General features: G+C 35.3%; 7 protein-coding genes and 1 pseudogene across 9 annotated transcripts in view; all 8 read right to left on the bottom strand.

Moving 5' to 3' along the window:
• LOC109190497 (ABC transporter I family member 20) overlaps nucleotides 1–4,282 on the bottom strand; it is a 5,910-nt gene extending 1,628 nt beyond the window's left edge. The window contains exons 1-4 of the mRNA XM_019340983.1: nucleotides 4,158–4,282; nucleotides 3,847–4,037; nucleotides 3,211–3,344; nucleotides 2,803–2,922 (exon numbers count right to left, since the gene is read on the bottom strand). Coding sequence (XP_019196528.1) covers nucleotides 2,803–2,922; nucleotides 3,211–3,344; nucleotides 3,847–4,015 — 423 coding nt within the window. The 5' untranslated portion in view covers nucleotides 4,016–4,037; nucleotides 4,158–4,282. The remainder of the gene's footprint in view (nucleotides 1–2,802; nucleotides 2,923–3,210; nucleotides 3,345–3,846; nucleotides 4,038–4,157) is intronic.
• Nucleotides 4,283–11,519: 7,237 nt separating this feature from the next.
• LOC109190498 (uncharacterized protein YpgQ) lies at nucleotides 11,520–15,313 on the bottom strand. Its single transcript, XM_019340984.1, has 8 exons — nucleotides 15,021–15,313; nucleotides 14,606–14,636; nucleotides 13,796–13,814; nucleotides 13,298–13,395; nucleotides 12,504–12,602; nucleotides 12,010–12,182; nucleotides 11,815–11,905; nucleotides 11,520–11,621 (listed from the first exon to the last, which is right to left on the bottom strand). Exons 1-7 carry the CDS (start codon nucleotides 15,183–15,185, stop codon nucleotides 11,819–11,821), a joined length of 672 nt encoding a protein of 223 aa, XP_019196529.1. The 5' UTR covers nucleotides 15,186–15,313; the 3' UTR covers nucleotides 11,520–11,621; nucleotides 11,815–11,818.
• A 3,704-nt stretch (nucleotides 15,314–19,017) lies between these two features.
• On the bottom strand, nucleotides 19,018–20,654 carry LOC109190495. Of its 3 annotated transcripts, none has more exons than XM_019340980.1 (2): nucleotides 20,489–20,654; nucleotides 19,018–20,395 (listed from the first exon to the last, which is right to left on the bottom strand). In XM_019340980.1, the coding sequence occupies exon 2, from the start codon at nucleotides 20,390–20,392 to the stop codon at nucleotides 19,124–19,126; it is 1,269 nt and encodes a 422-aa protein (XP_019196525.1). In that variant the 5' UTR covers nucleotides 20,393–20,395; nucleotides 20,489–20,654; the 3' UTR covers nucleotides 19,018–19,123. The 3 variants fall into 3 exon arrangements, with proteins under 3 accessions (XP_019196525.1, XP_019196524.1, XP_019196526.1); XM_019340979.1 differs by having other exon boundaries at nucleotides 20,493–20,654; XM_019340981.1 differs by having other exon boundaries at nucleotides 20,510–20,654.
• A 5,105-nt stretch (nucleotides 20,655–25,759) lies between these two features.
• On the bottom strand, nucleotides 25,760–29,609 carry LOC109190499 (ESX-1 secretion-associated protein EspE-like). Its single transcript, XM_019340985.1, has 2 exons — nucleotides 29,228–29,609; nucleotides 25,760–26,070 (listed from the first exon to the last, which is right to left on the bottom strand). The coding sequence occupies exons 1-2, from the start codon at nucleotides 29,545–29,547 to the stop codon at nucleotides 25,983–25,985; spliced, it is 408 nt and encodes a 135-aa protein (XP_019196530.1). The 5' UTR covers nucleotides 29,548–29,609; the 3' UTR covers nucleotides 25,760–25,982.
• A 235-nt stretch (nucleotides 29,610–29,844) lies between these two features.
• Nucleotides 29,845–32,020, bottom strand: LOC109190494 (pentatricopeptide repeat-containing protein At1g79080, chloroplastic-like). Its single transcript, XM_019340978.1, has 2 exons — nucleotides 31,375–32,020; nucleotides 29,845–31,050 (listed from the first exon to the last, which is right to left on the bottom strand). The coding sequence occupies exons 1-2, from the start codon at nucleotides 31,741–31,743 to the stop codon at nucleotides 29,986–29,988; spliced, it is 1,434 nt and encodes a 477-aa protein (XP_019196523.1). The 5' UTR covers nucleotides 31,744–32,020; the 3' UTR covers nucleotides 29,845–29,985.
• A 3,870-nt stretch (nucleotides 32,021–35,890) lies between these two features.
• Nucleotides 35,891–38,302, bottom strand: LOC109190301 (annotated as a pseudogene).
• Nucleotides 38,303–67,796: 29,494 nt separating this feature from the next.
• The window catches only part of LOC109190397 (pentatricopeptide repeat-containing protein At1g79080, chloroplastic-like), an 8,888-nt gene continuing 4,595 nt past the window's right edge, over nucleotides 67,797–72,089 (bottom strand). Inside the window, exon 2 of the mRNA XM_019340865.1 lies at nucleotides 67,797–68,669. Coding sequence (XP_019196410.1) covers nucleotides 68,130–68,669 — 540 coding nt within the window. The 3' untranslated portion in view covers nucleotides 67,797–68,129. The remainder of the gene's footprint in view (nucleotides 68,670–72,089) is intronic.
• The window catches only part of LOC109190395 (pentatricopeptide repeat-containing protein At1g79080, chloroplastic-like), a 2,516-nt gene continuing 607 nt past the window's right edge, over nucleotides 70,181–72,089 (bottom strand). Inside the window, exon 1 of the mRNA XM_019340862.1 lies at nucleotides 70,181–72,089. This exon is cut by the window's right edge and continues 607 nt beyond it. Coding sequence (XP_019196407.1) covers nucleotides 70,538–72,089 — 1,552 coding nt within the window. The 3' untranslated portion in view covers nucleotides 70,181–70,537.

The following is a 72,089-nucleotide window of genomic DNA, read 5'->3' as shown; positions in this document are numbered from 1 at the left end:
TCAAAATTATAATCACAACTCATCTTAGGAATTTAGAAGGCACAGTTAAAATGAATCAACTGTGAAGAGCAGTGGATGGTGAAGACCTCAAATCATAGAATGAGAAAATAAATCACAGGACTCATAACATGAGAAAATAAGTCACGGTTGGAACACAAAACCAAAAAGAAAAGTTTAGGGTAATCATTGTAAAGATACAATGTTTCCCCAAGGATAGCAGCAATTTTTTTGACACAAACAACCATCCCAACCCCTGGTTATACACCAGACATCAATTTTATAAACACTCACTGGCCACTGCTGCTCAAGCTTTGTTCTTTCAATTCAGAATTTACTCATAAAATAGATCATCTAAGCAGATGGGGCATACCTGATACCTACTAAGCAGTCAACATTCAATAACTACTTTAAGGATATTTCCGCCAATAAGTGGATTTTAAATTTTTTTCAGGCAAAACTATCTGCACTAACTTGGGAATTGTAATCGCTCACTTGTTAACTGTAATGGATAAATTATTCAAGACTAAAAGCATAGGCAGTGGATGGTGCACTCTACTCTAATACCAAGTGTTTCATGGTTTCAACTACTCAGTGACCGATTGTCATGGAGCATGTAAAATTTTACTGCAAAAATGAGCACACATTTCAGATAAAACACTATACAAGTCTAACCTTATCCCGAAAAATCTGTGAAGGAAAGAGCATAGAAAGAGTCTGCAGTTACAACCAAAATAGAGTGTGAAGGAAAAAGTCCTTAAATTTATAAACAGAGAATTAATGACCTACAAAGCAATGCATATTCCTTTCATTCCAGGTAAACCAAAATATACAGGGAAGGGCCAAGTTGCATTCTTCGTATTTCTTTTGAAGATCCAAACTTTTTAAGACTTCTTTGACTGTAAATGGTGTGACCTATTGGGCTATTAGCTGCATCCCAAAGAGAATAAAACTTGCCAGCAATTCCAAGACCACTGGATTCTGGAGGCACAAAGGACAGCAATTGAAATGAAAGAATGAAAGATACTTCCATTTCTAAGGAATTTGCCAGTAAGAAAAGCTTCTATAGCTCCTTCCAAAAGAGAAACAGAAAACGAAACCTTAGGAGGGCCGCCTGGTACCCAAATATGTTTCCAAGACGGGAAAAAAAGACAAGGAATTTGAAAGCCACTTTCAGCTGTGCATATAATCTTACAGAATTATTCAATATGCTAAGATGAAAAGAAGAGGGCAAAGGGGGCCTCCATACCAAAAACAAATAGAAGAACTGAAGAAACCAGCAGCACTCCTATTTATGAAAATTTTCACTGAAGATAAGTACATTTTTAGCAAATTCCTCCACTTCCTCCCAAAATTGATCCTTTCCATCATTTTGAAAATAAAGTTTGATCTTACATGGTCAAAGGCTTATTTCATATCCAGCTTGCAAATCATCCCCAGTTTCTCAACATTTGAGGTGATGATCAACAAATTCATTAGCAACCTTTGATATTTGATAATTGTGGACAAAACATTCTAGTAGGTGACATTCACAGCCCTGGCTTCTTTGAAATAAGATAGATAAATGAGCATTAAAACACTTCTCAAAAGTTACAATGTTACATGCTTAAAGAAGTGTTGAAAAATCTCCATTATGTTATTCTGACAATATCCCAACAGGGTAAAGGAATGCCATGAAACCCTTCAGGTCCCAGGGATTTGTCCGCTTTTAGTGTACCAAACTACCAACAACTTCTTCAGTAGTCAGTGCAAGGTCTCACCCAAAAAGTGCTATCACATCATCTAGGCATGGAAGATCCAACTCCAAGCCATCAAAGAATGGTTTCCTATCACAATCCTCAATGTAAAGGTTGGCAAAGAAACTCAAAATTTTGGCTGTCACCATCTCTTGGATCCTCAATAATTCCATCATCCTCTTGTAGTCTATCAATCAGATTGCTTCTTTTCCAATCATTTGCAAGACAGTGAAAGAATCCGTTTTTACCATCTTCTTTCAACTGCAAGGATCTAGATTTCTGTCTCCAGAAACTCTCCTGCAATGTGGTTCTGACTGGATTTCATTTCAGCAACTCTCTTCTATGCTTATCAAGAGAATAATAGCCAGGGCGGACTTCATTAACACCTAGTTGCTGAATTTCATCAAGCAGCAGAACCTTCTTTATTTCAACATGGCCAAAGGCATCTTTATTCCAATTCATCAAGTCACTTTTAAGCAATTTAAGTTTCAGAGCCAACTCCTCTGGATTGCCAGTAACAAAGTGGCAGTGCCACCAATTGTGAACTAAGGATTTAAAACCAGGTTCCAAAAGCCACATATTTTCAAAAAAAAAAAAAAAAAATTTTGACTCGTACTCCCATCTCAAGCCACCTTCATCTAAAAGGGCAGGCATGTAGTTAGAACAATCTTTGGGCAAACAAGATTGGATTACATTTCCTAAATTATAAAAGTACACAACCACCTCCCGAATCTACGCAAAAGGTATCAATCACCTTCCTTTTTTGGGTTGTCCTCCAAAGTCCAAACCCCCAAAAAGATGTTACTCCCGTATATAATTTTAAAGTTTCACATGTAAACTTGGCAAAAAGAGACCTTACTTCAAATTCTCTATTCTTACCCTCTTCAACCTTCCTGCTCTTTTAGCTGGGAATTTCTTATGTGCTCTAACAATTACTCACCTTTATATCAAAAGGCTCATGGTATGCATGCAGATATCAAGTAGAGAAAGAAACTAATCATACCAACAACAATGTTCAAATGTTGAAACTATCTACCAGTATCAAACTTGATTTAGAAACAACTCATACCTTAATTAATTCATCTCGTCTTTGGGGATTGACACCTGCTACCCCAAATATCATTTTCTCAGCAGAGACATCCATTTGAATAGGCACCTCAAACCCAGCAAAAGCAACTTCTCTCCTCCACTGTGATCAGAAAGTAGTATACACATTATGGCCACCAGAAAATTCTTTTTCATCATTTATTAAAAAGTTCAGCAACATTTTTTTTTCAGATAATAACAACCAATTAATCAGAAAGAAAAAACCTTATTCCATATCCATATAGTTACTTTTAGACTTTTAGTAGCAGCAAGGTCACTTTTATTCAATTGCAGTTAGCTCAACAATTGGAAACTTTATAAACTCCACGCATTTGCAGAGGTAAAAAACATGCAACCAAAAAAGGCAAGAGAAGAGACGAAAAATAGAAACCTCTCCCCCAAGGTAGCAGAGGTCGCCAGAAGCCGTCAAGGCCGTGTCATGAAATGCAGATCGTCCTAAAACTCTAACCATATCTGGTTCCACCATATGCTTCCCTCCCAAAATCTTGAGAATAGTCGTCTTCCCTGAAATTTTTCACAAGGGAAAATAGAAGCAAAAATCAAATTATCAACTCCAAATCATGAAATCCCAAATGACCCAGTCGATTTCTGAGAAAATACACATTCGGTTCTCCTAAAAAAAAGGTAATGCTAGGCAGCTAGTAATGTGAGTATATGGTTTCCACTTTTCCCAGGACTAGGAGTTGTTAGATTGTTATAATTTTCAAACTAAACAACTATATGTTAAATGGTTAGTTGAGTTCATGGCTGAGAAATATAGGAGAAAAGTAACCAAAAAAGGACGCCAAGTCAGCCGAATTGGGCACCAATTCAGCCGCACCAACCAGCCGAGTTAGGTGCTCAACTCAGCCAAGTCGACCAATTAATTAATCAGTCTACTAAAAGCCGGCTAAAATCGCCTCGGCCAAGGAATGCCTAGCATCTAGTCCGTGCCTAGCGGCCGCCTAGGCCAATTTTACATGGTAATAAATCACAGAGTACTTAGAAGAACAAAAGGAAATTAAACCTGCGCCATTAGATCCGACGAGAAGATAGCGGTCGCCGGGAAATAGAGTTAGAGAGAAATCATCGATGAGTGGAGTGGATCCAGGCGGCGGATGACCGTCGATTCCCGGATAGGTAAACCTCAACTTGCTGATCTCCACTGACGGCTTCCTCTCTTCCTTCACCGCCATCGATTTCAGCCTTTCTCTGCAACTATTGAGACGGAAAAGGAAGGAAAGGGAATGGAGTTAGGTGTTTGGAAATCAGTAAGGAAGATTAGAAGCAATTGGTGTTGTTGTAGAAGAAAAGTGAATGTCAATCAATGTACAGTACCTAAAATTTGTAGGCTCGCCGTTGATGATTCAACCATAGCCACGTTCTTAAGTTCGTAGCCAGTTACGCTTCGTTTTCCCACCGACCTTCTTAACTTCTATGCTATCAACTTGAAGAAACTATAGGAAGCGTTTGGTTCAAACATGAAATCAAAATAAATGTCTTGGGTGCTTTAATGGGTTAGATGTCCGCCCACCTCATCATTAAGGGCAATCATCATTATATACGATCCACCCAATAACCTTTGTTTCTGAAAATTGAAAATTAAGAGGATAGAGTGTTTCACGTGACAATGATTAAATATATTTTTATTAATGTTAAGTTTTAAATTTGTTATACAATAGTCAAGTTCTTAATAAGTTATTGAAATGTTTTTAGAATTGAACAATTTTGAAATAAGAGACTACAAAGTGAAAAATAATGTTGTGAAAGTGGTTTTTATATATGAATGAGAATAAAATGTGAATTTCTTACTTTACCCTTCAAATTTTAAATTTTTTTTTAAATTTTTTTCATCAATTTTAATAGTCAGGGACCAAATGCGCCACTTTGTTCATAATTGAAGGACTAAAAATAAATACGATCATAACTCAGGCAGAATTTGGATATAACTCAGGGATCAAAGATGCAATTTTTCCTTTTAAGGGGATTTTTAGTTCAAAATATGTAAGATAATCAAAGTTATACGTAGTATTTGTTTGTAAATATAAAAGTTTTCATATTTGATTAAGGTTATATATATATATATATATATATATATATATATATATATATATATATATATATTTAAGCAAAGCTGCATATATATTAAAGCAAAGCGGAAATAGAGTCCGGGGGATCAAGTCCCAATACAAAATGGTACCCTGAGTAAAGGTTGATGTAGTAAGAGTATGAGCAATTAAATTTGCCGACCTCGTCACTAAACCAAAATAAAGATAAATCTTTTCGACATTCATTAATAACGGTGCTGACGTAAGACCGAATATCAATACAAGAGGGTAGTAATGAACCCCGGAGTTCTGAACAGTCGGTGAAGAGGTCAACGGATACCACCTCGTAATTCCTTAGCCAAGATAAAACCTCCCTACATGCCATTGACTCAGCCATTAATGGCGAGAAGTAAGGAGGCAGGCTGCCAGCGACCACCGCCAAGAAATTGCCATCCGGAGAGAGCAGCACAGCACCAAAAAAAGCTTCCCCTGTACCTGGGCAAAATCCGGAGTCGAAATAACATCGCGGGTGGTCCGAGGATGGCTGCGGCATGATCGGGACTGCTGCGGCAGAAATGACGATCGGCCAGTGATGCACCTACTTCCAGTTTTGCAGCGCAGACATCGCCAGCCTCCAAACTTTCTTCGACACCGATAAACTTCTCTCCCAAAATTTTTCATATTTGATTCAAGTTATATAATTTTTCAAAGAACGTCACTTAACCTCAAGATAAGGATTTTAGTTATTTTAGAGGAATTGTGATACCATTTCCTTCTTTGATATTTTCACATTTCTTTACCCTTTTTACTTTTTTTTTTTTTAAAATACTTTGAACACATTATTTTTTCTTTCCCATCAAACACACACAGTTTCTCAAGCTCTCCACACGCAAGCTGCAATCAATTTTAAGTTAGCTTATTGCACGTGTTTTAGTTAATTACTTTTATATCATTTATTTATATATTTTAAGTTACCAGGACTATGTGGTCCAATGGTATCCGGGTTGGACTTCCATTTGGAAGATTATAAGTTCGAGCCTCAGTGGAGGCGTTATTGGTTCTTTGTGTTTCAGTAGGTTGAGAAAGTATATGAACAGATATTACAATGTAATAGAGCCAGTAACTTTCAAAAAAAAAAAAAAATTAACTTTAAAATTTATTGAAATATATTAAAATATTAAAGTAACATAACTATTATAACATATACTCCATAAAAGATAATCTCTTAAACAAACAAATTTATATTACATACATCAGTTTTAATTAAACATAATAAGTTAAAAACCTAACATTCCCACCTATGAAACAAAAATATATGGCAATATTTTTAATCTTAGAAGGTGCTTAGCAGGGACGGAGCCAAATGGGGGCAGCTGCCCCCCTCACCCCACCCCCACCCTATATATAGCTTTTGTAAATATATATGTATATATAGTACATTATTAGTATAACTATTACAAAACAGATTATGTAATCAAAAGTTTTAGTAGACAAGGTGGTAAGAGGTGCGTTTGAATTTAGGAATGACTTGGGTTTGAGTCCTTGCATTAACATAGTCACAATTTTCTACATCTTTGCTTCAACACAAGTAAATTCTGGCATCCATATATATAACTTTCTTTTATATTAATAATGTGATGTCTTTCTTTTTTATATTAATAATAATAATGAGATGTATATATCACTTTTTTTATATTAATAATGGGATGTATATATAACTTTCTTTATATTAATAATGGGATGTGTAATTTATAATGTGTTTTATATTCGGATTGTTTTATCAAATTAATTATGTTTCATATTTTGTTATAAATATTTTTATAAAATTTTAATATGTGTTATTTTTACTATATCCAACAATATTTCTTTGTTATACTTAAGTGTTTCATTTTTTTTTTCAAAATTTCTCTTTTCTTTTAATTTTTTGCTCCTACCGAAAAAATTCCTGGATTCACCACTGAATCCAACCCTACTTCTTTGACCACCCCCCCCCCCTCAACATAATTTCTGGCTCCGTCCCTGGTGCTTAGTACTTTCTCATCAATTAAATTCATGAAAAAATATTTTCAAAGAATATATTTGACGGGAATAACTTTGCATGAAAAATAATTAACATGGTTAGTGTTACCCTAGAAACATAATAATTAAATTACTTAAAAAATTAATTAAGATGTTTGGTTCGTTTAAGCTTTCTTATAAAATTTTGTTAAATTTCTAATATATCCTTACTATATACAAACATTAAAAAGAAAAGAAAAAAAAAAACATAACGAATAATTGAGATTTCAATAGATCACATGCCAACAAACTTCCGTATGCAAAAAAAGAATATTCAAAATTGAAAACAGTATATATGTAAACAAATGTTGATATACTTTTTTTTTTTTGATAAATAGTGTTGTTATCCTTTGTAATTGTAGATTTGTAGGATACAAATTTCTCATATTTATAAGAGACTTTCGTGACCAGTACCGTAGCTTTGCAAAGGATCACTCCACGAGTTCAATAGTCATGTCTCTAGTACCATTGTTTTGCAAGATCACTTTCGCGGATTCAACAACCCCGTCTCCAGTACCATTGTCATGACGATTCACTCATCGGGCAAAGTGTGGAGAAAACACAAATGAAATGACAAAGTAAATAAAAAGGTAAGGGAATATCATCACAATACCTAATTACCTAAACATACTAAGGGAATCACGTCCCCTCTAAAACATGAAAAAATATGGTGTACAAACTATATTTGATAATATAGAAAAGTTATATAACTCCAACCATCAAACATAAGAGTGTTACATAACCAACCAATTATAATCCACTGTCATCTTAAATATAAGCTGAACTAAATGCCTCCTTATCATTATCATTAAGAAGTTTTCTATTTTCCAAACTTCAACGTACACTGCAGCCAGATTGTCACAGTGGCCTTGTCCTCATGGAATTGGGCCCTCAATACATATGTAAGCCCATAGAATTGGGCCCTCAACGTACACTCCAGCTCATTTTATGTGAAGTTCATTACTAGTTTAAAAAAAAAAATACTATGTGCTCGACTCCAGCTCATTTTATGTGAAGTTCATTACTATTTACAAAAAAAAAAAAAAAAAAAAAAAAAAAAAAAAAAAAAAAAAAACTAATTACGTACATTAAAAATGGTGTTTTTTTTTTTTTAATTTGTTCATTTATGTGATTTGTCACGTCCATTTTGTTTTTATATTTATTAACTTAATTTTTATTAATTATGTTGCCATATAAAAAAATTATGTTACCATATAATTCTATAAAAGAAGTAATCATAATTATATTAATTAATTTGATGATAATATCTCTAGATTTAACACCCATTTAACATGAATCTTAACGGAGGACTATTTGTAGTCAACAATGATAGTTAAGGTACGTGTTTTGATCGAATTGAAAGTCGATGACTAAATGGAGTACTAGTCCAATAGCCAGAGGACTATTTGTGCCTTTGTGGTATTAACTCTTAGCAAAATTATAATGCAAAGAAAATATTTTTCATACTCAAATTGAGATCTTAATTTGAAAAGGACGAAAATTTTCTTCATAATTTCATATTTTGGCATGTCTTAAACGAAGGGGTGACATGCGTGATGAATTTTGACACTAAAATAATTATCATGTGGATGAAAATTAGTAGTAAAACAATAGTCGTGGATAAAAATTGATACGAATTAAACATGTAAACGTCATTTTGCTTTTACCAAAAGTGGTATTTGCTCTATAACCAACTATTTGCACATATAAAGAGCAAATACCAATTTTGGTCCCACGAGTATTAGCAAAATGACGGTTTTGGTCCACATGTTTAATTTCTACCAATTTTCATCCCACGACTATTGTTTTAGTACCAATTTTCATCCACGACTATTATTTTAGTACCAAAATCCATCACGTCGGTCACCCCTCCATCCAAGACATGTCGAAATCTAAAAATTTTAAGGGTATTTTCGTCCTTTTCAACTTAAGGCTCTAATTTGAGCATGAATAAAGGGATGTAAGTCCTAAGATCAATCCCAATTGGCAGTTCTCCTCCTCATCCTACTTTAATTTTAGGAGAAAAACTGCGAATCACGATAGATCTTAGGGCTTAAATCTTTTTATTCATGCTCAAATTGGGATCTTAATTTTAAAAAGACGAAAATACCCTTAATAATTTCATATTTCGACATGTTTTAAACAAATGTGTGATTGGCGTGATGAATTTTGGCACTAAAACAATAGTCGTGGATGAAAATTGGTACTAAAGTAATAGTCGTGGATGAAAATTGGTAGGAATTAAACATGTGGACTAAAACTGTCATTTTGCAAATACTTGTGGGATTAAAATTGGTATTTGCTCCACATATAAAAGAAGCTAAGGGACACATAATATTAGTGATTCAGACTGAAGGCATCACTTTTTAATCTAAATTTTCTCTTCTTTCCGATCCCCAACAAGCTAGAACTGCAACAACAACAACAGGAGGAATTTGGGGAATGATCGAAAATACATTCCCAGAAATGCAATCACCTGAAGAAACAACAGATAAGAATACAATAAGTTTAAGCGGCAGAAGCGTCCCACACCGGAAACTTTGAAGCTGTATACATGAATATAAGCTGCTAAATAGACCCGGGTTCGACTCCCGGCAAACGCATTTTTCCTTCAACTTTTGTTGGAAATCCTATTTAATCCCTTTAGTAAGTTCGCTATTCCAAACTAGCCTTGTTATTTTCAAAATATTCTTATTTGCACAATTCCAATATGGACCATTTATTTACTTTTGTTGGAAATCCTATTTAATCCCTTTAGTAAGTTCGCTATTCCAAACTAGCCTTGTTATTTTCAAAATATTCTTATTTGCACAATTCCAATATGGGCCATTTATTCAACTCATATTTATATGTAAATTTTATTCCTCGTTTTATTATTCCAAAAGGTTGAATCCCCAACCCTAAAGACCCTCCACACCCGATTCGACAGAACATTTGAGATGATGTAAATCGTGGTAACTCAACTGAATCACAGAGGTTAGACCTTTGCTTCCTCGTTTTATTTTATATATGTATGGTGGATGATTGTTGGGTAAAAATGTAAGCCACTCATTAATTATGCGGTGGTTTAACTTTTACCACAAATTAATGAGTGGTTAAGGTCCTTTAAATAATATGAGGCCTAATGCAAGCCACTCATTGATTAATTATGTGGTGGTTTAACCTTTACCACAAATTAATGAGTGGTTAAAGGGTTTAACCTTTACCACAAATTAATGAGTGGTTAAGATCCTTTAAATAATATGAGGCCTAAATTGCTTGGCCTCTATTATTTAAATAGGGCCTTAGTTAAAGTCTGAGCAATAGTGAGTTTCAGCTACGTTTAAGCTGTACCGCTGGTACAGTTTAGCGTCTATGTAGCCACACCCGTTGTGTCCTTGTTTCTTAAAAGGTTTCCAGTCCGGTTCTTTCTATGTTGTAGGAGCTTTCTACTACCATTTTAGATTATTGTACCAACGTTTAATATTTTTTTTAAATTACCATTTAAAAAATATTTTTATAGATTTGTCACAAGTGTAAAGGTTTAAATAGATAATTTATGATAATAAGTCAATAAAAATGTTAAAGCAACTTTTAAATTGAGGAATACCGCATATAGTAAATGTCTATTAAAGTATGTAATTAATTATGAAATATATGTTTCAACTACATTGTTCCCCTTTAAAATTTGCAATTGACTATATATATATATATAATTACCCTCAACTCCCAAATCTATACAAAACAACATTTCTCACCCGTTTCTTAACTTTTTAGTTTTTCAATCTTTAACAATATGAGTCGAGCTAATCTCGCATGTCATTACTTGCTTCTCTTACTTTGTGCGTATATTGTGGTTGAACCTAGCATTGCCAAAAAAAAGTCAGGATTTAGTTTACTTACCAACCTTCCTGAAGATATTGCGAAATGTATAGAATCAGTTAGAGGAGTTCCAACATGCTTGAACAAGGTTTCGGTCGCTGCGTTGAGCTCCAAAGCAATTGATCGTCAATGTTGCAAAACACTCCAAAAGGCTGGAGATGATTGTTTGGCTGGTGTTTTCCCACATGCTGCTATTTATGCTTTTGCACTCCAGCAAATTTGTGGAGCATAAGTTGAGTGAATTTTATTAATAACTTTAGTTTATACAAATGATTGCAACATGTATAATGTATAATGAAAATAAATTTACTAACGATGTTTCTTCATAACATCTATGATGTATAATAAAAATAAAATTACTTTTTACTATGATTGCTTTTCATTAGATTTTAAGAATATTAATCAAAACATGAATATACAGAAGGCAAATACCACCTCCACCAAATTTGCTAGCAATTGTTATATCGTGGACCAGGATCTCAACAGTGCACTATGGACCCTAGTCCAATACACAGAATTCATGTTCATAGTACACATACACATTACGATATAATAAACATGAATTATGTGTATTATATAGCTGAGGACACATAAACACTTAACATAATATACATAATTCATGTTCATTATTTCGTGTTTATGTGTATGTGTATTATGAACATGAATTTTGTTCCTTATGAAGTTAAATTCTGTGTATTGGATTACACTGCGGACCCCCTTACATTATTTTCTCTCAAATCAAAAACCTTAACAAAATCTAGTAGACATTACTGGCTGGAGTTCAACAGAGTACAAAACACAGAGATCTTGTTCAAACCCTCGCCATACGTAGCATCTGCGATAGAGGCAAGCTACCACAAATCAATACCAACGAAGAAGACTTTTAAATTTTTATGACGAATTATTATTATTATTATAAATTTTTAACATACTAAATGTACATTACGTACTGAAAGTACATTATTTGCAGTAAAACATATTACTATATCAAAGAAAGCTAAAAATATCATTCAACAAAAAATATAGACCTGTTCAAGCTCTGCCATCCCACTCTTCATAGAACTCTTTGAGATAATCCTCCATAACTTTGTGCCTCCTTTCAGCCCTTCTCTTCCCAGCCTGCCATTAAATTAACCTCAGAACCAATATGTACTGAAAGGGAAAGGATCGGAGTGCACAAAGTTTTAACAGAGATGATGCAAGATGCAGATAGAACACCTGACCTGAGTTTTCATCAAGTCCTTCAGCTTGAGAAGCTTCTCATGAAAATGATTAATAGTTGTCTGCTCGTCTTTGTTCATGTATTTTTCCTTGGACAGATCTGAACGGGGAAGAATTTTAGGGTCGTGCAGAACTCTGTGCCTACTTCCACCAAATGTAAAGCATCTAGCAATTCCTGGAAATTTAAATTTAGTTACCAAATGAAACACAGACTGTAAAAAAAAAATGACAGATCTTAACAATGAAAAACATCGATATGCTGATATTACACGGGTGAAAATTTGTGTATTGCGTATTAAAGTAACAATATCCTGCTTTTGAGTACGGGCTGGCTGCAGCCCCTGGTCAATTGATACGATTATTTTTGTATCAAACAAGTTCCAAGATAGTATTATGAACATGTCTGAACCACAGGTCATCTTACTGTAGGTACAAATTAGATTTCTATCAATCTGATACATTAGATAAAAGTTCCAGATGAAATAAACTTAGTTACCTATGGCACCAATTGCATCAAGCCGATCTGCATCTTGCACAACCCCAAATTCCAGTGAGGAACTACCATTTGCATGACCTTCAACTTCCTCTTTAAACCCTGAAAGTTAACAATAAAATTAAGTCAGTTACTATATTCACATCATTGATCAATTACATTGTAAATCATAAATAAATAAAAACAAAGTAAAACAACAAGAATTAAAAAGAAAAGAACCTAATGAAGTAACCTAGTACCAAGACAGGGTATATTACTCCATAGTAAAAATATATGGAGTAATATGCCATGAGAAGCAAAGAGAACATTCATTTGAAATTACTCAGTTAACCAAAGATTCCAATCTGCAAAGAATTCCTCTTTGTAACAGACTGAGGCAGTATCATGAAGGATTATGCTTGGTGAGGAACTGAGGAAGAGCAAAATCGAAAAAACATGTAGACCAACACTTGAAGTGTGCATGATCACTACTTGTCTTAATATTCACACCAAACTCATTTGCTAACTATGACTATAAAATCCAATCTTTTCTCATTAATCAAGGTAAGAAACAGGGCATAAATAGGTTCAAAGAGTCCTCAATACTTTAAAAGCAAGATGCACTAGAGCAATAAAAAGTTCAAGTATGCATGGTCATTGTTAATGTGATTGCTTTACAAAGTAACTTTACAATTTCTTTTGAATAATATGAAATTAGAGCTAAAAGTGTAGTACCAATAGGACGAATTTCATGAAGATATTATTAACAGATTAACAGTAAATCTCGTTAGATGTGTGCGTGTGTGTGTACATCTTACCCATTCCCCTTATGATCTTCAAAACATTTATCCTCTTGCTCTCCTCTATCCCTTCATTTTCAAGGAATTCTTCAACAACTTTTGCCTCAGATGGGTCACTGGATACAAGAGACTAGCAACCATAAGTAATGGGGGCAAAAAAAAGTGAATAGTAAAATATAAAGCAGCAGGATTGAAAGGAGCGAACAAGAAAACAAAGGAGAATAAAATACGGAGTAATTAAACAGATAGAAGAATGGCTGATTGCTTCAATGCCCTTAATTGCCTTAAAACATATAACTGTAACATCACATGCAGAAATTCAATCCCAAAGTTGGACAGACATAAGATGGCATCTTTTATAGATAAATTTGGAACTTAATTCCAGAATTCCATACTGTCTGCCCAGTTGATCTAATAATAGACTGAATAACCTTGGCATGCACATTATAACTAAATCTGAACATCTGTCTTTGGAGCATATATTATAGCCAATAGTAAAGAAATGGAAGTACCAACCTCACATATTTGTAGTCTCCTGCATTTGAGTATCCAATAAGAATGCCCAGTAAAACTCAAAGATGTCAGCACAAGGAAGAGAACATTTAAATTCAGATGATGAGAATAAGTGAAGGTAAATTTTCTTTCTAGAGCAGATATTTATCATCAAATATGATTAAAATGCCTGTCAATAACAGTGAGCTTCTAGTAATAGGAAAGCTCAAATACAAATAGCACTAAATCCAAAAATGAAAATATTTCTATTTCCAAAGAAGGCAAAATAAAACAGTCCTAGAGATCTCATCCAGACCCTTGGTTTATAAAGACAAATTTCAAGTTAGAGATAGTAACAGATGAGACTTTATCCTCTAGCTCTAAACTTGGTCTGAATTGGCTCACTAAGCTCTGCTGGCATACAGGTGAGGTAACAATATGAGCCAAACCTGGCTCAACTAAGGTTTGTTTAAGGTTCAGTACTGTAAAATAAATATGTATGCATTAATGTGTGCACATGTACACTTGTTAAGCTCTCCTTTTAATCCATATGGATGAAACACTGAACCAACATTGATACATTTCAGACACAAAGACGAACAGGAAAGATGAGTAGTTCCATAAAATGAAATGGAAAAAAAAAAAAAACACCAAATAGCCACAAGAAAACAGTATCAACTGACAAATCCCTTTTATAGTGCATTTCATGAAAAAAAGAAAAAGTAATACACCACACTTCATAGAAACAGTAAGCAAACAAATGACATGAAGGTGATAATCATCAAATGAATTATTATATTTACAAGAAGAAAAAAAAAAAAAGAGTTATAATACCTATATCATGCAGAAGAGCAGCCAGCTCCACCTGTTAAGAAAGCAACACAGATTCTCAACTCTAATGTATCAACTTCAAGAGTAAGCATATAATTAGTCTGTTTACAGCAATGCTACATTGTAGAAAAGTAGTGATGAACCATAACTGCATCCTAGTAGCAATATTTATCTTGAATTCAGATTTACTTTACTATAAGCAGAGCCATTTAGTTTCTGAATATGAACTTATGAATTATACGTATTAGCACTATTAGAAAGGCAAAATTACACGGGAGGGGGAACCTCAGTGGGGAATTTTAATAGATAATACTACCAATACAAAGTACAAACACACAATTTCTCAAAATTGCTTGTCAAAACAAAGATATTCATGGGGGAAAACCTAAATCCATGAATGAAAAGAAAATATACTTACAATAAACATGGAATCGGGAGATGAAGTGAGGCCTTCTTCGCAGGCGAGAGAAAGAGCGAGGTCCCGCACTCTGAAGGCATGGGCAGCATCGTGAGATGCATCGTTCCCTTTCATGGCTTTCTCCACCAACTCCTCCGCCTTCCTGATAACCTCGTTCTTCGCCATCTTTCGTTTCTCCAGCTGGGGAAGGGACTCCGTCACACTGCTCCAAGTCTCCAATCCAGAGTCGACGATAGTCCAAGTCAAAACTAATGTCCTCCTTTAGCCATGGAAAGCAGTCAAAGCACGATCCTACATTAGTCATAACTTTTGTGTTTAAAATTTTCAAAAGGCATAGGGTGGAATTTGACACATTTTTTTTTAAAAAAAATTATTTGCTTATAAGTGTTTGATAAATAGTTGTTTGTTGATAGATGTTAGTTGATTAGATTAGTAAGTTTGATTAGTTAATATTATTGAGATTGTATAAAGATATTTGATAAATTAGTTATTAGTTGATAATTATTTATATACAAAATGACTTTTTTTAAAAGTTAATCGAAAAAAACTGTTTTGAGTAGCTTTTTCGAATTTTAGTCTTTTAGAGTAATAAGTTGTTAGTTTGTTACAAAATACGGAGTATAAATTAACCAAAACACTTATATTAGTTGATTAACTAAGTCAAACAACTAATAGTGATCAAACAAGAGTTAATTATCAATTTGATCCCTCGACTATGAGGATTTCACCAATTTGGTCATGGACTTCTAAAATTTCTTAATTTAGTTCTCGACTATACCTTCTTTTACCCGAAATGGTCCTCAGTGTAATTTGCCAGTCAAACTAAAAGGGTAAAATGGGAATTTGGAAAAAAACATTTTCTTCTTCCCTAACTCTGAATGGCTATGTATTAGGAGCTCGAATGCTTCATTCACTCTCGGGAAGCTGCTTATGCAGTCAGACCTTGACATGGTCATCGACTGGCTATCCAAGCAAATTCATCACCTTGACCTCCTTTGCCGCTCTGCCGTTCTTTGGCAGTCCACGACTATTGTCCTCTCCCACCCCTCATCTGCCTCCACTAGGGAAGATTTAGCGATATTCATCAGAGACCTCTTCACTCGCCTCCAGATCGGCAGGAAGGCAGTTATAGCGGTCTTCAACTCTCCCTTAGCCGGCTCCACCTCCGCCGTGACTTCGCCACCCTCATCTCTCTTCTCCGTCGGCACTGTTTCCGACTGATTTCCTAGATTTCGACAGCATTCAAGCAGCAAGTGACCAAATCGCTACAGAATTTAGGAATGTGTTCATAATCAATCCTCTGCCAAAATCCACGCACTTCTCCTTCCTGATTCACAACCTCAATCCAAACCTTTTCCTCCCGATCCTGAAGCAAATCCAGTTACACCTTCACTCGAGACGTACTCGGCCTTGTTCGACGAACCGTGGTTGCATACAAAGCCATGAGTTTCCCGACCGGAGCACACACCAGCTTCAACATCTTTGAATAAAAAAGATGATAAGGCAATTTTGGCAACGCAATCAATATGGCTGCAAATGGTAAATCTCTCTTTGAACTCTAATCTGGCAACCAGCGAGGGAACCAGACCCATTTTCCTCCGATTTCTACGATGCTTTTCGCCAAAATCGTGTGCAATCAATTTCTTCAGTAAATTTGATGAGAATGTTCCTTGAATCTAACAATCCGATGTGCGACTTGCCAAAAATAGGTAGGATTTTTTGAAATTGAGCCCAAATTACATCAAGAAGGCATTAAACAAAATGGGGGGAGTGTGATTATTATGAAGTGAAATTACAAATCTGTCATCAGTTTTATTGCCTTAGTTTGACTTTATGATCATTTCGGGTAAAAAATGCATAGTCAGGGACTAAATTGAGATATTTTGGAAGTCAACGACTAAATTGGTGAAATCCTCATAGTCGAGGGACCAAATCGATAATTAACTCGATCAAACAAGCTAAAATTGACTGATATGCTAATTATTTTACCAAATATTGCGTTAATATTTTTTTTCCAGGTTTTTTAAGTAATACTTCTACAATGCTGTCATAAAATTTAAATAAAAATTATTTGTTGATTTAGTTTCATTATTGACCTTTAAACCAATTCAACCACATAGGAAACAAAGACCCAATTATCAACACCAACCCGACAATAGTGCTTCTTGATTTCAGTCAAATCTCCAAGAGCTCAAAAGAATCATGGTGAACCGTGAACGCAAGTAGGTTCAAGGCAAACATAAATTTTATTCTTCACCCCTTGCTTGATCTTTGTCTCAACATCGATGACAGATTATGACCCCTTCTATGAAGTTGCAAATTTTGATCACTTTGAAACCTCTTGTTATATATTTCACAAACAAATATATTGGCAGCTAATGTGGTATTGGGTGATAAAGCAGTCACATTTGCATCAAGATCTTGAAAACACAGAAAAATAAAAAGTTTCAAAAATTAATTTTTTATGATTTTAATAAATTGAATACTTAGCTTTACAGTCAAACGTATTACCAAACATTTCAGGAAGGTTTCACTTTTATCTTGCTGGTTGCTTTTGGAGGAGCTACTTGATTACCAGATGAAGAGACGTGGGCTATGTCAGAACCGGTGGAGTCATTCACGGCTAAGGAGTTATCAACATCGACCGTCATGGCGGTGCCACTGTTTTAGTGTCATTTGGAGTCGCTCAACCACCTGAGTTTCAAGTGATTAGAGATGTCAATTCATTCAATTAACCAATAGAATAGGAATACAAAGTATATCTAAAACAGAACTCGAACAAACCCTGAGTAATAAACTATACTAATTCAGCTACTCTAAAGTCACACAATTACAATCATATAATATAAAGATAATGTAACAAATAATAATAATACTAACACAAGTTAGTCATCCGTTGTTTGTGGTTGCAAAAAGAAAGGCGATGACGCTATAACACCAGAATTGTTCAATGAGTTTTTGAAGATAAAGAATTTGATTTTTTTATTTTTTAAGTTCGAATGGGTTTAAAGGACAACAAGGTGATAAAGTAACAAATCAGTAAAATTATTTTTATTTAAATTCCATGCAAGTATTGTAGAAGGTTACCTCTGTGAAACTTAGAGAAAATGTTAAGTGAACAAAATTTTAAAAGTAAATATATTCAATTATATATTATTTTAGTCCAAAATGTGAATTTAACTAATAATAAATGGGGCTATTTGACCCTCATGTCTTTTCAAAATTTTGGAATACATCAAAGTAAATGTACTGGATAAATTTGACAGATTAAAACAATTTTTGCCACATTGACCATGATACTTATTTCAAATTAGGCTTCTAACTATCAAGATTTCGAATTTTTAATGTGTAATTATTCAATTGCTTCCATATTTACTTCTTGCTCAATTTATCGGTCAACCTAAGTCGAAAAGTGCGTACCAAAAAATAAAAAATAAGAGTAAATATCACTTTTGGTCCCTTGACTATCATAGCTGAAACATTTTTTAACATTGACTATTACTTTTCTCACAATAGGTGCATGACTTTCTAACTAGTATCACTTTTGATTCTCCAGTTCAATTTTCCGACCACATATTACCGGAATTCCAACCGAAAAAATAATATGCTATAATTAGAAGGGTATTTGGTCCTTTCAAATTTATTTTCTTCTTTTAAAGCGAAAGAGCTGAGGAAGAAAGCGGGAAGCAAAAAAAAAATAAAAGAAAAAAATAAAATAAATTTGAAAGGATCAAAATACTCTCCCTTTTAATTACAACACAATATTTTTTTTAGTTGAAATTTCAATAATATGTAAGCGAAAAATTAATTCGAAAAATCAAAAGTGAAATTAGTTAGAAAGTCATGCACTTAATTTGAAAAAAAATAATAGTCAAGAACAAAAAATGCTTCAGGGGACCAAAAGACAAAAGTGATATTTATTCTAAAAGAACAAGATTAATAAAGTGAAAATAGTCATATCAAAATTGAAATCTTGATAGTATATTCCTAAAAGCTATTAAGCAAGTCTCAACAAAACTTTTTAAAAGTCCAGTAAAATACTCTTCAAGATAGGAGAGTTGTTTTATTTATTTACATTTGATTTTTTGGAAAGTTGGGAATTCTCACTTTTTGATGCGATGCCTACTGCTACCCTGATGGTTCTTATACCCAACTCCATTTCCGCCATTAGAGCTGCCGGCAGCTTCTTTCTTTTGTTGCGAAGAAGAAGAAGAAGAGAATAGAGGGAATCCGAAAACCCCGGGCTTAGAAGAGCTTCTCAGTGAACAGACCGGGACGTTGAGAACCCGGGTGACCCGAACATTTGCTGAATAGGACCGTTCCATTCCCCTGTGCTTGTATCTGGGCTCACCACCATTCAAACTGCTTGGACTGCTTGAGCTTCTCTCCAAGCTGTGGAAGACTATCTTCCCTGAAGAGTTCATCCGCGGACTGTCCGCGGAGACTCCGCCGATTGTGGCGGCGTCTGGTGCTCTCTGCACTGGGCTGCGGCACACTCTCCCGGCCGGATTTTCGGAAGACAATGCTCTTGCTTTCACCAATCGGACCCTGGGAGGGTTGCGAGAGAGATTGACGACCGGCTTTTCTGAATCGAGGGAGATGCGAGGGAGGTCGTCGTTTTCGTGTCCAGAAGAGGAAGATGAGAGCGAGAGGCGAGATGAGTTCGACGCGGACTCGTTGTCGGAATCCTTCAGCAATGGAAAGCTAAGCGATTCGTCAATTGATGAGTTCAGTGATTTTGAGTAGCGCTGAAGGAAAATTTTCATAGATTTATGGCTGCTATTACTCTGTGAGGAAGACGACAACGGCGGCGGCGACGTCGTTTTGATACTATCGTCCTTGACATTGCGGTTTTGGTACAGCTTCTTCAACCCTAGAAGCTCCTTCCACCTGCTTGAACACCTCGGCGCCTTTGTGGAGAAAAGCCATGGTTCCGAACCGGAAATCTCATTTCTCGTTTTTATCTTCGGAGTATCCGGCAACGTAGCCTCCAGACCCGCCGCCTCAGCCAACGTGGCCGGCAGCCGGATCGTCGGTAGTTGAAGCGGTAACAGCATTCCATCGGAGAAGAGCTCATCCGCGGGAAGCATAATCTCAGGACGGTCAAGTCGGAACTCGAAATCCGCCGCATCATTGCCGAGAACTTCCGGATCTGAATCTTCCTGCTTATCATCACCGCACTTGTCCACCGGGCGCGGTGGTGAAGATGAATGCTTAGCTCCGAAAGCCTTCGAGGACTGCGTATCATCCATAACCTCCCTACTAAATGAGGCTCGAGGACTCAACCGGCCATAAGCCTGGTACTTGGACGGCGGACAGTCTAGGAAATTCTCCGGCGACATCCCAGTGCTGTTGAAGCACGCCGACGCCATCTCCTGCCGTATTCAACAGAACAGTCAACACCAACAAAAATTATAGAAAATCTACACAGTCAAATGCATCTGAAATATATTTCAAACTTCTCACACATATAGTGCGAGTGAAAGTACGGTTATCACGGCAGTCTAGGGTTTGGAGGCGCCATGTGAATAGTTCAGTGTTGTCTAGCGGAGATTCGGAGAAGGTGTCCCGGTGGCGCGCAATTCGGGGAGTGCAGAAAGAGCTGCGTATTCTCGGACCGGGTTTTATACATCATAATAAGGGAAAAGGGATAATGCCAATTAGCCCCTTAAATTAAAAAAAAAAAGTAATTAAATATTTAAATTTATTAAAATAAATTAAATAAGTTTAATTTACAGGTAATCAACTGGTTAAAAGTAAAATTATTTTCGTTGATTGTCATTTAAAAAAAAAAATAGCCGATGGCCTTTTTCACTGAAAAAACAATCCACTAGTTGCCTTTTCTGATGGTGCTCTTTCGATTTGATCATCAGTATTCTTCGATTGTTTTTCAGTAGAGAAGGCAACCAGTCTGGTTGCTTTCTCCAAGACTTTAACATCAAATTATACATATATTTTTGAATATACTCAAAATTTTCACCGTCAAATACAATGATTAATTCTCTCATTAAATTATAAACACCTCTATTAGGTGAGACATCTAACCTAAATCAAATTATATATTACTATTTACAAAGAGTGGAAGAGTTAAAACACAAAATCTGCAATAATTGATCAGTTATTATTGAATTGTTTGGTATGGGAAATTGGGAATAGTCAAATACCGGAGTAATAGAATAGAATTACTTGCGACAACTCGGCAAGTGGGCCCAAATATTTGTAATGAATTGGGGTGAGATGGTACGCATGTCTCATGACGATATTTGGTCAATGTCTATGGTCTTCCAACGATAAACATTATATTATTTATATATAATTTTTTTTAAGAAAGACAATATATTTCCTGCTAAAAAGCTGGTCACCCCTCAGAGTCGGAGATGAGTTGATGTGATGGTTCTTGGACACATCATGAATTGTCTAGTTCGGGATGCCAAAACTTTATCTAAATTTATTATATTCCTCAATATTGTGATATTATTATTATAATTGTAAGAATGAAAAAAAAAAGAGAATTGTATTTAAATAGAAATATACTCCGTATATATCTTCGCATCATCCTTATCCATATTTATGTCACAGTATTTTTTTTTTTTTCAAATGCAACAATAATATGGGTGGTGCACCGACAATTATACTGATATACTTACAATTGACTATTGATGGAATTACCATTGGTAAAATTATCATTTTAAACCATATATTTGATATATTCAATTAAGGGTTTGTATGAAAATTTAGAAAATGATGTTTCTATGTTATTTTTCAAAATTTTCAGTGTTTAGGTGTTAAGAGAAATAAAGTCAAAAAAATATATTCAAGTTAACAGAAAAAAGAAAAAAGAAATATTCAATTTGGTAGAAAATGTCTTTTTAATTTGTAATCAAAAGACATTTTTTAAATTTTCTATTTTTCATCTCTCTTTACTATTTTTTTAAAGTTAATTTCTGAATTATTATTATTACTACCACCATACCACAACACAACCAAACCATCACCACCACCACCACACCACAACACAATCAAATTAAACCATCACCACCACCACCACCACCATTGCTACCAACACTATCACAACACTACGACCACTACTATGACACCACCACCACCACTAAGGGCGCGGATCCACAGTGAGGGCAGCTGTCCCCCCCCCCCCCTCCCCCTTCCCACCCCAACCCATATATAGCTCTAGTAATTATGTGTGTGTGTGTGTGTCGAGCAAGATCAACGGTATACAATGGAACACAGATTCACACGTTAACACAAGTTCTTATTTGAACCTAAACGTTGGGCATCATCCCATTCGCCTAATGAATGTGAAAAATTAATAAATTAAGAAAAATATATAATATGTCTATTATACTATACAACAACAACGAATCGCAAAATACCATGCCATTAAAATAAAAAAAGTTAATATAGATTGAACCCCTCTTTAAAATAGTAATAGTCTTTAAATTATTATATTTCTTTAATTAAAATTAATATTATTTTATTGTAATCTTTATATAATTGTCGCTCTGTGCGAAACAAGGAAGCTGCACATCCCAGAGTTGAAGTTCAAAAACGAGAAGATCGTACCAAATTTTGTCCAAAACTGAGAAGATTGTTTGGAATTCCATGTGCTTATTCTCTTTCCCTTCCAAATTGATTGACCAACCCAATTATTTTACCCTATGAAATACGCTTGCTTAGACAGTTCATTTATTTGAATTTAATGCCTGTATTATATATATATACACCCGTTATATTTTTTTATGTTTATTTTTTGGGAAATAAAATCAAATGAAAGACTGAAATGCTTTTGTACTTGACGAAATTTAAACTGTTTTGTTGATGAGAACAAAAAATGGTCATGCTACAATAATACTAGGATCAAAAGTGAATTTTTGAAAAAAAAAAACACTAAAAGTGAACTATCACATATAAATCTAGAATAAAAAATGGAATCAACTCTTGTATGATTGGGGAGGACACATAACTAAGGGATTTAGGAGATGAGTTCTACTACATGAACTCCCAAATTCTACTCCCTCATTTGTACTCCCTGATGTGGCAAGCCTGGATTGGTTATTTTCAAGATGTGGGTCCACAGCAAAATGTCTACATCAAGAACACGTGAGAGGGAGTACAAGTTGGGAGTATAAAATGAGTTCACCAAGTATTTTCCTTAGGAGATACACATGAAAATTCTAATGTCAACGTCACTTCCGTGATCATCTAAACAAAAATTAAGACTAAGAATTATCCCACACTCTCACGACATATCAATTCTAAATTATTCAAGCACACAAAGCATTAAAGAAACGTCCTATTTCCCATGTTTTCATATATTTGAAAATATCGATTATGCAAGGAGTTATTTAAAATCTTGACCTAACTCTCGTTGTGGACAAGTTCTTCCAAAATATGCTAATGAATGTCATGAATCAAACATTAACAAAATGCAAGCAAAGCATAAATCTTTTATAATCTCAAGAACCCTAGGTAGACAAGAATTATCTTTATGCAAGAGTCAGTAATAAAGTATATATAACTAGAAAGATAATACATACGACCCTAATCCAAGCTTTAATTTTATGCTAGATTCTCACTCATATTAAGCGCAAACAAAACAAATTAAAATCACAAGTAATACGGATAAATATTGCGAAGGAAAAAGACAGAAAAATAGACTTATCTATTGAATAGAAGAGCAATCTTAAAATTCAAGTGTTGATTAAATCCTTAATTACAAGCTCCAAAAGTGTAATGAAAGGTAAGTCTAAGTCTATTATAGTCTAAAATTAAAATATGTAAAGAAAAAATAGAAAATGGCTAGAATTTGTCTATGAGTCGGAATCAAGAAAAATAGCTAGCTTAATTTTATAATTAAATACTGATATTGAGCACATCTGCGTGATAGATAGTTGTCTGGGCAAGTCTAAACAGAAAGATCAACTCACAAGTACACTTTTAGAGTCATGGGTGTGCACATGCAAGTGCAACCCTTCCAGTGTTCTTTTGAACTTCACAAATTGTGCACTCCCAATTGCACTACTCCAAAGCAAGTATGATTTTGGGATTTTTGGGTTAGCTTTAGATTGTCCTACACTCATCCTTAGTGTTTCGATGCTCCCTATGACTTATAATTTATTCAAATTTGAACCAAAAGTTTGATTATTCTCCCACCATAGGAAGTAGCTTTGTTGGACAACAACCACTTCCTATTCCTGATTATATTCTCCCACCATACGAAGTGCGGGGACTAATGATAAGAGTTTGGGCAAATTTGGACTTTGACTTAATTTATGTGGTTGGAAAACCGATCGATCACCAGGTTGTACAAAGAATTATAGCATTATATTAATAATATACTTTCTAAAATTCTATTTCAAATATCTTTGTAACACTTGTATTCTAATTAAATTATATTTTAACATAGCATATAGGTCCCGAACTTAATAACACTCTCAAATATACTTACAATTTGTTTTGCACAATCAATTCTCTGCGACTTTTGATTTCTCAACTTTTTCAAGCTAACAAAATTATATTCAATCCAAAATATTTTAAGTGACTTTCACTACAAGAAAAATGCACATAGACAACGGTTTTTCACCGTTATAGTAGGGGTAAAATTTATGTTATTGAAGTTAGTGTTGTTGTAAGTCCCGCGCATAGACAACGGTTTTTAACCGTTGTCTTTTATAGAAACAACAACGGTTTTTGAACGGTTGTCTATTAAGTGTTGTTGAAACCGGTGTTGTTAAAAGTTACACACATATAAAAACAACGATTTTTAACCATTGTCTATTGAGTATTGTTGAAACCGGTGTTGTTAACGCACATAGACAACGGTTTTTGAACCGTTGTCTATTGAGTGTTGTTGAAACCGGTGTTGTTAAAAGTCACGCACATAGACAACGGTTTTTGAACTGTTGTCTATTGTGGGTTGTTGAAACCTATGTTGTTAAAAGTCACGCACATAGACAACGGTTCTAAAAAGTTGTCTTTTCTAAAAAAGACAACAGTTTTTGAACCGTTGATTGAGTGCTGTTGAAACTAATGTTGTTAAAAGTCACGCACATAGACAACGGTTAAACTATTGAGTGTTGTTGAAACCGCTGTTGTTAAAAATCACGCCCATAAACAACGGTTTTAAACTATTGTCTTTTGTAGAAAAGACAATAGTTTTTAATCGTTGTCTATTATATGTTGTTGAAACATTTTTCTTGTAGTGTTTACTTTCACCGAACTCTTTCGGTCTGTCCTTCATATTTGATTGGTTTTAAAAACTTGATAAACTAAACTGAGTGAATTCCAGGACTATGTGGTCTAATGGTACCTGGGTTGGATTTCCATTTGAAAGATTGTGAGTTCGAGCCTCGGTGAAGGTATTATTGGTTCTTTGTGTTTTAGTAGGTGGAGCCAGTAGCATTCAATAATATTACTATATAGTCAAACAACAAATTAAAAATGAAATTAAAGAGAGATTTGTGCGTTTTTATATGATTTTATATATGGATTGTGATGATATAGAAGAATAAAATAATTACTAAGACCAGGACTATGTGGTCTAATGGTACCCGGGTTGGACTATGTGGTCTAATGGTACCCGGGTTGGACTATGTGGTCTAATGGTACCCGGGTTGGACTTTCATTTGGAAGATTATAAATTCAAGCCTGTGGAGATGTTATTAGTTCTTTGAGTTTCAGTAGGTTGAGAAAGTATATGAAAGGAAAGAACAAAAACATACAAATTAAAAGAAAATAAGTATTAAATCATTCAACCATGAACCATATATTACAAGCTAAGGGTAATAACATGCACGTATATGACAATGCAACAAACTTAAACACAATGGAACTGAAGAACTACATCGATCACTCCGAACATGGGCAAGAATGCAAGATCGGTCGATCCAACCAATTCAAATGCGGTCTAAATCTTCATCAAGTATATATCATGACATGATAATTATATTAGTTCTTTGAAGGTGGTGGAGAGAAGAAGGGGAAAGGGATTTTGGGGAAAGAAGAAGGGAAAGAGGGCATAGGAGGCATGGCAAATCTGGGAATCCCAGGAATGGTTGGCATTCCGGGGATAGTAGGAATTCCAGGCACAGCAGGATTGGTGGCCTGAATGGTAGGGATGGCTGGCAATCCAGGGATAGTAGGAATTCCAGTGGTTGGGATAGTTGGCATTCCAGGGATAGAAGGAATTCCAGGCACAACAGGATTATTGTTGGCCTGCAAGAGATTCCGAGCCGCGTAACATTTGAGAGGGTTGGTGACAGAGATGCTGAGAGCAAGAATGAAAATGCAAGAGGTGAAAATGCTTCTGGCCATGGCTACTGTGCTGTACTAGGTTTGAAGAATTTCAAGGACGAGGATGTTCTTTGAGTTGTGGTTGGTGGTGATGGAAAATGGTAAGAGATTCATTGGGTATTTATAGGTTGAACAAACTCTAAATTTGGGTTGTTTAATGTTATTGGTGGGAATGTGGTGTGGTTTGGTTATGATTGTCACCGATTTGTTTAGATTGTCCTACACTCATCCTTTGTGTTTCAATGCTTCCTTGACTTAGAATTTATTTAAATTTGCCTAAAAGTTTGATTATTCTCCCATAGGAAGTATATTTGTTGTTCAACAACTACTTATTCCTGATTATAATCTCATCATTATTAGTCCCCGTACTATGGATCTATTGATATGTTAATCTAGAGTTTGGGTAAATTTGGGCTTTGCCTTGATTTATGTGGTTGGGAAACCGAGGTTGAGTACAAATGACAAAAATAGTAACTTTCATTGACATTGCTACAAACGTTACATGCATTAGGGCCCGATGCATGTCATTATCGACCTGAGTCACAAGTAGCGTGCTACTATGTTGAACTTAGTTTGTTGGCGAGAATTCGATATGTGTTCCGTGCTTCAACACCATAAATAGAGAGCTTCTCTAGCTAGCTAAGGGATCTAATTCTTTGGGCTTTCGTATACTCTCCGACCAATTGATGGGGATTGATTTCAAACCTAACAGAATTTTCTATCAATATTGGTGCAACGTTAGTATTTTAACCCTATCTCACTCATACGAAGTTGGATTAAAGTGATTCAAGACTATGAAAAGCTAAGAGAATTGTTTATAACTTTCATGTCACTGCTGGAAATTATGAAATTTCTGACCACCTGAAAGTGATCTTAAATCAACTCGAAAGCCTTGTTCCGACCACTTTTGGTATCGGAAAAACCTTTATTGCTATTTCCGACCACTTTTTGCTTACGACTTGATTTAAGATCACTTTCAGGTGGTCGGAAATTCCATAATTTCCAGTAGTAATGTTTTAAATTTTTAGTGATTCTCACAATATCAAAGCCGAAATCTGACATGAAGTTATAGTTTGCTCATATCTTATGTTTTAAGTTACTTTTATTTAATTAGCTTAAATTAGTTATTCTAGTTAGGTTAAGATTAGAGGGGCATGAGTATGTCTAGCTATAAACACTCGATCTGAAGTTGTATTTGTTTTGGATCTTTTGGTTTATTGAATAAAGACTCTGTTCCTTTTCAATTTGGCTTAACACAACTATTTTAATTCTTTATCATTTTTGTGTGGATCTTCTTGCTTAGATTCCTGGTACATTTTTTCTCATTTGATTCGTAAGAAATTAGGGTGTTTCTTACAAAAGTGTTGAGTCCTTAAATAAATTCTGAAGGTTTGCATCACCATTTTAAAGCCTCCCAAGCTCACTTTGTTTCACATTTAGATTTGTAGTACTAAGAATTAGAGCATTAATACTATACTTTCTACAATCCTATATTTCATTACAAATATCTTTGTAATGCTTGTATTCTACTTAAATTTTAACATAGCATATAGGTCCCGAACTTAATAACACTTTCAAATATACTTAAAATTTGTTTTACACAATCAATTCTACAACTTTTGATTTCTCAACTTTTTCAAGCTAACAAAATTATATTCAATCCGGCCAAAATATTTAAGTGACTTTGCTTTCACCAAACTATGTCCTTCTATATGAGGGACTTTAATTATATTTGATTGGTTTTAAAAAAGTTGATAAAATACACTCAGTGAATTCAATATTACTAGCGTTGTAGTGATATCAACCACTGCGTTTCGCTCTTACGTTGGCTATGCCATTGATAGCTGCAGGCAAATTGCCGTTTATTTTCACTCATGTTCTTTTAATTATATTTCTAGATCGGACAATTATTTAGCTCATGCTTTAGCCACTATGGCTTATCAGCAACCTGATACTATGTACTGGGATACTCACCCACCAGACATTATTTCAGCATTTTTCTAATGAAGCACCGCAGAAAATTTTCAAAAAAAAAAAAGAATTCAATATTACTATAGAGTAGTCAAACAACAAAAATGAAATTAATCGGCAATTTATGGTTCAGTAGGCAGTATTTGGGAGAATTGAAAAGATCAAGGTTCGAACCTCGACGGCGGCAGTGTGAGAATTATATCTAGCTAAAGTGGGCAGATTTTGGACAGATCTCTTGTGCACACATGCATTTAACCCTGTATGTGAGTCATTGAGTCACTGTGATTTACATTCCCAAATGTTCTATCGGGCCAGGGAGTTGGGGATTTAACATTTTGGAAGAAGAATTAAGGAGAGATTTGCTTGGTCCACTTATGTCTTCAAGCTTTAGCATTACTATGGGGGGCACTTGATACATTTTTTTTCATTATATTTTTTTTATTATTATAAAACAAATCACTTAATATAATATTTTGGCTCCGTATAGTACGTCCCTAGTTATGGTTAAGCAACATGGTGCATGGATTGACTTGTGATGATATAAAAGCATAAAGTAATTACTAAGAAAATGGAAATTTAAGAGCCATAGAAACGGAAAGAATTGAAGAAAAACATACAAATTAAAGAAAAAAAAACTCTCAAATCATTCAACCATGAACCCCATATATATATTACAAGGTAGGGTAATAACATGCAACAAATTAAACATAAACACAATGAAACTGAAGCTCGAACTAAATCACTCCAAACATGGGCAAGAATGCAAGATCAATCGATCCAACCAATTCAAATGCGGTCTAAATTAAATCTTCATCAAGTATATATCATCACATGATGATAATTAGTTCTTTGAAGGTGGTGGAGAGAAGAAGGGGAAAGGGATTTTGGGGAAAGAAGAAGGGAAAGAGGGCATAGGAGGCATGGCAAATTTGGGAATCCCAGGAATGGTGGGAAATGATGGCTGGGTAGGAATAGAAGGCATTGGCGACGCGGCTGCCTTTGGAATGGTTGGCATTCCAGGCACAGCAGGATTGTTGGCCTGAATGGTAGGGATGGCTGGCATTCCAGGGATAGTAGGAATTCCAGTGATTGGAATGGTTGGCATTCCAGGGATAGTGGGAATTCCAGGCACAACAGGATTATTGTTGGCCTGCAAGAGATTCCGAGCCGCGTAACATTTGAGAGGGTTGGTGACAGAGATGCTGAGAGCAAGAATGAAAATGCAGGAGGTGAAAATGCTTCTGGCCATGGCTGTGCTGTAATAGGTATGAATTCCAAGGATGTTCTTTGAGTTGTAGTTGGGGGTGATGGAAAATGGTAAGAGATTCATTGGGTATTTATAGGTTGAACAAACTCTAAATTTGGATTGTTTAATGTTATTGGTGAGAATGTGGTGTGTTTGGTTATGACTGTCACCGGTTTGTTTAGAAACTAACTGTAATTCTGTAATGGAAGATGGGAAGGTGGTCTATGTTTGTTAAACCAAGCCTTGTGGTTGTCTGTCGCTGCCCTTTTCGTTAAGATATATTTCATATAAATTATATAATTGAACTACCAAATTAAGCTTAGTGTTACTACATGAAGAATACTATTCCATGAAATTTTCATGTTACATAACCACATGAAGAATACTGCAAAAAAAAAAAAAAAAAACACTCAAAATATTAGATACAATCAATGTTGCAGGTTATTCATCTGTTTCATGTACAACCTTTGCTATACTAAGCTCATACTGCAAGGCAAGCCACTGCATCATATCTGTACTGATCACTTTCTGCAAATGCAACTCTTTCAAAACCAAACCTGCCAGCTCCTTTTCTTCTTCATACACAAGCCCTTCAACTATAATGCTATACGTTTTCTCGTCCGCCATATACCCTTTCTCGATCATCTCTTCATAAACCGACAACGCCAAATCCGTCCTCCCACATTTGCACAATCCGATCACTAGAGCGCTGAAGTTCTTGACGTTTGGCCTGTAACAGTTCGCCTCGAGAATCCTAACTATCTCGATGGCAGCGTTCTGCATTCCCTCCTTGCACAGGCCTTTGATTAGGTACGAATAGGTGAACTTGTCGGGAGTGAATCCGGATAGTGTGATATCACACAGAAGCTGAAATGCGGGATAGGTATTCCCCATGCTACATAGAATGGAGATCACGTTTCTGTAGAAATCGTTAACTGGGTGCCCCTTTATGGCCCTCAAGCGCTCGAGGATTTTGAAGGCCTCGTGCACCATTCCCTCCTCGCAAAGAACAGCGATGGCGTTATACGTCCCGGGGTTAGGATCACACTGGTGATCGATCATCTGGTTGAGATAGTTTATCACTTCGGGCACCTTTTTTGATTTACAAAAGTGGGTGATTATCGGGTTGTAACTATCAGCTGTTGCCCTAAGGGTAACCCCCGAGTACATTTCTTCCAAGATATCAATAGCACTACGAATTCGACCATGGCTAGCGAGCGAATCAATTAGAATATTGTAGGTAGCTGTAGTGGGCAAAATGCCTTCCCGGTCCATTTCAGCAAGAAGGCGATTCGCCTCCTCCCAACGCCCTTCCGAGCCCAAGCTCCTCAATAGCACATTGTAGCTAGCAACATTAGGGTAAATCCGAATCGATGGCAATTTCCTAAAGAGCTGAAGAGCTTCGTCAACTCTCCTCTCCTTACAAAGCCCAATCAACACGACATTGTAACAAACCAAATTAGGTTTACCCCCCTTGGCCGCTATGACTTCCAAGAGCACCATAGCCTCATCAACCCCCCTCTCCCTCGAGATAACTTCGAGCATGATGGAATAAGTATAGGCATCCGGGACCAGCCCTTTCTGCATCAATCTATCGATAAACCCGAGGCTCAAGTTCAAGCACCCTTGTTTGTAAAGCCCTCTTATAAGAATATTATACGTCTTCGTATTCACAATGTACCCATACTCCTCCATCTTCTCAACGAGATAAATGGCTCGACGCACACTCCCAACCTTGCACAAGTACTTAACCAAGAAAGCGCAAGAAGACGCCATTGGCGTGCTCCCCGACCTAACGATTGTTAGCATAACTCGGGTGGCTTTTCCGGCCTTATCGTGTTGGCAAAGGGCATATACTAGATTGGTGGCTTGGGTTAAATCAGGCTTATACCCTTTCTCTACCATGTACTCTAAATACAGAATTGCATCATGGAGCTTAAGTTCTCTGGCTGTTCTGTCATTACTGGAAACATTCCAGTTGGGCAGAACAAAAATACCATCTTTCACGGCTAAATCGCTCTGTTTCCAACAAGAATTGCTAGTACGGGTATGGGAAACGGCTAATACTCTACAAAACCTCTTCTTATGCAGCAATGAGTCATAAAGCTTGGGCCTTTCGGGGAAGAATTCATAGGGTTTTCTTGCGAGATCCGGAGATGGGTTTGTTAATGGAGGCGATGAATTTATAAGCATAGTCATGAATTGAACAGTTTAGTGAAAAAAACAAATAAGCAATTCCTTATCTCCAGAATTTTGACACCACAAGAAACTTCATATGAAGTTATGGTTGAGCATTTAAAGATTAAAAGATGCAGGAAATCAAGAGAGAGATTAAAGGGAAGATGAAATGGAAATGGAGCTAAGGAGGAACATACAGTAGAGTGAGCCTTCTTTACTTTCTTCTTCTCCAAGTTGAGAAAAGGATTGGGTGTAGCGCTATCATCATCTTGTGACTGCAACTTCGGAAGTTATCTCAGTATGGGTGATAAGATTGGGCCCTTGAATGCACAACTATATTTGGGCCAACCATTTGATTCCTATTAGCCTAGGCAAATTATGTTGTGCATCCGTATGCACTATGCATGGTGCATACCGATGCAAAAACGACGTTGTTTTATTAAAAACGCGCGTCTCCCCTTAAAAAAAATTCAGGTTCGATTCCAGCAACAACATATGAATTAAAATTTCAGAATCAATGAACTATAATTCCAGAATCGATGAACTATAATTCCAGAATTTATGAACTAAAATTCCAGAATCTAATCTATGAACTAAAAATTCCAGAATGAATGAACTAAAATTTCAGAATCTATGAACTACAATTCCAAAATTGATGAACTAGAATTTCAGAATCAATGAACTAAAATTCCATAATCTATGAACTAAAATTCCAGAATGAATAAACAACATAATGCTGTTGCTGGGAATCAAACCTGAATTTTTTTTAAGGGGAGACGCGCGTTTTTAATAAAACGACGTCATGGTGCATACGGATGCACAACATAACTATCCATTAGCCTACCTTGTTTTTTTTTGCAATCGTTATACCGTGCACCAGGGCGCATATAACAATGTGCGCCCCGCGCCTCCCAAAACAACATTGTTTTGGTGTATTGTTCAAAAAAAAAAAAAGATCTGTTTCGAATACACATAAATTCATAATAGAATACACATAATCTACATGATACATAATACACAGAAACTTTTAACTGAATACACAGAAACTCTTAACTGAATACCCAGAAACTCTTAACTGAATACACAGAAACTTTTAACTGAATACACATAATGGAATTTTGACCGTTTGAACGGACAAAGTGACGTCAGCAATTGAAACACGCGCATTTTGTGCTTGGGCGCACATTACTATGTGTGCGGTGATGCATGATATAAATTGTCTTCTTTTTTTTTTTCTTTTTTCTTCTTTTTTTTTTTTTTTTTTTTTTTTTTTTTTTTTTTTGAAATAATCATGACTCTTTAGTCTTTACTATGTAGTATTTGAACCCATAACCACCGATTTAGAATGGTAACTGGGATGCCATTACACTACATGGTAATTGGCACGCTATTAACCTTGTTTATGTCTTAAAATATTATTATGTTATAATAAATAAATTTTAAGCTTGCCAACTAATATATAGTGTAATGATATTGTGTTACCATTTTAAGTGGGTGGTCACATGATCAAATCTTGGTGGTTGCTTCTCACCAAAAAAAAATAATAATAATAAAAAATCTTGGTGGTTGCTACATTTAGTATAAAAGATTTTCATACTGATGAAGTTTAATTTTGTTTTTTTAAATAACAAGGTAAAAAGTAAATTTTAAATTATTTTCAACTTTGATGATAATAATTAGCAATGCTTAATCTTTTAGCTCTTGTTGTTGTCAAAGAAGAAGGAGAATAGCATATGGAAGAAAGAGGAGACAAGGTGTTAGACTTAAGGGCATCCTCAATAGTGAGTTTTTGATGTGAATTTTAGGAGTTTTTGTAGGTATAATTAGGAAAGAGAAAATGGGAGAAGTGAGATAAAAAAACACATTATCAAAAATAAAAATAAAAAAATCAAGTCTCTAACGCGTCGCCCGACTGAGTGCTTGTTTGCCTTGTGCACGAGCATGTGGAGCATAATGCAAATATGGTGGGACCCACCATTTATGAAAAAACAAAGGTTTTCCTGCAACACCCTCACTCCTCTCTCTTCCATCTATCTCCTCCACCTATACTTCCACCTGCAAAAACTTAGTAAAATCCCCCTAATGGAGATGGTCTTAGGAAGAAAAAGTAAAGGAAATGAAGTAAAATGCTAGGTAAGCGTCCACGTCAACCAGACAACCGAATGGGAAAAGAGTTTACCTGATAGTATCATGTGAAATTGCTGTGATTTTATTAGTTGAAGGTAGTAATTGTACCTTTTTTTTTTTTTTTTTTTTTTTATTATTTTTTTATTTTTTAAATTCAATGGCCTGATTGCATTTTGTGATTTCGTTCAGTTGCCAATTTAACTTTTATTCCAAAAAAAAAAAAAAAGGCTAGCCTAACTTGTCCAAACCGAATTTTAATTGGTCTACCTCAAATAATACTAAAGCAGGTGCCAGACCGGCCTACTTACTTGACATCAATGAGACCAGGGAAAGGGAGAGATGTGTATGAAAAAAAAAAAGAAAAGAAATAAGAGTTAAATAGACCATCGAAGTGCACACAAAATTATAATTGGGCCACTGAACTAAAAAAAAATACAATTAGATTCTTATACTAACCAATATCATGCAAATCTTTCAATTTACAAGTTATCATTCAGTTACCATGTTAGTTGGCTGTCACGTGGCGTTTTAAATTACCTTGTCACGTTGCTTTCTTGTTCGGCCTTCCTCTGTTTCGTCCCTGTTTCACATTGCTACATCAGAGCTAACAACTATCACGACGCGCTCCACAAGAGCATCATGTTCTTCGAAGGCCAATGGTCCGTTGGCGTTGAGGAAAGACTCCGCATTGCATGATGGAGCCACTGCCGCAAGAGCTACAAAACATTTCTAAACTGCATTATTACAAGCTTTGGTTATTATTCGTCAGACTAATAGAACAATCTCGTTGCAAATATTGTTGACTTCTAAGATAAACATTAAAGAAATGGATGCCTCATGTAGTAGTACACTGGTACTAATTAAGTATTTGATGTAACAATGATTTTTTCTTCCATAATTTATGAAATATATACAACTGTGAGTTATTCCATATGAAATAGGAAATTGAGCAACTAGCATAGAGGTTGTATTTATACTGCAAAATTTCTTTTATGCTTCATGATCATACAGATGTTGGCGAAATTAAGTCAGACTGTTCATGCAAATTCTCTGAACAAAAGCTTGAGCATGTTGACAGTCCGCAAGATCTAGCTTTTGCAGTTTGACAAACAGAGAAACATGGGCTTGAAACAGATGATTCATAGTTACTATCATCATCATTATCATCATATACCCTTGATTCGGATGATGGCCTCGTGTTGGAAAATCTAGCATGAAGGTTTGAGTTCAGAGCAGAAGGTGAGCCGTGAATGAGACCAGAGAGCAGAGAGCAGAGGGATGATGATGATGAAGAGGAAAACGATGGTGATAGCTGCAACGTAACAAGCTTTTCTTGACTGTGAGTTTGGGGAGATCGAAGTCTTTGTAAAAGGTTAACTCGTGAAGACTTTGTATTTTCGCAATGTCTTTCATTGCAGGACTTGGCATGAAGGAAGGTGGAAGGCGTTGGTCCTGAATTATGGAAGGCCGGAAACGAAGAAAAAAGTGACCTGACAATGTAATTAAAAATGCGACGTGGAATCCAGTTGACCGGATGATAACTTGGAAAACTGGGAAATTGAAAGATATACATTATATTGGTTAGTATAAGGGCCTAATTGTAATTTTTTAAAGTTCAATGGTTCAATTGTAATTTTATGTGGACTTCAGTAGCCTATTTGACCCTTATTCCAAAAAAAAAAAAAAACTATCTTCTGAGTAAAAGTTTTGAAGGCATTTTCCACCAGAAATAGTCTTTTTGCTTTAAACTATACCCTTATTCCAAAAACAGAAAGTTTTGAAGGCATAATAAACCTTATCTTAATGACTTCTTATTTTAGTTTTGTTTTTTGTTTTTAATTTATTAGGGGGTTTGTGAAAGATTAACCCAAAATGTATATGAGTTGTTTTAGTTTTTAACATTTTTGAACAAATTGCTAAGTTATTAAATAATAGTTTTGGTGTTACCTAGAGTTTAGGAGACTATAGTGGGAGTCTCTCTATAGATCTCTATCTGATGTAATTTGGTAAGATTAGATTTTGAAATTCAAAACTCTTGTTCTCACATATGCAACTCTTTCAAAATTAAAGCCGCCAGCCCCCTTTCTTCCTCGCGGATCAGCCCTTTGACTATGAAGGTATAAGTTGTCTCCTTCGGCCTGTACCCTTTCTCCACCATTTCCTCGTAAATTGCCAGCACCAAATCCGTTCTCCCTGATGTGCATAACCCGAGCACTAGAGAGTTCAAGAGGTTAACTTCTGGACCGTAACAGTTTGCATCCAGAACCCTAATGATCTCGATGGCAGCACCGTGCATTCCCTCCTTGCACAGCCCTCTGATCAGGGACGAATAGGTGAACGAGTCGGGAGTGAATCCAGACGTTGTCATATCGTACAAAAGCAAAAACGCTTCGTACGTGTTTCTCATCCTACAAAAAGCAGAAACCACATTTCTGTAGAAGTCGTTAATAGGGTGCTTCTTTGTTACCCTCAATTTCTCGAGAATCTTGAAAGCTTCGTGCCCCATTCCCTCCTCCTCGCAAAGAATAGCAATGGCACTATACGTTCCATCGTTAGGATCACACTGCTTATCGATCATCTCGTTAAGACAGTTGATAACAGAATGCACCTTCTTTTCTTTACAAAAGTGGGCGATTATCGGGTTGTAACTGTCAGTCGTTGGCTTGAACTGTACCCCGGAATCCATTTCCCTCAACAAGGGCATCACTAACTCGGCCATGATATGCAAGCGAGTTAATTAGAACATTGTAGGTTATTATAGTCGGTGAAACATCGTCTCTATCCATGTCAGCAAGAAGTTGGTTAGCCTCCTCCCACCGCCCATCATAGCACAAGCTCCTCAATATCAAATTATAGCTAACAATGGTGGGATTAATCCCTAGCGACACCCATTTCCTAAAGAACCCAATAGCTTCATCAACTCGCCTTTCCTTGCACAACCCCGTCAACAAAACATTGTAACAAACCACATTAGGCTTCCCGCCCTTGGCAACAATGCTTTCCAAGAGCAACATAGCCTCATCAACCCCGCAATCCTTATAAGTAGCTTGAAGCATGATCGAATGCGTATACGCATCGGGCACAAACCATTTTCGCATCAACCTATCTACAAACTTGAGGCTCACGGACAAGCATCCCCGCTTGCAAAGCCCTCGTATAAGAGTGTTATAAGTCACGGTATCAGTCGTGTACCCATACTCCTCCATCTTTTCGATTAATTGCATTGCGTGTCCCATATTCCCTTTCTTGCACAAGAAATTCACCAAGAAAGTGTAGGAAGATGGTTCTGGCATACTCCCAGGCCTAACCATCACTTCCATAACCTTGGTTGCTTTGTTGAGCTTATTGTGGTGACAAAGGGCATAAACCAGGTGGGTGGCTTGGGTAAAATCAGGGTTATAACCCTTCTTTACCATATCCTCTAAATATATAACTGCATCATTTAGCTTATGGTCCATGATTCTTTTGACATTTCTGGGAGACTTCCAGTTTGGAAGAATAAAAACACCATCTTTCACAGCTAAGTCACTCTGATGGTTAGAAAAATGATTAATTCCAGTATGGGAAACGGTTAATATGTAAGATTTTCCCTAATAATATATATATTATATATTATATATTATATATTATATATTATATATTAAGACCTTAATTAAGTGGTGCAAGTTGACTAGGCTTATTAAGTGTTCTGGTTGGACTTAATAACTAGTAGTTGTTAGTCAACCAAACTCTGTGCCTAATATAAACCTGGATTGATGGGATACAGGTTTATGGATTAGATAGCACATTCAGTTACGGTACTCAGACTGCTCAGTAGACACCAATACACCATCTAGGGTTCTGAGTCAGGTTTGAGGCAAAACATGGCTAACGGTCTACCGTTAAGAGGTAACACAACAGGAACATCAACTATGGCTGGAGATCTACAGGGCTACGCTTCCGCTATCATACGAGGTCAGGTTTCTCGTATACTATGGTTTATTATAGTTAGACTATTGTATATCTAACATTTGGTATCAGAGCCTTTATAATCTCTGTCTGGTTGATTGTATTGCCTAAAAAAAAATCAACATTAAGTTTTCCATATACATTGAGTTTTTGGTATATGGTTTTGTATATTATACTTCAAAATTCACATACAAGATATCTCTATTTGGTTATGATTTAAAGAATAACTTGTGTATTGTTATAAATATTATACTTATTGTGGACATTATTGTCCATGTTGTAACTGATGTACTTATTCCTATTTAGTACATATTTATGCTTACCTTATATATATATATATATATATATATATATATATATATATATATATATATTGCCATAAGAATGGCTGTGGATGAATAAGAAATCTGCCTTCTCTCTATTCTCTGTCTTTTCTTTTCTCTGCTGTTTGATTTTACAACACGTTATCAGCGCTTTGCTCTCTACATCTGTCTACATCTGTCATAAGCGTAATTTGTTTTCCCTGGGTGTTGGCGACGACATTAGACCTTGGAGAATCCTCATCGCCGGTTTGGAGCGACACCGATGTCGGAACAGCATCCAAAGTCGAATCCAGGGTCAGAAACGCAAACTGTTGGCGATGAAGATTCCAGAACGGTAGAAATCATCCCCAGCACAGCAGCTACTCATCCAGACCATCGGAGTGATGATCGGCCGCGGTTTGCGAACTCGGAGTTCGCGCCGATCGCGACTGCCTTGACGAAGATCGGCCGTTCTCTCGCCGGCGATGGTGTTTCTGGCCATCTCACGAGACTCCCCACCTCTGCCGCTCTCGTTTGCGACCTTCGGGAGACAAATCGACCATCAGATGCATTCTCCGCAATCGCGACTATCGCAACTTCGTCGGAGGCGATTCGGCTGCCTCTTGCTGGTGGTGGACGATCGGCTTTGACTGGACGATCCTCCGTCTCAGTGGCTTTCCAACGGGACCAATAGCAGGACGATCGGGGACCTTGTGAGACTTCGCAAGTTGCGACTGCCCCAGCGTCCCTTTCTGCTTCGACGATGATGATCGAGGGCTAGCTCCTTCGACGGATCAGTGCCAGCAGCCGCCATCCTGGCGAACCGGTTTGGTGGATGACTGAAGCAGGCTGTTCATGGCATCCGCGAAATCCTGGCAGAGTTACGTCGCAAAGGTTACACATTGTCCCCATCGGCAACCAAGCGTCTCCATGCCAGGATGATTGCCATCGTCAAAATGAAGAACGGAGGCCAACTGTGATCTCTCGTAAATCCCCCGAACCTTCGTCGCGGGTGCCTTTGCTGGTGATCCTCGTGTCGAATCCTTGATCGGATGGCAGGGATGGAGTCGCTGGCCATCTGTGGTCAGGAACTGATGCTCAGACCGCTGATCGAACGCCGGCGGAGGTCTCACATGTCGCTGCTCAGTCTGCGATTTTCCTAAGGAGGAGACAGAGAACAAAGAGACGAACCCTGGAGATAGACTCGTGGTGGTGACGGAGGGCCATGGTGTCGAGGTTCGCACCGGTGCTTCCACTGGTGTGGTCTCAACGGCTATGACGGATAACCGGAATGCAGGCCTTGTTGTCCGGGCAAACGACTCGTAAATTCCGTCAGCCAAGGACTACTTAAAATACCACTAGAGCTTGTGTGAATACTCCAAGTACTTTGAAGGCTTCGCCTCCAGGTATGAATTCTGCACTTAGTTAAGAATCTTAGCATGTCATGTTTCTCAAAGTGCTTCTACGTTAATGTTAATACACTGCCAATTCATAATGGAAATAGTTCTTCCAATCTTCAAAATGTGGGCACATTGGCAGTGGCACCTGCTTTTGGTTCGAACCATGTTGGCAATGGTTTTGAGACTGCAAAACGGATTTAATTTGGACATGACTCATGCATACAGTATTAGTCCAGTTTGTTTTCTGATGCTAATAATAATATAAATTCAATGCTAGTCATGTACAAAGTTCAATTATGATGACTACTATGATTAATGATCAGACTAATATTGTGCATGCTGATTCTTTATGTAATTGAACATTCCCTACTGCATAATGTAAATGTATTCAAGTTGGGAATTTTTTTTGCTGCTATGAAAACAATGAGGGCAGAAACATGGCATATAGTCAGCCAATGCTCCTTGGAAATTTGAGCATATAATATCTTGATTAGGCTTGAACTTGTTATTTTCTTGTTGGCAATTAATTATTTGCTATAGGCCGTGTATATGTTGAGATTAATCTCACATTTTATTAAAAGCTTGAATTTTTAGACATAGTTTTGCCCAGAAGGTAAATCACGAGCACTAATTTATGTGTCACTTGTTATCTTGCCCGTCAGTTATGATTGTCACATTGTACTCCAGTAGTAGTACATGACAAAATTATGCTGAGTGTTTGGTCATTGGGCTATTTTTTAATAAGGTCTGAAAGACCCTGAATTGCATTGATCTTTAAGGTGCCTAATGGCTCATGAATGAAGTTTGCATTTTCTATTTATAATGCTATGTTACTCTCTAAAAGTCAAAATTGACTCACACCATGTTGGTTTGCCTGAAGCAAACAAATTGTGACTTTTTTTTTACACATAGTAATTACTGCCTGAAAATTCTGACCGGCGCAGTTTGAAAATTAAATTCGTGAAAAATACTTCTTGAACTCCTTTTGGCATGAAATTTTTTCTGGAGAACCTAGACTCGTGGTATTTGATGTCTATAAAAATATTTTGTTAAAAATATGCTTTGGTTATTCCAGAAAAAATTGTAAAGTTTTGGCAGTGTGCTGCCAATTATTTTTCTGTCTGGAGCAATGTTGGAAAAAATCTCGGGAAAAATACTTTTACACCTTGGATTGGCATGAAAATTTTCGTGTACATTCTATACTTGATGAACTACATATATGTAAAATTTTGTGCCAAAATGTGTTACCATTTTTCCCCAAGAAAATTCTGAAATCCAGGTCACAATTCTGAAAATTTTTGCCATTTTCAGCTTGTGTATCTTGCTATTTTGTGATGTTTTCATGCTTGTATGAAACTATGAGATAAAATGAGAGCTTTCTTGGAAAAGTACTGTTTTTGACTCCCAAAATTGGAATGAATGGGCCCGGCAGCAAACATGTGCTCATTATTCTTCGGCGAACGGTACTTCTCTCATTTTTCTAATTTATGAATTAATAAGAATATCTCTTGTCATGTCATGCCTTGTGTGTACCAAATATGATGTGCATGACTAAATTGAGTTTTTGGTGTCCAAGACATAAGGGACAACTATATCACATATTGCATGTGCTTCTCTTTAATTGACATCATTTAGCATATAATCTCTTGATTATGTTTATATAAGAGATTTTGTTATTTCTCTTGTTGGAAATTTATGATTTGCTATAGGCCATAGCTATTGAGATTCATCACCCAACTTATAAGTGGGAAAATAGCATGAATTCTCAATATGGTTAGGTTGCACCTGTCGTTGCTAAACCTTATCTTGCATATGATAACAATTAACGACTATGACATGTTTACAGTGCTAGTTTCTGCTATAGAAACTCTTTGACATGAGATTTGGGCATATGATATTTAAATTTATAGCCCTCATTTTTTTTTATATTTATTTGCCCAGAAGGTAGATTAAGGACTTTAATTCTCTAAGTCACCCTTTAGGATGGACCTTGACGATAAATTCATGACAAAAAATGGTCCACATATCCCATCAATCCCCGAAGGATTGCTATGACGTTACTATGAGTCAAGTTCTTTTTACCCAAGTCTAACTCAATGCATATCACAAATCAATCCCTCAAGGATTGCTATACCCCCTTTTTGACCTAGTACGTGGTTTCAGAAGTAACATTTCCCTATCTGTGTTATTTTATTTGCGCAGTCTATTTTATATCACCACCACAACGTACCTCTAAAAGGGCTATCAAAGAAACCCCTGTCTATTGATTAAATACCGAAAGCCCATGATAGGAGATCAATACATATAATTGGGTACGTTGACTGCATTCCTAATGAAGATTGTTTCTCGGCATTAGGGGGAGATAATATATACTCCGTAGCTTTTTGGAATGCCAAGAAATTTCATAAGAATAAAAACATCTTCATTATTTAAATCCATGTACTAGTTAGACTGAACTGGAAGTTCAAAAGATAATCTATTTGCGATTTTAGCAAATAATCTGCCAAATACATCTATTGATCATAATGATCATAAAAGAAGTGACTAGGTCCTATATCCTTGGACCAAACTATCTATTGATACTCCTTGACACTAGAAGTGTAGGAGATCTATTAGCGAAAGAGATATGGATCATAATACTAGATCTAGTAAAGAAATATTGTCACCTTGAAATAGCTTGAATAATTATGTCTTGCAGACGTTCGTCCAGATGACGAAAAACCCTGGTAAGACTTATAGGTGCACCAAACAAACATAATGCTAGGGATGTGGAACGACCAGATCAAAATATCTTTGGGAAATGTTTAGAATCTGGTTGTTTTAGAAATTGCCATTACTTTTACAAATATGGGAGTTTTACAAAAAGGTTATAGTTGTCGACAACACAATTGCCATTTCAAATTGCTCGTTATATGATAATCTGGATCCAGAATTAGGCACCAGAAGTGCCATGACTATTTAATATATAAAGGAGCAATTAAGGCATAGCTCGACTCGCTAAAATGAATAAATTCTCTTTATAACAATACACCATTTGAGCGTTAACCCTGAAGGTTACAAATGGGTGTGTGCATGAAAGAGAAATAAGAATAATGAGGTGATAAAGCGAGTTTGTAGCCTATGGGTTCACACAGAGACCCTTAATTGATTTTAATCAAATATACTCTCCCACGGTAAATGGCATTAAGTTCCGCTACATAATACAATTCGCAGAATAATAAATTTAGATATGCAGTTAAATTTATCTTGAGAAATCCCTGATGGATTCATAATTCTCGAAATGAGGATTTTTAAGTATTATTATGTGTGTTATTTACTCTTTAAAGGGTTGCGAATGGAGTTAATATCCTCATTGAAGGAATAATATGTACCATTGTGTGCTCGATAAAGGGTTGATAATGAACTTATTTATTATTTATTATCTCAGTCAAGATTGATGGTGTAAACATCAATGAAATATATAAGGAGCTTGATAATGTCAGTTCATGTTTAAAGACTGAGACTTTTGAAATAAAAAGCTTGTGAAAACTATAAGTATTATCTCGACTTGAAGATCGAGTTTTTCTTTGAAGATTCTTTGAAGCTTGTGAAAGCTATAAGTGTCATGTTTTTATCAAACTAAAGGTTGCCTAATAATCTCTTGAAGCAGATAAGGAACCTTTTTTGGACTCGAAGTCCCTTACTTCATTATCGTTGAGCACCATTATAGAACCAGAAGTTCCATAATCGCAACATATTTGCGATGAAATTGCTAGCAAAATTTAGTGCTCCCCCTACAAATGAAGTACTTGAATAATGATTAACATATCCTCCGGTATCTTCGAGATACAAAGACATGACATTTATGTAAGAAACCATGATACGGTTTTAATATGCTACTTGGGTACTGGCTGTTTTGTTTGATCCCCGTAATACCAAGTCCAAACTGGTTATACAATGAATTTCCCTAAATGTTCAAAATGAGGACAATAACACTTGTGTTGCACAAATGTTATATGAGCTCTAGAAGAGCCATAAGATTATTGTACACTACTCTAGTGACAATCCAGAAGATTTGTCCAATCCATCTCTTCAAATTTTGAAATATATGTAAAACTTGAAGATTGTTATCTTCAGGGGGAGACGTGAAGTACATTTACTTGAATCAATCCGGAAGATTGAACGTAAAATCCTGAAGATTAAGTCATAAAAGACTAATAGTTGCGCACTATTTGCAACACATAAATACATAAATATCATGTACTCTTTTCCTCACTAGTTTTCTCCCATTGGGTTTTCTAGTGTGGTTTTTAACGAGGCATGAGTATGGTATAGTGATGACAATGGGGAAAAGTTGCAAAATAATTGCTTAAACGGACAAACCCTAAAATCCTGAAGATTATACAGTTTACGCCCTGAAGGCTTATGGTTGTACTCTTTTTCCCTTAACTAAGTTTTTCCCACAGGGTTTTCTTAAGTTAAGGTTTTTAATGAGGCGACCAATACAATATATGTTTTTACATATATCATGTACACTTTTCTTCAATTAGGTTTTTTCTCACGTGGTTTTCCTAGTGAAGTTTTTAATGAGGCATGAATGTATGCTATCCATATACCTTGTACTCTTTTCTTGTTTAGGTTTTTCCCACAGGGTTTTCCTAGCAAGTTTTTGACGAGACAAGATCGTGGTCAAATAATGTCCAAGGGGGAGTGTTATAAATATTATACTTATTGTGGACATTATTGTCCATGTTGTAACAGCCATGTTGTAACTGATGTACTTATTCCTATTTAGTACATATTTATGCTTACCTTTTATATATATATATATATATATATATATATATATATATATATATATATATATATTGCCATAAGAATGACTGTGGATGAATAAGAAATCTGCCTTCTTTCTATTCTCTGTCTTTTATTTTCTCTGCTGTTTGATTTTACAACATGTATGTTTTATTGAAGAATTAATTTTATTGGGACTGTTGAAATTGAATTTCAACATTAAGATTACACTGTCTTCCAAATTCATTTACCTACGGCCATAATTTGTCTTTATCGTTAATTTTTGAGACTCTTACGAGTTGTTGTTGCCAGCGGCCACCGAGATGGCTGGAGTGACGTCGGAAGAAAAACTAAATAAATAAATCTCTTCCCTGTTCTCCCTTCGGACGAGTCGTCGCTATGGGCGCTGGTTCTTCTGGTGACGACGAAGGGCCGATGGCGACAAGCGAACGACGCAAGGATCGTCGGACGCCATAAGGAAGGTCGTCGGCCGGCGGAGGCTTCGCGAGCAGAGGCGAACAGCGGCTGTCACTGGCGTTGCGAAGAGGAGATGCGGCAGAGCGAAGCTGGGTTCCCTGGCGAAGTTGCTGCTCCATCCCCTCCTTCAGGCGACGCCGACGACGTCAGGCTGCTGCTTCTCCTTGTTTAAGTCGCGACTGCCGTTCGCCATGGAAGCTAAGGCTGTCGGCGGGTTGCTGGTTTTCTGGTGAAGATGGTGCATGCGAAGACGGCAATGCCTTGAAGAAGAAGCTGATTGGTACATCCCTTAAATTAAAGAGCAATTTACGTTTAATTCATTATTTTTAACGTATTTAATTGCTTTAGTTAATATTACATATTAATTAGGATACTGGTAATTATTTTGTTTCAAATTGCCATATTAATATTATCTTAATTAATATTGTAATTTGTTTTAGCAAATGGTAAAAATATGGGGTAATTGCTTGTTTTTGGATGATGCCTTATAGTTCCCTTAATTTTGACATTGAATTCATAATTAAATTATTATTCTATTTTTAACAAATATTAAGTTTTAAATTTGCTATTTGAATTTTAATTTAATATTGAGATTATATTGAATTGCTTTAAGTATTGCAATTTATTTAGAATATATGGGTTAATTATATATTAATATGCAAATCCAAATATGCTACGTATATTCATAAATTATTGTTATAATTATACATTTATAATAGCATGCATTAAGGTTGGATTTAGCATATTCTTAACTCATAAAATTTATTATTAAATATCATTCAATTTTAGATCCTTTGGCCAATTTTAAGCATTATGGCCTGTTAAGTAGCTTGTTTGGTTTCCCCTTAATTTTGAGAACATTTTAATTTTATGTGTCTTTGGGACTTTAGAACCTATTTTGAACAAGCTATCCGGGACCTATCTTGGGTCATTAAAGTATTGATTCCACCATTTTGATTGATATTTTAAATAATAATTATAACTCATTTTGATTATAACATGTTTATTCAGTTCTAATTATTACTAACTACCATATTTTGGTATTTATTGTTGGTAATAATATTAAGTTTTGGGTCTATACAGTACTAGATCATTTATCATTCATGTTATAATTCACTTGGTCCATTGAGGTTTATGAGCCTAATTTGAGTGGTTAAGTGCTATAATTATTGTCTTGGCCTGTTTAGAGACATTAAAGGATTTAATTGTTATTTTGGCCATTAAGAACTATAACTATTGTTTAAGTTGATTAAATTTTTAATCTATCAGTAGTTTTTCAGGGCCTTAATAAAAATATTAAGTCTTTAATTTTATGGCAAAAGTAATATAGTTGGTATATTGTTTGTATAATGATAAATTGGTTATTACCTTAACTTCAGTCTCCCTTAGTATCATAATAGTCATGGTTAATTATTATGTGGTAAATTGAGATTAGTATTTGGCATCCCTTAATTACAGTTTTGCCTTTATTGTAGTTATTATTAATTGGCATTATTAATTACTGTTAATAAGTTTAGGGGCTAATCTTATTTTATTACTTTTCATAATAATTATCATTTAATGGTAATCTGCTATATTTGGTACATTGGTATGATTACCACTTCATTTTACATGACTATTAATGTTGGTAATTAAGTCCTACCAATAAATTTTTTAACATACCATTGGACGCTGCATCGAGTTTATTGACACCGATAGTGAAGATTGAGAGAATTCTGGAGTCTTTTCTTCTCTTGCGGATCGTCATCGTTGTTAGCGCAATGGGCAGATGCGGTTTGCATCATTAAGGTTAGTCATTAATTATCTTTTATGCTTATTATTTATAATTAGTGCTACAGTTACAGTTAACCGCTAATTTGGACTAGTCACATATTTTATCTTTAGAAAAATGGAAACATTTTAAAAGTGCATTACCATACTTTAGTTTGTCATTACTAATGCTAATAGTGATTATAATGTTACTTATTGTTATTAATAATTAATTAATGATAACATTAATATTGTTATGGTATTCAGATATGCATCTTAAACTGTTTCCAAATAAATTTATGTGACAATATTCCAGTTCAGAAAATAATTTTCTGGACATTAATATTTTTCGGACTTCAAATTTTATTAAGTTTTCAAAATTTTATCCGAAAACATTTATAAGTGTTAGTGGTTTTGACCATTGTTTTTTCATATTTAGTCTCCTACTTAATGTGATAATATTAGTATGGCTATTTATTGCTATTTTGGTTATTTGCAATTTTGCCATTAATAATAATAATATTATCAACTGGGTTATGGAGAGTGATTTTGAATCAATTTAGTAATCTTGGAAAAACATATTTTATAGGCAATTGACTTTTGCCATTAATTCCATAATTCATTTAGTTATTGGAATTATGATTTTAGTTCTGATTGCCCATATTTGGTTAAGTATGAATATTTGGTTTAAATTCATATATTTTAGATTGTTTTATGCATTCAATCACATTAAGTCATAATATTAAGTTTAATTATACAATTTGGGATTGTACTGTGAGATTTTAATTTATAAATGATAGCATATCCTTTTGGTTTGATATTGTTTGAATTTGTAAATTCAGTTATTTCTCATAAATTTGATCTTTATGCATTAAAACATTTTACCATGGGCTTACAATTTAAAAATTTTAAAGTATATATTCAGTACATTATTATTCAACATGTTGAGTCTCTTTTGGTTTGGACTCATTGGTGTTTGAATATTAAGTTTATACTTTAAAATCTCATATTGTAAATTGCTTTAAGTCATGTAATTTATTTGGAATATATATGAGTTTAATGTTTAATTTTATGCATATTTGTCCTAAGCATGATATTATGTTTTAAATTATGCAATTTTATTATGCCTTTAGCAATGCATACTTTGAGATGGAATTATATTAGTTCCTATTTAAGTTGGACTTACGCATAAACTTTAGTTGCGGTAGTGCCTGAAGTTAAGCACGTTTAGTCCGTTATTTTTAGTTCACCATTTAAGCTTTAATCATAGGTGAACCATATAGTTTACTGGTGTATACCCTACAGTTTTAGGTTCATACCCTCAAACAGTTATACATTAAGTATATATGAATCGGGGAGACATACTAGTTTTAATGGCCATGACTTAAGAACATCTTGTGCCACTAGTCTCCTTAAATTGATACTCTATTTAAGGAATTAGTTTTCAGTGAGACTTAGTCTCTAACCACCTTTCCTCGGAGTATATTCAGATTTTCCCATCACAATTTGGTATAATTTGTTTGTCAAAATTTTTAAGTATTTCTTGCCAATGTGATTTTATTTCGGTTCATTAAAGAATAACCAAAGCATCTTTAATTTACTGAAATATCTTGAGTTTTCAATCTTGGTTAATTAAGGAAATGCTACAGCATATTCAGCTACCTAAGATTGTTAAGTTTCAATCACATAAAGCTACCTAAGATTGTTAAGGAGTAGCCACATCATCCTTAATCTGTTAAAATTATATATTAAGCGGTTTATTTTGATCACATAAAGTTTTGGACATATCATTTGTGATTAATTGTATGTAATATGATGAAATTTAGCCCACAGGCAATTTCGTTATATTTGTATGATTAATCAGGATGAAATACTAGACTATGGTCATAATTTAGCCCACAGGCAATTATGTATCGGAATGTAGTTTAGTAGTTTTATCAGTGATGATAGAAAAAATCAATTTATTTACTTTATGGTTGTTTGTAAATAATTTTTCAATTCTATCATGAAGTTTAATTTTATGATGTAAACTTTCGATCATATTTCTTAATTTGCCCACAGGGATTAAGAAAAGGAACATGATCTCTTAAGTTTTTTATCATAATGATAGCAATGAATCTTATTGACTAAAACTTTAGCCTACAGGCAAGTTTTATGCCATTTGATTTTTCAACTCATTTGATAATGATTTCATCATAAATAAATTTTTCAGTTGGATCTAATTGAGTAAAACTTTAGCCCACAGGCAAGTTTTATGTCACTAGATTCTTCTGGCTCTTTAGTAATTGTGAAAAATATTATCATAAGGGTTTCTTAATTGGATTTAATAGAATTAAAACTTTAGCCCAAAGGCAAGTTTTATGTCAATAAATCCCGCCACCCATTAGATGATAATTTTATCACAATTTCTTAGAGTTATAAATTCAGTTCAATTATAATTCTAAGTTTCATGGTTTGCATTGGCAAAACATGTATTCAGTCACTTTCCAAAATTTAGCAACTTTTATTAATTGATCCACGAATCTTGCTCGGTTCTTCGGACTAAACGTAGTAAGTTACATGATTCGACATACATCTTTTGGATTTCATTAATAATAAAATGTATCTTTTGAGCCAAATTCTAACTTGGTTTTGAAAGATGTATTTTGTTTCTTTTAGTATGTCCAACTATGGTGGGGAAATATATCTTCATTATTTAGTTGGACTTTAATTGGAACCAAAAATTGATTATTTAGTATGTCCAACTAATAGTGGAGAATTATGTCTTCATTTGTTAGTTGGTCAATAAATCAATTATGAGTATGTATATTATTAAGTTCACTTTATTAATTTCGCTGAAGAATATTTTAATCAGTGGGAGTGATCATTTAGCAAAAGATCATTAAGATACTCCACTAAAGTTTTTGGATTTAATTATTGTATTCATACATTCCAAATTGGGTTGTATGTTAGACAATAAGTCCAAAAGATTCAACAAGTATTAATCTTGTATTTGTTCATATAAATTCATAAGTTCAAATTATTGAACATTTGGTTGTGCAACATATTTATGAAAATGTTGTAACAATATTAAGGAATTTATTAGAACAAAGGCATTTAACTTGTGATGCACTGTCAATTAATAAATTCTTTAGTGATTAATAGGGTCTTTAGTTTCTTCAAAATTGATCCTGAGCCATTTTGGTTTGTAAGGCTCAGAACAATTTTGTGGGACATATAAGTAAGACTCATTATGTTCAGTTCATTTAAAATGAACATTGAAGTTATTTGGGAAGGTATGGTGTATGATTAAAATTCCAAATTCATGGACTTAGATCTTTGGTTTATTGTCTAAGTTATTGGAATACTCCTGTGACTTGACTATCTTTTGACTATTTTTGATGAGTGGGAGTGACAGACGTGTCAACTCCAAGCTCTTAGTTGTTAGATATAGTACTTAAAGTTAACTTATAAAGAAGTCATGTAATATAGTTAGCATTATGCTAACATTAAGAGATCTCTACTTAAGGCATGCTTATAAAGTTTTAGAGATCATACAGTGTACTCTTTTGTACAATTTGGATGTGTTTTCTCCTTCAGTTGTGCACATAATATTTTTTGACAAACATCTCTTAAGGTACCGAGAATAAACGTAGGGTTTGTTCATTAATTACCTAAGTTGGAGAATTAAAATGCATGTGACCATAATGGATACTACTCTGATTAAATAGAGGACATATCACTATGATTCGTGTGTTTTGTTCTTTGATGAAGGTTGTGCTGGTACTTGCACTAAGTGGGAGAATATAAGATTTTCCCTAATAATATATATTATATATTATATATTATATATTAAGACCTTAATTAAGTGGTGCAAGTTGACTAGGCTTATTAAGTGGTCTGGTTGGACTTAATAACTAGTAGTTGTTAGTCAACCAAACTATGTGCCTAATATAAACCTGGATTGATGGGATACAGGTTTATGGATTAGATAGCACATTCATTTACGGTACTCAGACTGCTCAGTAGACACCAATACACCATCTAGGGTTCTGAGTCAGATCTGAGGCAACACAACAGGAACATCAACTATGGCTGGAGATCTACAGGGCTACGCTTCCGCTATCATACGAGGTCAGGTTTCTCGTATACTATGATTTATTATAGTTAAAGTATTGTATATCTAACATAATATTCTAGAAAAGCTCTTCTTATGCAGGGAGCATAAAGTTTTGGCCTTTCCGGCAAGAATTCTGATGGTGGGGTTAGGGTTCTTAAAGGAGTTGGTGAATTTATAAGTACAGATGGTGGGGTTAGGGTTCTTAAAGGAGTTGGTGAATTTATAAGTACAGACATGAATTGAAATGCTCCGAGAAGAAAATGACAGAAATTGAAAACAATTCCTTATCTCCTAAATGTGGAAAAAAGACAGAAACTCCATGTGAAGTGAGGAAAGAAAACCCAGAAATGGGTGTGGGGAAGAAAGGTGGTTGAGCATACAAAGCTTAAAAGAAACAGGAAATGAAGATGAAACAGAAATCGATGTTCGTGAACATAAATAAATATGTTCGTGAACGTGCTTGTTAATGAACATGTTTGCGAACGTGTTTGTTAATATTAACGAACATGTTTGCAAACGTGTTCACGAACGTTAACAAACACGTTTGCGAACATGTTCGTTAATGTTAACGAACACGTTCGTGAACGTGTTCGCGAACGTTAACGAACACTAACAATAACAAACGAACCCGAACAGGATTTTCAAAAACCTTAACAAACGAACACGAACACGAACACGAACACTCCAAATTCCTTAACAACGAACACGAACAACCTCCGTTCGTTTATGATCGGTTCGTTAACATTGATAATTAACTTTCTTTTAACCGATGGCAGAGTCATCTAATTTATGGACACCCACGAATTATAAATCACATCATGAGAAGAAATATGAAGAGACAAATTTTGGAAGGGGAAATAGCATTGACCCTATTTGGTAACATAATTAGCATATTAGTTAATTTTGATTTATTTGACCACTATTAATAGTTTGCTTTGGTTAAACAATCAATATGAGTATTTGATTAATTAGTTTTTTGAAACATCTTATTGTTTTGAAAGGCTAAAATTCAAAATTTTGCTCAAAGTAACTTTTTATCAACTTTTTTATAAAGTCATTTTGCATGTTATCAACTTTTTAATTTACCAAACATATTTTTACAATCAGCTAATGTTATCAACTAGTCAATTCAAACTCACTAACACAATCAACTAATAGCTATCAGCCAACTCTATTTACCAAAAACTCCATTGTGTGTGTGTGTGTGTGTTTTTTTTTTTTTTTTTTTTTTTTTTTGTGGCAAAATAAAAGGTGCTATGTAAAAATAGGGATTGTTATGCTGTTGAACAGCGTCCACCCTGCAAGGTGGACACGGTTCTATGTTCATAATTATAAAAGTCTATGTTCATAATTTTTTAACTTCATATTCACAATTATTGAACTCTATATTCACAATTATAGAACTCTATGTTCATAATTACTGAACTCTATGTTCATAATTATAAAATTCTATGTTCATAATTTTTGAAGTTCATATTCACAATCATTGAACTCTATATTCACAATATCAGAACTTTATATTCATAATTATATGACTCTATATTTATAATTATAGAATTTTATGTTCTTAATTTTTGAACTTTATATTTACAATTATGAATAATTTTGGAACTGTGTCTACCTTGAACGGTAGACATGTTTCCACAACATAATTTGCCTAAAAATAGTGAGTACTTATTTATTTATTTTTATTTTTTATATTTTATATTGGTGGGCCTGAGTGTGCCGCTTTCAAGGGCCGAAGATGGCAATTGAGAGAGAATACAGCTGTCGGAGAGAATACAGCCAATCGTCTTCTGAAGTTGGAGAAGAAAGAAGAGAGAAGATAAAATAAAGGGAAGTGGGGAAGACAAAGCAAACCCAAATCAGTCATTGCAAACACATTTCTTGTATGTTCCCCCTTAGCATTTACAGACTAAAATCAAAACTCCACGTACGTTGTACAAGCTAATGGAATATTCTATGTGGGGAACGGGTTTTGTTCGTATGTATGTATGTATTTGATCACGGGGGAACGGGTTTTGTTCGTATGTATGTACGTATTTGATCACGGGGGAACGGGTTTTGTTCGTATGTATGTATTTGATCAATAGACATGATCTATGTATGTATTTGATCATGGGTTTTGTTCGTATGTATGTAGCATTTACAGACTAAAATCAAAACTCCACCTACGTTGTACAAGCTAATGGAATATTCTAATTCGTATGGCCGAGTTTTGGCTGCCTTTAGACCAAAACTCTAAGGCTTGAGGCCGCCTAGCGCCTAGGCGGCCGAGTTTTGCAACCTTGTTCATAATTACTGAACTCTATGCTCATATGTTCATAATTTTTTAAGTACATATTCATAATCATTGAACTCTATATTCACAATATCAGAACTTTATATTCATAATTATATGACTCTATATTTATAATTACAGAATTTTATGTTCATAATTTTTGAACTTTATATTCACAATTATGAATAGTTTTGGAACTGTGTCTACCTTGAACGGTAGACATGTTTCCACAGTATAATTTGCCTAAAAATAGTGAGTACTTGTAGTTGAAAGAAGATGGTAAGAATGGATTCTTTCATTGTCTTGCAAATGATTGGAAAAGAAGCAATCTGATTGATAGACTACAAGAGGATGATGGAATTATTGAGGATCCAAGAAACATTTTGAGTTTCTTTGCCAACCTTTACATTGAGGATTGTGATAGGAGACCATTCTTTGATGGCTTGGAGTTGGATCTTCCATGCCTAGATGATGTGATAGCACTTTTTGGGTGAGACCTTGCACTGACTACTGAAGAAGTTGTTGGTAGTTTGGTACACTAAAATCGGACAAATCCCTGGGACCTGAAGGGTTTCATGGCATTCCTTTACCCTGCTGGGATATTGTCAGAATAACATAATGGATATTTTTCAATACTTGTTTAAGCATGTAACACTGTAACTTTTGAGAGTGTTTTAATGCCCATTTATCTATCTTATTTCAAAGAAGCCAGGGCTGTGAATGTCACCTACTATGCTGTTTTGAGAAGTGTTTTGGCTGTAACTGGAGACTCTTTCTATGCTGTTTCCTTCACTGATTTTTCGGGATAAGCTTAGACTTGTATAGTGTATTATCTGAAATGAGTGCTCATTTTTGCAGTAAAATTTTACATGCTCCATGAACAATTGGTCACTGAGTAGTTGAAACCATGAAACACTTGGTATTAGAGTAGAGTGCACCATCCATTGCCTATGCTTTTAGTCTTGAATAATTTATTCATTACAGTTAACAATTGTTAGTCACAATCTGAGAGCAGTAGGCTGAAGTTGCTTGCTTGATTATATCTACTACGGAGTATTTAATTGTAGTGCATATTGGATATAAATTTATCATTTTAGATCTCTGCTGCTGTAGGTATTGGGTATTGATCTGTCTTGGAGACTGCACAAAACATCTGATGGTCAAAGGAGGAGGGTACAAATTTGTATGGGTCTTTTGAAACCATTCACGGTACACCCGCAAGGCTTTCTAACATGAGAATTTTCTCTTTCTGCTTGATTCATTGACCATATTTGGTTCGTTTTAACTTTTCAGTTAATGGTTGTTCACATGGCAAGTTTTTGCCTATTGAAGAAAAAGAGTTAACAACGCTTTTCTTTGTGTTTCACACATGATTGTAACTCCTATTATTTTTATCCTTTTGCCAATACAAAAAATCCTTCTTCAATATTGCTTTATTGTGTGTATGATTTATTCTAAATCTTACACTAGAAATATTCTCAATATTTCCGTCCCAAGTTGCCATTGTAATTAGGTGTTGTGAACCGTATCGATCCTAACATGTTCGGGCTGTACTTGAAAAACCAGCAGCCGACGGTCCCACTTCCCCTCTGCAAGTACAATTATGTCCTCGATTTCCTCCGGTTCCTCGACTAGTTCGGGAAGACTAAGGTTCACTTACAAGGCTGCATGTACTTCGGGGAGCCGAATCCGGCGGGGCCCTGCACTTGTCCCCTTCGCCAAGCGTGGGGCAGCCTGGACGCGCGCATCGGACGCCTACGCGCCGCCTTCGAGGAGAACGGCGGCTTGCCGGAGAGTGACCCCTAAGGCGAAGGGGTTACTCTCCGACAAGCCGCTGTTCTCCTCGAAGGCGGCGCGTAGGCGTCCGATGCGCGCGTCCAGGCTGCCCCACGCTTGGCGAATGGGACAAGTGCAGGCTCCCGCCGGATTCGGCTCCCCGAAGTACACGCAGCCTTGTAAGTGAACCTTAGTCTTCCCGAACTGGTCGAGGAACCGGAGGAAATCGAGGACATGATTGTACTTGCAGAGGGGAAGTGGGACCGTCGGCTGCTGGTTTTTCAAGTACAGCCCGAACATGTTAGGATCGATACGGTTCACAACACCTAATTACAATGGCAACTTGGGACGGAAATATTGAGAATATTTCTAGTGTAAGATTTAGAATAAATCATACACACAAGAGTTAATACCCAATATAGTCCTCGACTATAGTGGTTTTACTCAATTTAGTCCTAAATGACTTTTTGTACTCTATTTAGTCATCGACTTTAATGGTTTTACATACTTTAGTCCTCTGTTAAGAATTCCGTTAGTTGGTTGTTAATAACAAGGTTAAAATTTCTATGCTAAACTATCTAAAGAGATACAAGATCAGGAGAGATGGGATGATGAAAATGACACAATGAACTCCCTATTTATAGTAGGAGATTAGGGGTCATTTTGTAGATAACCTAAAATCTAGGGACTAAACTACAAATTCCTTTGTCAACAAAACCTATTAGTTTGTACGAATACGTGAATTTGTAAGTACATAGATTTGGAGCAAGTGAATTTGTAAGAAAATGAGAGAAAGTGAATTGTATGAAAATGAGAGAAAGTGAATTGTATGTTCCCAGATTTGGAGCATTCATACATATTTGCAGACTAAAATCAAAACACCACGTATTCGTACAAACTAATAAGTTTAACAAGAAATGACTAAGATAAAATAAAGGGGAGTGGGGAAGAAAAAGCAAACCCAAATCAGTCACCGTCGTACAAGCTAATGGGTTCAACAAGAAATGGCTATGTTATAATCATTATTTCATCCAATATTTTACTTCACCAAATTAAAATATGATCTTCAAGTTCAAAATTTTTATATTAAATATTTTAAAAGTATCCCAACAAATAATCAGGATTAGATCAAATTGCTTATACCATCATATTATAAAATTGAATCCATTATTTTAATTCTTTGATATTTTAATTTAAAATAAAAAGGAATCAGATCTTACCTAATATTTTAATAAGTATAGGCTCAAGTTCAAAAGTGTTGAATTAAATAAAAAATAATTATCCAAAAACCCAGTATACTCAAAGAACTAATAACACCTTCACTGAGGCTTGAACTCACAATCTTCCAAATGAAAGTCCAACCCGGATACAATTAGACCACATAGTTCTAGTACTATATTTAGATTAAATCACAATATAATAATATGAAATATTTGAAATTAATTATAATAAAATTAAATTTGTATTATGATAGTGATAAATAATAAATCTATTATATTTATAGTAAGATAAAGTTTGATAACTCAACTTAATTTATGGTAGGTTTGAAAATCGAGAGTCATTTTCTGAATTTTCCTGTGTCTATGTATTCAAGAAAAATAAAGAAAAAAATGTCTAATTTGGTGAAAAATGTCTTCATATATTTGTAGTCAGAAGATATTTTTTGAATTCTTTATTTTTTTTTTTCATATTCAATTCATTCTCTTTCACCTTTTTATTATTATTATTACCACCACCATCACACTCATAACAATTTCTTCTTCTTCTTACATGACGTTTGGTTGAAGGGAATTTAAATTCCCTTCCCACCTAATTCCAAAGGCCACAATTCCCATTGTTTGGTTGAAAGGAATTGCAATTCCCTCATTTTCAGGGAATTAAAATCTCATGCCCCCCCTTAAGATTTTAATTCCTGGGATTTTAAGAAGAAAAAAAGATAGTGATGAATCAAAATTACCCATTTCTTTTTTAACATAAAATTAATGCCTAACAACAACAATGAACATTTTTAACTTTATACTACTTATTCCCTTTCAATTCCCATGTATACCAAACATTGGAATTGAAATTCCCAGTAATTCTATTACTGTGAACCAAATACTGGAATTTAAATTCTCACTTTATTCCCAGTAATTCATCTCCCATGGAATTGCAATTCTTTTCCCACATAATTCCCCCTCTCCAACCAAACGCCATGTTATTATATAACAAATAAGAGCATCCACAATGGTTGGGGAGAATTGGGGGATAATGTAAGAGTGATTAGGAAAGAGAATGTGGGAATGGGAGGAAAAAAAAATCGCCTGACGCACAGCCGGGCGCGTGGCCATGCTGTGCGCCAAACGCGCACAACATGTGATCTTTCTTTTTTATTGAATAACTAAAATATAAAAAAGAATAGGAAGTATAAATTTGGTGTTATCATATATGAGGAAGGTTTGTACGTACACCGACAATGTCCAAATTTTCAATCAAACTGGGCCCTACTAGCACTTTTATACGGGTCAATGATGACTCTGACGGTCTGACCTTTCTTTATTGGACCTTTTTTTTTTTCCTAATACTATGTTTAGGCAGACACTATGACGTAATCATTACCTAAAATGTGTAAAATGTGTAGATTTTTAGGAGACAAGACATTTATGTAAAGTACTCTTGCCCATCTTTCTTTAACTCCCCTTTACTTTTCTCTTTTCTTTGTCTTTTTAATTGGAAAGAAGGCAATGGCATTGCCTTCTTCTCCCTCTCAATTTCTTTTCCTACGGCACTCTTCTTTCCCTATTTCTTAAATATTATTAATTATTTTTTATTTAATAAATATTAATTAAAAATTAATAATAATGATAAAAATAATAATATACTAATCATTTCATACTAATAATTAATAAAAGTAATAATTTAATAGCAATAATAATATATTAATTATTTCATACTAATAATTAATAAAAGTAATAATTTAATAACAATAATAATTTCTTAAATATTATTTATTATTTTATTTATTTATTAAATATTAATTAATTATTAATAATAATATACTAATCATTTCATACTAATAATTAATAAAAGTAATAATTTAATAACAATAATATTTTCATAAATATTATTAATTATTTTATTTATTTATTAAATATTAATAAATAATAATAATATTCTCCGTATTAATCATTTCATAGTAATAATGAATTAAAGTAATAATTTAATAACAATAATAATAATTTCATATTAATAGTGGCTAATAGGTTTAACAAGAAATGGCTAAGATAAAATAAAGGGGAGTGGGGAAGACAAAGCAAACCCAAATCAGTCACCATACGTCGTACAAGCTAATGGGTTCAACAAGAAATGGCTATGTTATTATCATATTGTATGTGTTTGGGACTAAAGAATATTCTATGTGGGGAACAGGTTTTGTTCGTATGTATGTATGTATTTGATCAATAGACATGATCTATTAATTAGGATCAATAATACACAAGGTTATATCAACAAACCACTAGTTATGTGAATTTTTGAGAATAATACTAATAATTGCTCGTTACTTTTTAGAGCTATATCAATAGACCCTAATTAACTTTTAAATAACTTTTATGAACTTAGAAAATCCAACAACCACACAATACAAAAATAATCAATATAGCATCCGAAAACTGACTACGTAGATAGAACATGATTCCCGTCTTAGAATGTTACGAGCGAGTTTGATTTTTGTCAATATCTTCTTATTCGAGTATGTCACCCAGGGTCTTCCTAATGCAATTTACCTCTAATGTATAGTTTGTAAACTATTAAAGAAGAGTGTAGTTTACCAAGCACACACCCTTACAGTTTTAGAGGGCGTTTGGTAGCCAGTAAATTAAAGTTTCCACTTTTCTTGGATTTTAAAAGGTGTAAAAATTAGACTCACGTTTGGTGCAATCTTTGACTTAAGAAAGTTTAGGTCAATGAGAACACCAAACACATTAATTTATTTTACCTGAATATATTCCTTTAGAAATATTTTTTTAAAAATTTTAAATTGATGGAAAAGTATCAAACCTCCTTTTTGGTAGTGGATATGGTTTCTAAAAAAACAGAAGAGAAAGAAACAATCAATATAACAATTAAATATACGCTATAGATATATTCTATTAAAGCCATAGATCACAATCCAACAAGGTAGCTCAAGTGGCAAATGAGCTCTTTTTGTGGGGAAGAATTTAGGGATAATTCGGGTTTGAATTTTACAAGTGATGATTCCTTTTGGGCCAGCTTTTGTGCCTCCCGGAGCGAACCGATCCGAGTGGACCTGAACCGTTAAACGGATAGAGAAAGACCCGGACCGAAAAAAAAAAAAAAGGAAAAAAAAGCCATAGATTACAACAAATCCTTTAGAACTGTTTGGGGTATAATTGTTGGGGTAATCGAGTAATTAATTAACCTAAATAATCTATTTATTGGTGATGGGCTGATGGCGCCATAGTACCCGGAACCATTTTATTCGGAAAGTCTTTGCCAAAGCGAGATGTCCCAGGAAGTATGAAGCATGAAGCAAAATTAAATAAACTAAGTACGTAGGTGCAACTAAAATGGTTGCTCTCAAGCTCCCACTTAATAACATACGGTTAATCCACTTAGCTACATCAACTCTTGTGTATTAGAGTACATGAAGCCCCACTTATATATGCATGGGATGGCGGGATCGGAAGTGCGCTGGAAGCTTGTCCACGGTAACATTTGTTGCTTTTGACCTTACCACTTCTTTGGCCATGGTCCCAACTCCCAAACACCTACCGCATCAATTGTTATGCCATGGAACCGTGTTCACCATGGATGGTGAACACGGTCCCAAACAGCGTAGTTTCGTCTACAGTGGAGTAACGGCGCCCGTAAGTGATACCGTTATCTTTCACCAATCTTTTTTTTTTTTTTTTAATTAACAGCACGACTTTTCCTCTTCATTTTCACATTTCGCGGTTTCACTTCCTCTTCACCTAAGCTTTTTCAACACTCATTCTCTCTGGTCTCGTCCACCTTTTCCACCATTCTCTCAGTTCTCTTCAACACATTGCCCATTCTCACAATCACTCTATTATGAGATTATGAATTTTCTGTTATGAGATTATGAATTTAAAGGTATGACTTATGAGATTATGAATTTTCTGTTATGAAATTATTAATTTTCTGTTATGAAATTATTAATTTTCTGTTATGAGATTATGAATTTTTTGTTATGAAATTATGAATTTTCTGTTATGAGGTTATGAATTTAAAGTTATGAGATTATGAATTTAGAGTTATGAGATTATGAATTTTCTGCAAAATCACGACTAACACCGTTAAAACTAATTTTTTCGACGTCGTTTTGAAACGTGTTCACAAAGCATGGTAAACACGTTTTTTTTTTTTTTTTTTTTTTTAATATGATGTCGTCGTTTTGAAACGTGTTCACAAAGCATGTGGGACGACGTCATTTTGAAACGTGTTCACAAATCATGGTAAACACGTTTTACGGCATAATTATTAACCATGGTTGCAGTAGTCGCTAGGCGCTAGTCGGGCGCCCGGGCAGCGCCTAGCGCCTAAGCGGTCTAGGCGGCGCCTAGGCGGAATCTAGGCGGCGCTAGGCGGGCGCCAAAAAAACAGTGGTAGACTTGCAGTTTGACAATTTTAATGAGGTTGTTTTCAACATTTATTCAAATAACACATCCAAATAAATGAATTAATGATAATTCATAAGTCATAACATCAAAACTATGGTTTTCAAAAAACAAAATTATATATATATAAATGAAAAAAATTAGCAAGGTCAAGTCGATCGGGTTAACTCGGCTAACTCGACAGAAATTGACGAGTAAACTCGGCGTAATCGGTCGAGTTAGGCGCTAGGCGGACGCCTAGGCGGCCGGTCTCCTAGGGGGGAAATCGCCACGGTTTAGGGGCGCCTAGCGCCTAGGCGGCGATTACTCGGTGCCTAGGCGGGATTTTTGCAACCCTGTTATTAACTTACTATGATGATGGACTCGGTTCGAACCCATCCCAATCAAAATTGACATAATTTGTACTCTATTTTACTCTTATTAAATTAAATAATAATTAAGTAGCTACAAGCCTACAACAAAAAATAAGACATATGCATTTCTTTAATTTAGAATTATATGTCTACAATGTCTTTATTAAAAAAAAAAAAATTACAATGTAATACTATCTGTCCATATACAAGCCTCCACTAAGGCTCAAACTCACAACCTTCCAAATAAAAATTCAACCCAAGTACCATTAGACCACATAATCTTGGTGACTCTTTTCAGTATTTAATTATTCCATAGACTCTTACATCATATCGTCTTATTTGATTAACTTGTATTATATTATTATATATACTGTAGTAGGGTCGGACAATTTACAAATAACTAAAATATATAAACTCTAAAATTTGGGTACTAGAAATTTTTTTTTTAAAATAATTTTTTAAAATTCCTTTGGATACAATACATTATAAATTGTGATATTACATTCTTTGTTTGTTTATACTTGTAATATAACAGTTCATGAATGATGACATAATATTATCATCATGCTCAAACTCAACAGGGTAGATCAAGCGACAAATAAGCTCTCTTTGTGGGGGAGAATTTTAGGATAATTCGGATTTGATTTCCACAAGTGACGATTTTCTTAGGGCCAGCTTCTATACCTCCCGGAGCGAACTAAGTGTACCTGAACCGTTAAACAGACAGTGAAAGATCCGAACCACATTAAAAATACCATGATATTTTTGGTGTCATATTATTTTTGGAATTGAACCAATTAAGAATGGAAAGTTAAAGGTAGAGGGTGACATCTGCATACCAAAATTATGGAAGACCAATAATTTGCACTTTAATTGATGAAGAGTGACATCCGCATGCATTCATCCTCACTTTGTTCAGCCTTTTCAATTTGCATACCAAAATTATGGAATACCAATAATTTGCACTTTAATTTGTTGACTCATATTGATTTTTTAAGAATTATTTTCACTTATTATCTTACAATTATTATGTGATTTCAATATTTAGTTTACAAGTATTATTTTTGTCATATTTAATCTATAACTTTTAATTTTTTGTCATATTTAGGCTCTGTTTGGCAGAGCTTATTTAGGAGTTTATAGTTTATTTTAAGCTACTAATAAGCTATAAGCTCTGTTTGGTAATGTTCCTAAAATAAGCTCCTTCATAAGTTTATATAACCATTCAATAAAAAAAATGTTCACTTCTGGTGGTGACGAGGACCCTAATTCATGCCAAACTCACTTGGCTAGCTCGATCACATTTGTATTAAACATGCAAATATATAGTCTCTTATTCGATGCTACAAATTGGAAATACATCCTCAATTCCATTATTCAATTCTCAAATGAAGGAGAGATGTAATAATGGGGAGGATATATTTAGTTGCTCTCCAAATGAAGTTGTGCCATTTAGGTGAAACCTTTAGCTTCTAAATTTTATTTTCAGCTAACAAATTTTTTGGGAAAGGTGACAAATTCACCAATGAGGCATTTATATTTTATTTTCCTTCCGGGCCGAAAAAGAAAAAAAAAACCCCTCAATTTTACAATTTGTTATTTTACTTAATTTGGAATTATTACTTAGCTTGCAATCAGTGGCTAAGGATGCTAACTGTTAAGAACACTTGTATTAGGATTTTGATGATACCAATGTAACCTAGAATGTAGACCCCTAACCTTTGTCATTTTTAATCGCTGCTTTCATCCTAGACGAAAGTTGCCATAACTCACATTGTAATTCGTGTTAAGCTAGACAAACACACGAAAAAAGAGTTATATTTAGTTGTTAGGGCTATCAAGACGAAAAGAGACACAAAGCACGAAGCATGAAGCGTCATCAACGAAAGATCACCAGGGGTTGTCAACTACCTCAAAGAGTCAGACTTATTAATGACGATTCATCAAGACATTCTTCCTCTTCATCAGCAAGAAGAATGTCTCCACTATCTGAGTTGACAACCTCCTAGGAACAAAAGGACCTCAACATGTGGGACACGCATACCAAGGAGCATTAAATGAAGCTGTACTATTCTCTGAAACTAAAAGACAAAACCCTAAGGCTATCCATGCCCTCAACGGCTACAAGGTACAAACCACATTAATGTAGCATTTAATGCGGCAAGCTCCCCGGTCCTTACCCACTGGACAATAGGTTTGAAAACTTCATCTCCCTCCAACGGATGAAATTTTCCTCACCTATATAAACCCACCTTCATCAACTTAGAAGGTGCTGTTTCTTTTCACTCGATCATTCTATCAAGCAAAAGCTCTTAAACATTCTCAGTTCTCATCAAGCTTTTGCGAACCAGTGCTAAGGTGTGAAGATATATGAAGAAGCTCATTGATCCTCATCTTCCACCTTGAAGAAGTCTTGCATTTTATACGATGCAACCATCTTTCATCAGTCAAGACTTCACCACGTTGGAGAAACTAGAAATCATTTTCTACCAACCTCAACTCTGAAGAAGACGTTGATAGAGGCGGAGTAAACTCGTAGAGTTGAAAAACCTACAGGAAGCTGTTCGGCTTAGTGATCAAGGAAGTTTTCCTGTATCTGTACTAAACGAGTGATAGTGCAAACCTTCCATAAGTTGTGGAAGAAGAGTGGAGTAGGGAAAGTTGGCCGAACCACTATAAAAACTCTCGTCTCATTGTCTCTTTAATTTCACAATTTATTTTCTGCATCATATCATCTTTCGCGCTCAAACCGAAAGTTTCTTTAATAACGTCAAACTGTGCAAAACATTTAACACGAACTTAACTTATCCGCTGCGCTATAACTCCGAAAGGTTGTTATTTGGCAAATTTTAAAAAGAGTCTATTCACCCCCCCCCCCCCTCTAGACTCTCGTTATAACACTACCGGGACCAACAACACTAACAACTCCACTTCTAGTATAGAATCAAGTGGAAAAAGACTCAAAACTAGCACCAGAATATAATGGGGTGGTTAATTTGTTGGAAGTTGTGAACCGCATATATATTATCTTGATTAACCCTATTAAACACCAAAATGTGACAAATTAATTAGAGCGTGATTCTTATACTTGAAGTTCACGAGTTGAATTCTTGTCAACAATCTTTTGATTAAGTCCGTTACATATGATTGTTTTAATGTGGTTTATCTCTCTTGTATGGGGCATATTATTATACTATGAACCATAGTCCACCTTACATTGTGGATCTTGGTCCAAAATGACATTCGGATTAGGTGTTCATAGTCCACATAATGTGCTTGCAGTTAACATATTATTTACGAAGTATGTGTTTGTATATAAATTGAATGCACAATATGTTAACTACAAACACATAATATATATGTTAACGTACTGCAGACACATTATATACAGTTAACATATTATGTGTCTGTAGTTAACAAATTATGTGCCTTCAATTTATTTATAAGTACATAATTTATTAATTGAATGCACGTAATAGGTTAATTGTAGACATAATTTTTAGACTAGAGTTCACAATGCAATGTGAACTTTGGTCCATGATATAACAATTGTGTTTGTGCGCAAAATTATGCCCTGGAAACGTGTTCACCGTGAATGGTGAACACAAGTCCAAACGACGTTGTTTTTACGCGGAAAAAAAATTTAGCTAATGTGCTGTTAAAGGCGCGCGTTTGATCAAATTATGAATTTTCTGTTATGAGATTATGAATGTAATGTAAATTCATAATCTCATAACAGAAAATTCATAATCGCATAAAAGTAAAATATTTATTAAATTATGAATTTTCTGTTATGAGATTATGAATGTAATGTAAATTCATAATCTCATAACAGAAAATTCATAATCTCATAACAGAAAATTCATAATCTTATAACAGAAAATTCATAATCTCATGGTTCCAAAGTGAATGTGTAGGCATGGTTCCAAAGTGAATGTGCAGCCGTGCAGGCATAGATTCATAATTTATGAATGTCCGTGATTTCGGACGGGAATGTGTAGGCATGATTCCAAAGTGAATGTGCAGGCATGAATTCATAATTTATGAATGTCCAAAATCATTGCTCACCTCAAATTAAAGTGAAACCGCAAAATGTGAAAATGAAGAAGAAAAGTCACGCAATTAATTAAGAAAAGAAAAAAAAGATAACAATGTACTAACACGGTTCCATGGCATAACGATTGGTGTTTGTGTTTGTGGGCTATTACATGTAATACATCTAAAAAAAATGATACACGGTATAACAATTTGATTTGATGAGAGATGACATGGTATTTGGAAAGAGATTTTTTTTTTAAATGCTTGTTCTTGGTTTATTGATTATTTTTATTGTCATTACCTCATTGTAATTTTTCTCATTTTTTTTAGTGGACATTTATTTTAGCATACAATGTGTGTGATACTTGACTTGTCTCAATAATTTTTTTTTTTAATTTTTTTTGTAAGAGGAAGAAGAAGAAACGTTGAATAAACAAGAATATAATATATAGAAAAACAACTATATAATAACTGAAGGAGTGAGTAGCATTTCTTAAAGGCAAAATGGTCAAATACACCCTCAAATTTTACACAAAAAGTTAAATAGACCCTCAAACTTTTAAAAGTTTCAATTAAACACATGAACATAACATTTTAGTGCATCAAAGCCCTACAACCAGTTAATGACCTGTAATAAAAGGTCATTAACGTTCAGGTAATGTTCCGACTAGTTTTGGGGTCGGAGATTGCCGGTTGCCTTACCCGCAGTCACGAAGGAGGCGACCACTCTTCTTATAGTAAGAAGGTTACATGTGGTCACCTTCTACCTCAAAAGTTGATTTAATTTCCTTCTGATTTTTGTTCCTTCTAAACGTGACTTCGTCACTGTTATTTGATTGGAAATGGATTTTTGGATTTGCTTCATGCAAAAGCATTGATTTTTGGATTTGGTAGTATGGCACCACAAAGCTTTTCGGTGCGTTTTAATCTGCCTATGATGACATTAGGTGCGGTTTGGGTGATTCCGGCAGCTGCTGATTGCCGGAATCTCCAACGATCCATTTGAATTTTCTACATGTGTTTCATCTCAGTGTTTCCTGCTGACCATTTGCGTTTGGTGAGGAGGTTTTTGGAGGAGTTTTGTGTCGACGGTCATGAGGCTTGCTCCCAGGTACGTGTTTAATCAAGCTTTGTATTCTCGATGGAGTTTTGTTCCGTCGGACGTGAGCTTCCTAGTACACTTTTGATCGTTTTCTTCGGTAAGAAGACCACCGGCCTTGGTAATTTTTTCTTTATGGACGGTGGTGATGGAGTTTACGGTGGTCAACCTCATATACACAGTAAATTGTACCAGTAACTTGTTGGTTACCGGTAAATAGAACCTATCTCCTGATTTTTATAAGTTTGAGTGTTTAATTAAAACTTTTAAAAGTTTATGGACATAATTGCTCATTCATGTAAAGTTATCTCACCATGACCTTTGTACCACCAAAGTATGTCCCATGGCTCATAATTAAAGAATAGATTTTCCTTTTTTTTTCTTTTTTTTTTTTTATAAAAAAAAAATAATTAAAGAATAAATTGAATATCATACCATTTAAAAGACCATATATGCATCAACCCAATATTAAAAAGCATAATTAACTTAGGTTTCATATTAAGATCAAATGATTACCATTACACCAAAAGTTATAACTGCGTACTTAGCTAGCAGCAAATACGCAAAATTTATTTCTTTATACTTGAGTATCACTTATTACCACCACGTTTTGATAGTAGAATATTAGACTCGATTGGTCCAATATTACTTATCAAAATTTTTGAATCTTTAACATGTTTAGGCTAATTAAGAGTGCATTATATTCTCAACATTTTTTTTTTGAAATATAATATACATTATTATATCATCTATCATATCATATCAGTGCATGCACATACATCATCTATAACACAACAAACGTGGGTAAAAAAAGTGGCAAAAATATAAGATCATGGACTATGATTGCCAGACAGAAGACATCATGATATTTCAAAACCAATGAATCATTATTTTTTGTAATTCTAAATTTATTATTATTTATGTTTATTTGGCCCCCGGTCAAATAAAGTACCAGCTGCTTTATAAGAGCATCTACATCAGAGGAGAAATAGGGGAGAATTCACTACTTTTGAGGTCAAAATGTCATGGTGGCAGAGAGAGAATCAAGAGAGAGAAGGGGTGGGGAGCATCTGCAAATGTTGGGATATTACTCTGCCCAAGAAAAATAATTAATGATGAAGGATAAAGAACCAATAGAGAAATGACATGCTTATTTTTTATATATTTTTTTTATAAAATCAGTTTTGATTTTTTTTTTCCCTCCCCTTCCACATTATTCTCTTTCCTACTCACTCTTACATTCTCCCCCTAATAACCCCAACTGATAAGGATGCTCTAAGGTGATTTCGACACAATCATGACAACATAGAATGGCGAGAAATCCCTTTTGGGACATCCTCGGTGTTTAATTGATGATAAGGTACATTGATCAATCTATTTTTTAGATGAGTCCAAGTTAGAGTCTATGTGTTTTTTTTTTTTTTTTCTGTATAAATATACTAATGAAAATATTGAGAATTAGAATATTAAATCTAAGACTGTATTGCACCCGAAACTAACAAAAGCTTAGTTGGACACGTTTTAAATTTTGATGTTGTTTCCTAATAAATACAATTTTTTCGGAAATGTTTCAGCTAGATTGTTTCAAAATTAATAGGAAAATCAAAAACTAGTTTATTTTAAAAAAAAAAAAAAATGGGTCAAAACTCCAATTTTGAAAAATTAAATTAAAACATAATCCCCTTATTTCACATTTTTGTCCACACATAATTGTTCCCTAGTTTCCTCCCATTTTCTTAACCAGCCAATTAGGATTACACACCAAAAGGTCAAGCCCCAAACGCAACTAACAGCAACGTTTAACCAATCAATTAGGATTACATACCAAAACATCAAACACCAAACGCGGCTAACAGCAGCGTTTAACCGCTGAACCAAATAATGTATCATGCATTTGTCAAGGTAAAAGTTTTATTACCAAGTTTTTTTTTTTTTTAAAAAAAAAAGATTACAATTATAATAGTTTGGTGAGTAAATTAAAAATACAATCTTTCAGCCAGTAATATGAGGATTAAAAGAAGGGACTTATAAAATACACATCTGCACAAGGGAAGGAATACACTACAATCTTTCACCTCAGCTGCTACCAATTTCTCAACCAAAACCAAAACCACTTCTGGGAGAATACATACACACTACTTTGTTGTTTCTTATCATATCCATGCCATTGAAGATAATATTTCTGATAAAGGAACCATTTTTATGGCAGTAATTTTCGACTCGGCCACATCAGAAAACGAGATAACATATACACAAAATAACCAACAGGGTTGCGGTTGGAGGTTACTCACAATAATGTGGCAAGTCAGTTCTGTATCATGTGCAAAGTCCCGATGATTACCTTCGCTATGTTGACAAGCGCTCGAGGTCATACTGCATGTAAAACCGCTGGAATGTAATTGTAGTAATCACTTCTCTCATATGCAACTCTTTCAAGACTAAACCCGCCAGCTCGAGTTCCTCTTCGTGGGCGAGCCCTTCGACTATAATGGTATATGTTTTCTCGTTTGGCTTATAGCCTTTCTCGATCATCTCCTCGTAAATCGCCAATGACAAATCCGTTCTTCCACATTTGCATAGCCCGAGTATTAGAGTGTTGAAGTTCATAATGTCTAGCCTATCACAGTTCGCCTCGAGAATCCTAAGCATCTCGATGGCAGCACCCAGCATTCCCTCCGCGCACAACCCTCTGATCAGGGAGGAATACGTGTTTGCGTTGGGAGTAAATCCGGCCATTGTCAGATCGTACAAAAGCTGGAATGCTGGGTACATGTTTCCCTTCCTGCAAAATCTAGAAATCGCGGTTCCATAGAAATCTTGGAAGGGGCGACTCTGTTTGACCCTCAAAACCTCGAAGATTTTGAAAGCCTCTTGCCCCATCCCCTCCTCGTAAATATATGTTCCATCATCGGGGTCACACCGCTGGATAATCATCTCGTTAAGACACTCCCTCACGGCATTCACCTTCTTTTCATTACAAAGGCGGGCAATTATTGGATTATAACTCGCAGCAGTTGGCTTCAACTTATTCCTCGAACACATTTCATCCAAGATATCAAGTGCATTACTAACTTGGCCTTGAAGAGCAAGCGAACCAATTAAAATATTGTAGGTTAACACATCCGGGGAAATACCCTCTCTAGCCATGTCAGCAAGAAGCCGGTACGCCTCCTCCCAGCGCCCTTCAAAGCACGAGGGATTCAACACAATATTGTAGCTAACAACATCAGGACTAAACCCTTTCACCGGGAATTTTCTAAAGAAATCTATAGCTTCATCGACTCTTCCCTCCTTGCATAGCCCCGTCAACACAACATTGTAATTTTCCAAAGTAGGCTTGTCACCATTGGCAACTATGTTTTCCAAGAGAACCATAGCCTCATCAACCCCCCTCTCCATATAAGTAGCTTGAAGCAAGACCGTATAAGTATATGAATCCGGGACCAATCCTTTTTGCATCAACCTATCGATAAACTGGAGGCTCAGAGTTAACTTCCCTCGCTTACAAAGCCCTCTTACAAGACAATTATAGGTCACATTATCTGCGGTGTACCCATACTCCTCCATCTTTTCGACTAATTGCATTGCATGCCCAACACTTCCTTTCTTGCACAAGACATTCACCAAGAAAGTGTAAGACCTAGCATCTGGGATACTCCCAGACCTACCCATCACTTCTATAACTCTGCTCGCTTTTCCGGGCTTATTTCGTTGGCAAAGAGCACAAACCAGGTCAGTAGCCTGGGTTAAATCAGGCTTATAACCCTTCTTTGCCATATTCTCTAAATAGATAACTACATCAAATAGCTTATGTTCTTTGGTTCTTTGGTAATTCCAGTTGGGAAGAACAATAACACCACCCTTCACGGCTAAACCGCTCTGCTGCTTCTTAGAAGAATTAGCAATACGGGCCTGGGCAACGGCTAATACTCTAGGAAGCCTCTTCTTTCGCAGCAAGGAATGATAAAGTTTGGGCCTTTTGGGCAAGAATTCACAAGGGTTTCTTGTGAGTTCTGATGATGGGTTTGTTAATGGAGGTGCTGAAACGATAACCACGGCCATGAATTGAATGATTCCGTGAAGAAAATGACAAATAAACAATCCCTTATCTCCTAAATTCTGACAAAACCAGAAACTTCATAAAGAAGCAGGAAATCAAGAAAGAGGATAAAGGGAACATTGAAGTTCAAATATTAATCTTTTCTCACAAATACTGCCTACTGAACCATTAAACTAAGCCAGTGCGGACATGGCTGAGGAAGGGAAAGAGAGATGTGTATGAAAAAATAAGAAAACTATCTTCTCAGTAAACAATTTGAAGACATTTTCCGTCAGAAATAGTCTTTTTTGCTTTAAACTAAAATGAATATTTTGTATTAACTTCATTTTGTGACAAATTAAAAAAAAAATGACTTTCATGAAGTCATTTTCCTGAGTTCTTTTGAACTTTCCAACGGATTCTAAAAGAATCCCTCCAATCTCAATTTCTAACAGTACAGACTAAAATTACACTAAAAATCCCCTGCACTTTTGGTAAACCTCATTTCACTCTAATTTTTAACTACAACATCAACATAACCACCAAGATTGTGGCATCTCTCTTCTGTTTCATGCAAAGTCAACTGCTTTCTGCAATGTTGATAATCCCACAATTTTTTTCGGGTGGACCAAAGGTTTCCACCGTCGGACACAGTGACTAATCTCATCGCTGAATTGTAAGCACCTCTTTTGAGTGGGGCAGTTGGCCTGGAGATTTAAGGCGGCTCCATACCCAAAGCCAATGATCGAACCGTTGATAATCCCACAATCTCATACTGTGTCACAAGCCGCCCCAATGTAATTTTACCTATCACTTTTATCAAATGCAACTCTTTCAAAACTAAAGCCGCCAGCCCCCTTTCTTCCTCGCGGATCAGCCCTTCGACTATGAAGGTGTAAGTTGTCTCCTTCGGCCTGTACCCTTTCTCCACCATCTCCTCGTAAATTGCCAGCGCCAAATCTGTTCTCCCCGATGTGCATAACCCGAGTACTAGAGAGTTCAAGAGGTTAACATCTGGACCGTAACAGTTTGCATCCAGAACCCTGATGATCTCGATGGCAGCACCGTGCATTCCCTCCTTGCACAGCCCTCTGATCAGCGACGAATAGGTGAACGAGTCGGGAGTGAATCCAGACGTTGTCATATCGTACAAAAGCAGAAACGCTTCGTACGTGTTTCTCATCCTACAAAAAGCAGAAACCACATTTCTGTAGAAGTCGTTAATAGGGTGCTTCTTTGTTACCCTCAATTTCTCGAGAATCTTGAAAGCTTCATGCACCATTCCCTCCTCCCCCTCCTCCTCCTCGCAGAGAATAGCAATGGCACTATACGTTCCATCGTTAGGATCACACTGCTTATCGATCATCTCGTTAAGACAGTTGATAACAGAATGCACCTTCTTTTCTTTACAAAAGTGGGCGATTATCGGGTTGTAACTGTCAGTCGTTGGCTTGAACTGTACCCCGGAATCCATTTCCCTCAACATATCAAGGGCATCACTAACTCGGCCATGATATGCAAGCGAGTTAATTAGAACATTGTAGGTTATTATAGTCGGTGAAACATCGTCTCTATCCATGTCAGCAAGAAGCTGGTTAGCCTCCTCCCACCGCCCATCATAGCACAAGCTCCTCAATATCAAATTATAGCTAACAATGGTGGGATTAATCCCTAGCGACGCCCATTTCCTAAAGAACCGAATAGCTTCATCAACCCGCCTTTCCTTGCACAACCCCGTCAACAAAACATTGTAACAAACCACATTAGGCTTCCCGCCCTTGGCAACAATGCTTTCTAAGAGCAACATAGCCTCATCAACCCCGCAATCCTTATAAGTAGCTTGAAGCATGATCGAATGCGTATACGCATCGGGCACAAACCCTTTTCGCATCAACCTATCTACAAACTTGAGGCTCACGGACAAGCATCCCCGCTTGCAAAGCCCTCGTATAAGAGTGTTATAAGTCACGGTATCCGTCGTGTACCCATACTCCTCCATCTTTTCGATTAATTGCATCGCGTGCCCCATATTCCCTTTCTTGCACAAGAAATTCACCAAGAAAGTGTAGGAAGATGCTTCTGGCATACTCCCAGACCTAACCATCACTTCCATAACCTTGGTTGCTTTATTGAGCTTATTGTGGTGACAAAGGGCATAAACCAGGTGGGTGGCTTGGGTTAAATCAGGGTTATAACCCTTCTTTACCATATCCTCTAAATATATAACTGCATCATTTAGCTTATGGTCCATGATTCTTTTGTCATTA

Source organism: Ipomoea nil, unplaced genomic scaffold (assembly GCF_001879475.1).
Source record: "Ipomoea nil cultivar Tokyo-kokei standard unplaced genomic scaffold, Asagao_1.1 scaffold1576, whole genome shotgun sequence".
Lineage (NCBI taxonomy): Eukaryota > Viridiplantae > Streptophyta > Magnoliopsida > Solanales > Convolvulaceae > Ipomoea > Ipomoea nil.
Note: the sequence above shows the minus strand (reverse complement) of the source record. Positions and strands in the feature narration are given on the sequence as shown.

Bases quoted from the DNA above. Each gene is read 5' to 3' on its own strand.
- LOC109190498 (XM_019340984.1), bottom strand. From the start codon at position 15,185: ATGGCGAAGAACGAGGTTATCAGGAAGGCGGAGGAGTTGGTGGAGAAA. The intron at 14,637-15,020 runs GTAAGTATATTT...CTTTCTTAACAG, and splicing joins CTCCCGATTCCATGTTTATT to GTGGAGCTGGCTGCTCTTCT. The intron at 11,906-12,009 runs GTCAGGTGTTCT...ATTTAATGGCAG, and splicing joins AGGACTTGATGAAAACTCAG to GCTGGGAAGAGAAGGGCTGA.
- LOC109190495 (XM_019340980.1), bottom strand. From the start codon at position 20,392: ATGGCGTCGGCGTGCTTCAACAGCACTGGGATGTCGCCGGAGAATTTC.
- LOC109190499 (XM_019340985.1), bottom strand. From the start codon at position 29,547: ATGGCCAGAAGCATTTTCACCTCCTGCATTTTCATTCTTGCTCTCAGC. The intron at 26,071-29,227 runs ATTTGCCATGCC...TGGGATTCCCAG, and splicing joins ACCATTCCTGGGATTCCCAA to ATTTGCCATGCCTCCTATGC.
- LOC109190494 (XM_019340978.1), bottom strand. From the start codon at position 31,743: ATGACTATGCTTATAAATTCATCGCCTCCATTAACAAACCCATCTCCG. The intron at 31,051-31,374 runs GCCGGAAAAGCC...GGGGTTGATGAG, and splicing joins CCCTTTGCCAACACGATAAG to GCTATGGTGCTCTTGGAAGT.